Genomic DNA, 72,089 nt, shown 5'->3' with positions numbered 1-72,089 from the left:
CAGAATTAAATCCACATCAAACTATAAAGTCTCCCCTTCTTTTAGTCGGAACAAGGATTTATACGTCCTTGGTCGGAAGAAATGGGTCGACAGTCAAATACCCAAGTACTCAATTCAGCTTGTTTTTATTCTTAATTACCAGTAAACACAATATGTTTATAATCCCAATCATGCAAGTTATCTTGACCGTATACGTATATTGCGTCATGGTCCAATAATATGACTTGTCAAACATATACTTCGAGGGTGACCATCGATAGATGGCCAGAGGGCAGAATCGTTGTCTTCTGTACATGTGTTTGCATTGCTTTATGAGAATGGGGGCAGAATCTTTGTACACGTGATTTTAGAAATTGGTTCAATGGAAATTTGTTAAGACAAACAAATACTTAATCATTTAAAAGTCTTGTTGTATAACTCCACTATTTGTGCGATGAGTATATACATGTATGTATACGAAGCGTAATACATATAAGAGAGACTGCCACAGCATGCTATAAATGGACCCCCTGGGGTTGGGATAAGGTACGTATACAGTTGTTAAGTCTGTGATACACCTGACTGAACATATTGGGGACCATTGAAGGCGCATGCAGGCTGACAAATGTTAGGTAACATTATTAAGTCCAAGTGACCATGGCAATTGCAGTCCAAGGCTTTTTAGTTCCGTCAGATATGGAACAAATTCGCGTGATCATATTGACGGATATGTATAATATATATATAAAGCATTTCGTATTGACGGATAAAGCACAAGTTTATCCGGTTAGTTATCGGTCAGTATGTAGGACAGTTGCAGGATAAAAACATCAATAGATGATCATGACATGCTATTTACAATCTGGGAAATGTTATATACAGTATACAGTGGTGGTGAGGATGGTAGCTGTAATGAGCAACTAAATATTATGTATTTATCAGAAATCTTATCAATCGTGATAATTCTTTGGAATTTAAACCTGTATTGCCTGTTTTGATTGAGAAGTCAATTCGTAATTATGAAACCATTGACCAGTACATATGCTGTTTCTGGAAAAACTATTGTTAATTATTCCAGTAAATGTGTACACACTTTAAAGAGAGTCTGGAAACTGACTATAAAAATCTTATTACATGTACCTGATTCAATAACAATCAAATGAAAAACAACCCGGATAAATCCCAGCCCATATTTATGTTTAAAGTTATATGCGCCGTAAGTTTTTGCTATTTTATTCACTCCGAAAAAATTTTCAACATTTTGAGAACTACATTACAAGTTTAAATAAGACTTAATCAAAGTACTGAAAGTACTTAAATGGCTCGGTCTCGAGGATAGGAGGAATATATTTCTAAGGCCAATACTACTGTAGTTTTGTACAATAAGAAATAAATTTGGCTGGTGTTCCTTCCAGTTTGGACTTTTGAGGATTCCTTGGACACCAAGGTGTAAAATAAGAGACACATACTAAAATCTTGGAAGCCCATTCTAATATTTCCTATGATGTTATATGTCAAATGATTTTATAACACCTTTAGCATTTTCCTTGTTAATTTGATGTTAATGAAAATATCCATTCTTAATGACTATTGTCATCAAGTTCCTGGGACCACAGTATCAGTTAACAAGTCTTGTTTTGCAGCAGAGAAAGACGAGGCAAACTTTTCTATGTCAAAATGTCTTAAATATAGAATATGTCTGTCCTCTTGAAGACTTATCAATATCACCATGTGATTTTTGAATAAATTGGTTTATTGGTCTACTCTTAACAAGTTTTGTAATTATTCTTTTGTAAAACAGCAAGTTGATTGATATACATTGTATCCGAACTTCAATTCAAACCGGATAACTTGTTAGCTCACCATATACCATGACATTGTTTGTACACTTTCTTAACTTCAGGATTGTTTTACAAAATTACAAATGAATTTTTCTACATTTTTTATTTTCAAATCCCCAAACCTCTGATGAGTATAATAAAACTGTCATTACAAGTTAATCAAATATTTTCAGTTTAAAATGAACAGGAAGAGATACATTCCTTTATTTCTTATAAATAGCAAACACCGATTTAATTGTTTGTTCAGCAGGTTTTTTCCCTTTCTTTAAAAACGCTACCATTAACATTATTTTCTGTACCTAGATATGTAAACAATTCTTATAAATCTAATTCTGTATTCCATAACATCAACTGGTGTTTTTGTACCGATTTACATCTTGAGAATATCACAAATTTTTTCTTTCTGATATTAAGTTCTAATTTCCATGTTATGCAATATTGTTAAAATTCATGTAACATTTGTTATAGACCATCAGATATTTCTGATATCATAACAGTGTTATTGGCAAATAATATGATAAAAAGTTTGGGATATATTCCAATATCATATACCGTAAAAACTGGTATAATTTGCGCAGGTACTTTTTAGGGCTGAAAATGCTTAAAAAATCTACTATCAGTATATTTAGCGCATCAAAAATATGTTGTATTTAGAAGAAATAACATATGAAAACCGAATTGTGTTTGTTTTCTTTTATTGGCCACCGTAACCTGAAACTGAAATATCTAGCAGATGTCCAAAACATCGGCTGTCTGGTCCGCCGTACTCCGTGCACATGTCAATGTTTTGAGATATTACACATGAATAGTAATCAGGAATATTTGAAAAGAGTAGAATATATTTACTTAAATTGGCACAATAAGTAATTAGTGTGTTTGAGATCATTAACAATCAACAGCAATCAGCTAGCGGATACGTAGTTTAGCTTGCAACAATCACAGTGTGCATAATTTGTCAAGATTTGTAAGACAAAATATTCTTTTCAACCAGGTAAGATTCTAAGTCATAAAGGTAGATTGAAAATAGGAAGGGAGATAAAATAACCAGATAAATATTTGTAGCGGGATCAGACTGGGTTGATTATCGGTGATCAGGTAGCTCAGTCGGAAGAGCTACATTTTCTTCTCTCCTACCAACGGCTGTGGTGTTTGAAAGGGTCTCGTATGTATTCAAAAAAGGAGGGAGGAGTGTAGCGGGACTGGACTGGGTCGATTATCGATGACCAGGTAGTTCAGTCGGTAGAGCACTCAGCTAGTGTTCGGAGAGCCCCGGGATCGAATCCCGGTCTTGCCGCTACATTTTCTCCTCTCCTGTTACATATTCAAGGTAAATCAACAATGTTCGCTGATCTTGCAGAATTGCCTTACAGTGTTATAATGAATGTAGTAAATGTATGTCTCATTGGTGTGATTGATTTAAAGGCAGTTCATGTGGTGACCGAAAAAAAAGGTAAAATCAATACTTTCAGAGTGATCAGGGAACATTGATAGTCAAGGCGGGGAAAACATAAGACGACCTGTGTTATACAAATTAATGTTTAATTGATTTTCATTAAATTGTCTCGAAGGTGATGATTAGTGTGTTATGAACGATAATTAAGCTTAATATGTTTTTGACAAAAAATATAAACAGCTAATGTCATATTGTGTTTTAAATTTAAATAATCTTTTATTTATTCATTTCATTTCAAGCATGTACATGTCAAAGAATATAAACAAATATCAGGTATATGCTTAAATCATATTACAGTTAAATTCACAATAAGGAATTTGAAGATATGTGATACTGCAGTAACCATCTGACATTTCCTTACGTTATACACAGAAAAATAAAGTTAACAGTGGATGCGCTATTTCTAAAAGAAACAAATTTCGGAAAGTGTCGTGGTATTAACGGAAACAAATGCTTTCTTCAGTTTTAATTTGATACCCTATTAGTTGGCGTTGTGCTGTTGTTCTATTGTGGTCATTTTGATGCCTCATTTGTCTTTTTCAGTTGAAAAATGTCAATGTTATGACTATTTCTCAATCTTTAGTGAAATTCGAGATGGCGGCCATCTGATGACGTCATAACCGGAAGTTCATCCCAGTTTATACAATGTTACCTCTCGATTTCGTTATCAGTGGGTCATAAGGCTTCAGAAAAACATTGGTTCGTTAAGGTGTGGGGGAGGGGTTGCACGTGGACCCCCCCCCCCCCCCCCCTAGATCCCGGGCTACAAGCCGTCGTCTACAATTTCATTTAACATTTTTACAGTGTTATTAGTAATTGTAAAGTGATTTCTGCATCTAACCTGGCCTGTTTAAGAATTTGTATATCTACATATTATATTGTATAACATTGCAACTTTAAATCGAGAATACAACAACCCTTTTAATGTAAATAGAAAAGATGGAGAGAGAGAATAAATGAAATATTTGTGAGTAATGTCTTCTATATAATGAAAGATCTCGGATGTACATGTAAGTGCAATGTTATATTTTTTTCCATGACTGCATGTGACATTAATTCCCCATGTTGATTCTCAACACTGATCCAGTTTATTGCTGTTTTTGTGTAATGAACTCTATTAACTATGAAATAGTATTTGCCTGCAAATCTGGATTAAGTCATTTTATAACTTTGAAGAACCACTAAAAATCTACTGAGATACTGCTTACATTAAGTTACATGTATCTGTACTGAGTACATTTGTATGTCATTGTCTTGGGGAAATGTCAGTGGTCTATTGTTTGATTATCTCATTTTATTTAAGACAAAAGTACATTCATATGGTGTACATGTAGGTTATCTTACAATCTTAGTGATTAATAGACAAAAAAGTAATAATTGACACCAACATATGATATATATCATTACTAGAAATCCGGATCATTAAACCCCAAACGAGCACCTGGCCTGGTAGATCGTTTTAGTCAGCAACGTTGAGGCATGCGCAATGGTAGTAAAAACAAAAATGGCGAAGCGGGATGTTTGAATTGCGGTGTTATACTAAGAAAAGTGGCGTATCTGCGCTAATAAAAGAGGTATCATTATGGAAATGATATCCGAAGAATTTTAGGGATATAGAGATTCATTTAATGCGTTTACTTTTGATGAAAACGGATAACAATGTAGCATAAAATAGCCGTCGAATGGCTCTACGGCACCCACTGCTACCATTTACGGTCCTTTCGCCCATTTCGATGTAGGCGTATACGAATATAATCTAGACAATCGAAGTCAAATTTGAGCTTAAATTGTCATTTTATACTTGTATTCATATCACAATAGTATAAATAACAAAACACAGTAACTAGGATTTTAGAGGGGAAAACCCGAATTTTGTACCAAAAGGGGTCGTGTACCAAATGGGGTATGGTCACGTTATGTATCATCTAAACAAACATAAATCAATAAAAAACGAGAGTTTTGCAGTTTTGATGTAGTTTTCAATCTCAATCGCATTGAGGTTGTTGTAACGTAAATTACAGCTGTGTTAATCTTTTTTTCTGTGTAGGTCAAAAATTATCTATTGAAGTCCGAGGTATGAAAATTGGCAGAGAGGTACCCAAGACCTGTACATATGACATAAACTAATAATTGATCATGACAGCACTCCGAGGCTCGTATTTATTTGACCTAGTATTCAATGTTAAAGGCCCATTACCTTTCCAAAACGGCTTTTAATTTTTAAAATGGGAATGGTAAAACGAGATCGATAATTTTAAGTCGCAAAAGTTATCAACTCATCTTTAATACTACATTCATCATCATCTTTAGAAAATTTTGATTAAAATAAATAAAATGTTAATTTTCATAACGCGGGTCGTCTTATGTTTCCCGCCGTCGTCCTAAAGCGCCAGACGACAAAACAGCGAAATGACTCTCCACAGTTATCATATATTACGGAGAAAATCTTCCATATGTTTGGTGTTGTTACCTCATCTTAGGCCATGGATAGGCATTTTCTTTTGTTATTAATGTTTTGTAAGAAACCTTTAAATTTTGCTTGGGGAAGGTAGTGGGCCTTTATAACGTGTTTAAACCGAAGGATCGATAATAATTTTAAGTTCGAGCAAAAGGATTTTATCAACTCAACTTTAATACAACAGTTCAGTCATTCATCTTTGGTCGAAAAGTTTTGGAATTAAAAAATAAATAAAAAATGTTAATTTTATTCAAAACCTGAGCTGGTTCTGTCTTTTATGGTTTACCCCGCGTTCCAGTCCTAACGCGCCAGTACTGACAAAAACAAGCGAAAATGAACACACACTCTCTCACATTTTATAGCCATTAAATTATACGGAGAGAAATTACTTCAGCATTATGTATTTTTTTATGGAGTTTGATTTTGTTACCGTCATTCGTATAATGCCATGGGTTAAAGCCATTTTTCCTTATTGTTATATTATTGTTTTTGATCAAAGAAACACCTTTAAATTGTTTGCTGTATGTGAAAGGTAATGTAGCCTTTAACGTCGTACGTTGTAACGTACAGCTGTATCCTTGTAACGTTTCTCTCCGTGTGGGTTAAAATTTATCTTATGAAGTCTGAGTCGGGAAAATTGGCAGAAAGGTACCTGAGACCATCACAAATGACGAAAACGAATAATTGACGGCTTTCGAAAATGTTATTTTTTCATATTCCGATTTCATTGTGAGCGATTTACTGGAGAATAGGTGATAGCTTTTAAAAATAGAGAAGATTCTTGGTGACGAGTTTGATCCACTTTTGAATTTCGACCTTCATATTTGGAAATTTTGAAGAAAGGCATGTCGCAAGCGAAGAGCGATACTGTGATAATGCGTCATGCGACAATTCGCCCAGCGACAACGCGTACGCGTCATGTGAAAAACTGTGTGCCAATGCGCCAAGCAAAGAGCGGTGTAATGCCGAAAGAGCGTCAGTGCGACAATGCGAGGGAAGTGTGTTTGTCGCACGGCACATTGTCGCACAGTCGTATGGGACCGCCAATTGATGACAGTGCGACATGGTAAAACCAGCCACCGGACCATTGCAAAAGGACAACGAATTTGAATGAAGTTGCGCGGTTTAATACATGTACCAGGCAAAAGTAATCGATAAAATAATTTGGTACTACCGTGGTGGTTGTTACGATAAACTGTACATTAAGTGTATACAAGTTATAACTTTGGCTGTGTTGCACGTGTGTTCAGTGTCAAACATAATCGTAGCAAACATGGATAATTCAATGGAAGATCAAATGAAAGTGGTGCAGGAAATAGAACAGGAAATGTGGCAAGAACTACATCAAAGGTAACTGCCTATTTGACATTCGACATTGTGTGCCAGTGTTGATGTTACCGTTGCATCATATGATTTGCAAGGGCATCGGCTTTCAGCTGGCCTTACGACGCATACGGTCATGATTAGACCGTGTCGCTTAAATCCAGCATCGTTAATTTTATGGTGGTAATTTTATTTCAAGAATGGTGTAAAATGAGAGTGTATACAATGCACCATGCATTTGTTAACACTCCCTCCCACTGATCATACCCCCTCTCCTACATGTACTGTAAGTCCCCTCTACTGCTGTACTATGTATATACCTAACAGTTACAATGCACAGATGTATATATGATTATCTACTTGTACATTGTATATCACGTAAACAATTAGCCCCTATAGTGTCTTACCTGGTTCACTTAAAAGTAGAACATGACATTATAAATTAATTATTAATTGACGCATTGTACACTGTATATGGATTGTCTCCCCGTGTTGGCTGATTTTAACTCTATTCTATATTTGCATATTACAGAGTTACCTGCCCTTGCTGGTAGGTATTGATTGTGACGTCATGTTTTTGCGAGCGTAATGTCATACGTTTCGGAGAAAACGATCAATCGGGAACCTTCGGCACTTTCCGTATTCTTTATAGAATGCCCGAGGAGTTCCGATTGAGAAAACGATGTGAATTGTGCTCACAAAATAATGACGTAACAATTGATACCTACCCGCAAGGGAGCTAACTTTGTAATATGCAAAGACGGAATACAGTACAGTGGCCTAGTAAAAAAGTGATGGGGGCACAATCAACCCGGCATATGAGTAACAGTAATCCTATATCTGAATAACAGTTACTCATGATATTTGAGTAATCAATAAATCACCCAAATGCATGCAGGATTCTGTGAAATGAAAACACTAAAGTTATTTTAAAAAATTGCTGTCAAAAAGGGTTTAGTAAGATTGCCTGTTTATACAACTGATATAAGACTTATATTTTTGTGCAAGAACTATTAAATTCTATTTTCTTGTTGTAATATGTTACCTCATAGAGAAATAGTGCCATGTAAAAATTACATTGTGTATGATGCCAATTCTTGATAAAAATACAAATCATGCATTTTTCTTTCACAGAACCCTGCATTTTGGGTAACTTATTGATTGAAATGGGTGTAACTGATATTTAAACGCAGGATTGCAACTTGCATGTACACTGTTAATGTCAAAACAAATTCAATTAGTATAAATATACAGCACTTGACTTATGCATTGCTTTATTTTTGCAGACTAACAAAAGTGTGCTTAAAGAAATGTATACCACCCAAGTATAAAGAAACAGAACTAAACAAAGGCGAAGGAGTGTGCATTGATAGATGTGCTGCAAAGTACTTAGAAATGCATGATCTAATTGGAAAAAGATTAAATGCAGTACAAGAGGAAGCATTGAAAAAACACAAAAGTTAGCACTTGTGTGGAACTTTAAATATTAATATGAAATTGATATTGTCCCTGTCTTGGCACAGAATGATTGTGCTAGCAAGGAATCATTTGTGTTGTCGTGTAACGGAATGGGTTTAAAGATGGTACTAGTGGTACAGCCAACAGAAATGGTGAAGGACAAAAAGACAGAAACCCAAATCCCAAAGACAGTACAGTATCACACGGTTTCCTTATCGTGGATTAATTGTTGTCTGTTTCAGCATTGGCGTGGTACCACAGGGAGTTAATAAGGGACTGACATGAATGAAGGGAGATAACTAATATGGACTGTGATCAATACAATTTGAAGACAGTGGAACTCTTTATCAATAAATTATAAGATTTATATAACTTTATCTTCAATATCATCAGATAGGATTTCTGTAATGATTGTAGAAGACCATGAGTGATGCATAGCATACAATGTACTTCACAATATTTGACTATTAGGGAAATTATTTCACTACAAAAAACAAAAACAAACAAAAATGACATTTCTGAAAGTCTTAAGTTCAGTGTGTTGGGTTTGGGAGGGTATGCTATCATGTTACCCTAACTGTAATTATAAGTGGGGTTTACATACCAAAAATTGAGCAAGCTATCATATATAGATGTAATAAATCCATTTTGTTTTCATTTCATTACTGTTGAAGAAATTAATATATGTTTTAGTAGCATTATATACATTGTACATGAAATGTATATAAATTATGTAGATGTATAAAATCAAAACACCATGAACTTTGTTTTGTATTTCATGTTCAATGTTAGATTTTTATGTTGATTGATAAACAGTGTGGAGTATTGTATCATCCTTGTCCCCTGGTTTTCTGTGTAGATTATTATGAAGGGACACTTTACCAGTAACCATACATGCATGTTCATACATGTACCATATAGACAGCATCCTTGTCTTGTCTTTTGTCACTTTGACACCTGGGCCCAATCTCATCAACGTTCCTTACATTAAGGAATTCCACAACTTAATAAACCAAACCAAACCATTATCTAAAGTTCTCCGTAGGGAAGCAGTTCCTTAACTGATGATTTTTTCCTTAACTTCTGTAATGCTTTAATTTCTGTGGGGAACAGATTAAGAAATTGAATTAAAAAAAAATTTCAAGATAAGGAATGTTGGTGGAACTGGGTCATATTCAAAGGATTCTGTACATACATATTGGAAGGGTGGTGGATAAATTATGAGACAACACATATATACTGTCGTTACAGTTCATATTTAGCTGATTTCATAGTCAGTAAGTCAGTAACCTTTGATGTCTAATATGTCGCCAATGTCGCATTTGTTTACAAGATTCCTTAATGTCTCAAAATACCATTTAAGTGTCAAAGACCGGAGGTATACATGTATAAACATTGCATCAAAGAAACAATAAGAATTTATTTGTCCCCGATTTGCAAATACGACATTAGATTGTAATTTTCAATTACATGTCAATAACATGTCCAAAGAGAAGGCTGCACATCAAGAGTGCAACAATGGAAGGGAAGTAACTCTTAAAATTCAAGTGTGCATGATGTGGTACACAGATCAAGATGTGACAACTCTTGTATCCTTGTTACTAAAACACATTTGAACTGAAGATACCTTCACAACATGTTGGTTATGTAGTGATGTCTATAATTATTATATTTAGCTTCTAACTTACATAAAAACAAGCAAACGGCATACATATACAATGTAATGAATGTATTAATTCTAACAGACATACATGTATATGTATACGCCATACAGTTTTATTTCAATCATAAATGCGTATCAAATAACTTTTGTTGATGTCCTGTACTATGTAGCTATATAGTATTCAACGTGACAATGCATACATTGATCAACATATATACAAATGTACCAAAGTCTGTTCTAACTATTGACTATTGAAGTTTCTGGTATGATATTTTGTAATTATACCTGATCATGATATGCACAGTATAGTACATTTTTAGTACATTTTGTACATGAATATGCTGTGAATGTATTCAAAAGGTACATCAGAGATTCCGACACAGCAGATATAATTATAGACACCATACTCTGAACATAATTATACACCAGACATTGATTTTTTTCATCAAAAGAAAGATGCAGGAGACTTAATTATCATACACAGCTATGCCTTTTAAGTATGAAATAATTGATGATCGCAACTGCATGTTCAGGGTCATATGTACATATATAGTTATATGTGACTCGAGCGCGTGATCTTTTAAATTATGTTTACTGCAATACCATATTTTCTAAAGCTATTGATGGAGGTATTTTCTGGTCAATATTCCTGACATGACGCAAAGGCGCCAATTTTGTCCTAAAACTGTGAAAATAATGTGTTGTAATTTATCCGTATTGAACATGATATTGTATCGTGGTGTGGTTGTTCTGCCATACATGATGTATACCAACGTACGTGTACGTAGTTCATTTAGAAAACAACATTGATGTGTTATTACTACATGTACTTACTCGGTTTATGCGCACTGTAATTATAAGATTAGTGTTATAGTATCTGATCTGGTCAAAGGGAAGTTGTTCATATTACATGTATTTCCAGAATAAAAAATAACAATACTGAAATATAAGACTATTATATGTGGATATATATGAAGGATAGGGATGTTCTGCCCGAGAGTCACAAAGTGTTGTAACAACATTTTTGTGATCCCGAGGGTAGAATATCCTTTTCCTTCATATCCATATATATTTACTTTTGTATGAAAGATTATTTTGCTCTCATACCTTACCCATAACGATATACCGCCATTTTGAAATAAGTTCAAAAAAAAAAAAATAAAAAAAAAAAATGCGACCGTAGGTAAATTCTCAACACAAATACCGTTGCAAATTGTTTGCATCATATATAGTAAACCCAGCATAGTTTCTGAAAAAAATGTTAAAATTTTGCCTTGAAAATAGTTATTTTGCTGACACCGTGATGTTACGAGGCTGTGTTGCATAGCTTGAAACATTGAGTAATTATCTATAGGTCTATATGGTATTGTAATGATAGTGTGGTCAACAACATGTGTTAAGTTTCATTGCTCTCATCGGTTTGGCATCAGGTAAACAGTGTCTTGTTCACTACCATGTCAAACAGGATTCTTCTCTACATCATATGTCCACTTCTATAACTAGTAAACTCTATGATATATCTAGAGCGAATAATCATGCCCTGCCTCTACTCCGTTCCCGACGACCATGCATCTGTCAGAAATCATCCGTCCATCGTTCAGAGCTACGTCATCGCAGCTAGCTTATCATATGATATATCGCGATTGTCTGACAACTTCCAAGAAAGCGTTTCGGGTACCAAGCTCTACATTTATCCCAACCATAACAGTATATTATTGGTGATACATGTATCGACACTTTCTATCATGATCAGGTCTAATGAAACTCAACTGAATTTATTCATTTAGTCTAAAACACATATTGATTGTAAAGACTAGCCTCTTCTCAAGCATTTAATGCCAGACATTGTCTAAAACCGTTCTCCTTCCTCTTGCTTTTTATGTTTAACCTATCAACTTTCGATTAAAGGCCCCGTTTATTGAAACAAAAATTGCTGACTTACTCTCATTTAATTAAGTAATTATTATATAAAGTTCGATGTCATTTTGATTTTCCGAAGTTCTATTTTTAACATCGGGAAATGAATTCGAAGGCTGGTGATATCTCCATTGACATCAGCCTAACCGGAATTAGCTTTGCAAACGACATTTTGTTTGAGGTGACGATCCTAGTACTAGTTCTGCTGGTGGATGAGGTTCGACAGTTCCTAAGTATGGTGGGGGTGCATGTACAAGGTATAATCTCCTGTAGCGCTTTAAATATTTCCATTTGTTTGCAGATGTCCATCCTTTTCAATTTCATTTGCTGAAGTCCTAATTATTGCTGGCACATTAAGTTAATTAATATTAATGGGTATCTTATGCAAAATCTATTTTCATATCCTACTTTTGTTTTCCTTATTATCAACAGTTACAAATCTATCATAGAAAAAAAATCAATTGTGTACTATGAGACATAAGTAAGAAACAATTTATTTTCTATTATATCACAAGATATTTAACATCATAACAATAATATTCGCCTGGTATGACCGGATATATTGATGTTCCCTGATAGGACATTATCGGGACACATTCTATTCCAAGTCACACACGAGTTATGCATAATAGATAGATACCCATACCCATATATCATAAGTACATTGTATGCAGCACGCGGGGTTAATAAGCGACCATCTTCTATAGTACTCGATATCAGACTCCGTATTTGTACATGTAGCTGCTGCTCCAAGTTGGTGCTGATGATAATTACATTAACAAGTGACTGACAATCATCGTTCGTCAATACATACTGCTACATTGACGTAGAACCCAAATACGTCCGTGGTATTGCCGTTGTCGGCCTACTTTCCTTTTATATAACCACTAACATCATTTTGGCGTGAACCAAGATAACTTGGACGTGTTGACTATTTGATCAGGTGTAAAAATCACCGCAAAGTGTACCGTATATTGTGTCATATATGATACGATCTGGGACCCTTTAGATAACAACGAGTGCAAAACGATTCTAAAACGATACACACGGACCAAAACACTTGTTTACATCGTGTCATCTGATACAGGAAATTGGATGTAAGGAAACACAGCTTAAATCTGTTTTTGAAATATTGTGTTTGAATGTTACATCAAAGATTTATTATTAATCGACATACAGAGTTTGAAGTCAATGTAGACGTTAAACAACAGATCCAGAAGAGTACCCGGTAGACAACAGGAGTACTTTTGTGTGAAGGAATTTCGTTCGAGGTAAGTCTGACAAAATCTATTTACAATGAAACTTTATAATGGCGAGCAACAGTGGCCCAGAGGGATGTTTCGGCTTCAGCCTCTTCAACTCAACCTCCATTATAAGAATCTTATTTACAAATTATGTATTTTCACCATTTTTATCATTGTTTTCACTCGTGGAGATCTCCTTAGAAAATTTGGTAATCCCCTAAATAATTCTTTAGATCCGCACTTGTCGACATAACCAAGTATTCTAGTTGTCTTGTACTTGAATACAAAATAAAAAGGTTGACCTACAAAGTACTTTGAATGAAATAATGTCTTCGTGTTGCATGGAATTGAGTTAACGCGATTTAATTGTAATTTAATAGCATCTAATTACAATGATCTGTATTCCACCGATCCCAGTCTCTCTAAAACATTATCAGTTGCTATAGAAACCAGACTGAAATTAGCTTAGATATTAATAAAAGCCTTGGGTTTTACAACATTTTGTGACCTCGGGTAGAATATCCATATCCTTCATATCCATATTTCTCTCGTATTTGTTATCCGGACATTTTGAAGTACAATTTAAGTTCGAAGAAACCGCGACTGCAAGTCAGTTCTCCATCCATAAAAAATTGCGTGAAATTTTTAACGTAAGTACCATTGATTGCATTCTATTATAGTGAACCCAGCCTAGTTTCGGCGGGAAAATGCTAAAATCATACCGAGAAAATAGTTAATTTTGTTGATGCTGTGATGCGTCAAGAGTTTTTATTGTTTTATTCCAAATCTATTTTCATAATGCCAAACTCCCAAAAGAAACTGATAATATGTAAAACTTTAGTGGACTAGTATATGCATAGCCTCCTATCAAAATCCTTATTGCTAGTTACTCTTTTTATTATTTAATATTTCAAAAGATGTTCTTATTCGCATTGGACGTCAAAGTTATCACATTCGTTGTGTGTTTATTGGATGCTGTTTTGAAATTTCACAAACAACTAGAAATCTATATGCTTTATACAGATAAACAAAAAGCTGATGGACTATAGCTAGTGTACTTGTATCATATTAAATCAGACCTATATATTACATATTATTTGTATTGCTGTACATGCCTGACATAATTTCACCTTCGAAATCGATAGCCAACGTGAAAATGGATTTAAATACACCAAACATTAAATCTAGACGTCTGTATGTAGATTGAGTTACAGCTCGGGTGTTTCATCACAGTGTTTGTTAAATAATTGGCGTTTCGCTAAACAACATCAAAGTTTTTATCGACTATTTGTCCCTGTTTTTGATCCCAATCAATACACACACATATATATAGTTATTGATATACAAAATACACAAGTCTGAAGGACTTGTTAAATAGAACTTTACAACCATGTAAAGGAAACCGTGATTCGAAATTAGAAATAGATCATTCAAGGTTACAACTTCAATTTAATGATAATTTACAAAAATGTACATAGGGATGATTGACTTGATGCATAGTAACTTACTTGCGCAGCAAGAGTTGACATGGATACGGTTCTGCGTATACTCTGCTATTGTGATTGTGATTGCAGGGAGAAATGTATTGCTATGAAATATATTACACGCAATAAAATTATTGACAAGAGATTTTTCGACCGAATTTAATGGAGTAAACTTTTATTGAAATGACAACGTTGCGAATAGAAAGATCAAACGGGCAAGAATTCCACTACTACAAGAGCACACAACACAAACATACTGCAGCCTGTCATAGGAATTCGGGGAGAAACTGCAAAATTATCCAATATACTTTAGTAGGGAAGATGTGCTTAACAACTCTATGTAGCAAACATAGGTCCAATATCAAAGAGAATGATGTATTCATTTACAATAAATTATAGTGTATAGAAGTTGTTTATTATAATGTTTGTAATTATATAATATCCATTAACGATATATAAATATCAACTTCGCATTGTGAAAAACATAACTTGAAACAGGCAAACGGGAGACAGGTACAATGTGTAAAACTTATCAGCTCCATATTCCTTTAACAAATGTCTTTCACATGGACTATAGCGTAGAAAGGAAAATCGTTCGTAAAGCAGAAAAAAAGGATAATTGATTTAACGCATTCGATACTGACGTCTTATAATCAGGACAGCAGTTGAGTTAACAAAACATATAAATTAAAACTATTGTGGATTTTGCAAATCTCTGATGACAACCTTGAGTTCCCTATACCACGGTATACCAACAGAGGAGACAGTGAATACCTCGTCTTAAATTTTGCTCTGATAATCAGATACAATCTTAATCGGCCTTGTATTAACCGAATACGAAACTATTCCAATAACCACTGACACGTTAATCTAACAAATCGATTCTGATTTACTCCGGTAAATGACTGTTATTAGTATGATGTTGGCGACAACGTCTGACTCTTAGTCCTAAACTTGAGGGCCTATCGTTCCTTAATGACTATTTATCGTTAATTAGTGTCAACATGGCCATATTTCTTTCTTTATTAACGCGTACATGTGACGTTTTGTGTCGCATTAGATGATAAGTGATATAAATGTTATCTGACGTTGAGCGTGACGGTTCGATCAATAAATATTGTATTCGACATTTAACATTTGTTACTATGGAAAAAAGGTTACATGAAGGTACCTTTGGGAACCTTACAGGTTGCCGTTTACTTATAGTAATGTAATAAACATTAGTTTGTTCTCTATATATACGAATATACAGTAGTTAATATACAAATGTAGTATTATAAAGATACAAAATTCGCCAGAATATCACTTAACGTTTATTTAGTCTTGCTAAAGTGGCCATAGACACGAATTCAAACGTAATCATTAGTAGCGTTTACACCGACATGACTTTCTGAAATCGAGAAATGAAAATGTCAAAACATATTAGTGAAGTTCAGTTTGCATAACACATTGATGGAATTTCCTATTGATGAATTCAACTGTATTACAAATCCTATTTAAAATATTTAATTCGAGGAGTGAAGTGAATAAATATCTTTTGAGACCAATGTCATTGACGAGATAGACTGTAATATGACGAGAGATTTGACGGTTGATTGACTTGGTTTACCAGAGCCTCACCTCTTCATGCCCATCTTTTTTGTGTGGACCGATGCAACGTGATTACGTGTTAAGACGTCTATTCGCACGTAATTCAGTAGAAATAAACACTTTATGACAGTATTATAGTGAACGTAGGCTTCAGTAATAGTCTTTGGAGTGTGACAACCCACACGTATGACCGTGAAATGAATATTTATCAGTTTGTATAGACGACGATGGCATATTTCACCAAGTGGACAACTCCGTAATAATGATAGAGTCAAAACAACATGCTGTTTACAGAATGAATACACGGGAAAAATATCTTGCCACTCAAACCAATCTCATAGCTGTTGTTATAATAATTTAAAATTAGTAAAACCTTGTTGTCATAAATATATAGTATGGAGCTAAGTCGTTTGATCTTGCAATGTAATTTGATCTTATTTTCCTCATTTTGAATCTTAATCAGTTATTTATTTTTTAGTTTGACATTGTTGTATGGTCTGTATGCTTTTGATAAACATTTTGTTCATTTGTTGATTTTCGTTTGTTTAGCCGTTCCGTTAAAATCACCTCTCAAACGCTTTTCATTATTGATAAGTTTCTAACATTAAAGTGCTGTTATCTCCAACCCCGTCCTTATCCTAATGCATGTTATCATCACAAGCGTGTTTATATTATTTTGTCAGTCTTATTTTAATATACTCTAAATGCATGTTATTGTGGTCAGTGATCTCCGATAAAGTATTAAACTAAAACCGACACATATACATGTAGATATCTATTTATATGATAGAACAAATGAGTACTCACAAATAAAGTAGAAAATGTAATATGTCAATTGCTTACGGGACCAAGAAGGGTAAAATTCGATTCAGATAAATTGATTTAAATCAAAGTTTACGACACTGTTTGCTGTATATTGTGACATCACACTATTGTGAAGCTAATCAATAGCACATTATGACGTCATAGGGTCTTGTTAAATTGCAGTATAAATTATCTCTATCTTTGAGGAAGATCACAAACGACAATAGGGATTACGGCCACTCTATACTGGACGCTAAACAATGTCCGAACAATGACAAGTGACCAATTAAATGACCACCCTGAAATAAAACAGTTATTGACGCCCGTAACAAAACACCTGTATATATAACTTTAATTTAGCTGATATAATACATAAATAATTCTATGTTAAATCTGGTGGTGGACAGTCAAACTGAAGGTGGATATAACGTTTGAAGTCAATAGGTTTGAGTCGTTAAGTAGCCTGATACACTTGTGTTTGTTTGGTAAGAAGATCATAGACTCTCTCGGGCTAGAGGGATTTAAACCAATTGGATTTTTCTGTGTATGGTCACGGATCTACGTACATATATCACCATTGGTAGTTGTGTTGATTACTCTTAATTTTCTGTAAGTCAAGCACTCTGCAGTCAGGATTCTTCCTACGTGTGGAATATCTACCATTTTAAGGATTACAGCGGAAGCATATTTTTGCTGAACAAACCGCACGTCATTTCACCGGTGTTCGGACGTTTTAGATATAGTTTATGCACTATAGGTAACTTATAACCGTCAGACCTGTGTTTCTGGACAGTTTCAAAAGGACTTTTCGATTGTTTCCGATAAAGGTAAGCTTTTTATAATTGGTAAACTTAAGTAATAACTATTTTTGCTATGCTGGTTTTGGATTGAAGAAAGATTTAATCGAAAACGTTTTTGGGTTTAATGCACTGCAATTAATATTTTCAAATAAGAAGCATTCGATTTAAGATGAATAATAGTTAAAGAAATATTTCATATAAATACCACAAACCCGTATTTGAAACAGCTAAAAACCAAACCATGTGTATTGTAACCCTAGATCGAGACATTATGGAACATTTTATCACTTTGAAAACACGGTAAAAATATTTTTCCCCCTTTTTAAACTGTGTCTAGAACATAGCTCACAGTTAATTTCTCGTCATTCACATTAAGCGAAAACCAAACGTTGTCAAAAGCTGACATTTACTTTCAAACAATAACTCTACACGTTTTCATTTTTGTCAGGAAATGTTAACGGTCGATACGTATTTTTTATATCTCTCATTAAGGTGTGTTTGAACACCCTCATTAAAAGCCGTTCGATAACTGTATTGGACACCTATATATAATGCATAGGTCGATGGGCTCCGGTAACAGCAGGTAAACGGTGATTTATGACATTCCCCTACTAATTACCATACTTTACATACACGTAGATATACAAATTACCTATTTACACGATCAGAAAATGCTTCGATGTTTTGTCAGCAATTACAGTGCTTTAAATCAAACACCCTGTGTGAAATGTATTTTAATGTACGCCTCCCGCGAATTGTCCAATGCCATTAGCATAAACATATATCTTTTCTCGTGAGGCTGTTAATGCCTTTAAATGTACGACTGATGACAAAATATAAAAAGAGTAATATACATAATTTGACAAAGAATCACCAATGTTGTATATATATACATTTACATGTTATCTTGTTACAAACAGGTATCGCTAAGGAATTACAGACAACTAACTTGAAATGAATAGATATTCTATTAGATATGATGTAATAGATGAAACAGACATCTGTATCGGAATACCAGAGACGAGTTTTAATTGATGAATAATTTATCTTAATTTGAGCTTGTGCGTTAGAACACAACTAATTCTAGACTGACTGACAGGCCAATGGATATGATGGAACGAAATATATGTTATATTGTTATATGTTAAAGAGAGATGAGTTCTTGTACCTTTGATACACATAATTTAGTCTTTAGTGTTTTATATAATATAAATGAAATTTGGGTCTCTCTATTTTCACGTATCGCACCATACGGTTTTCCCGTCATCTCTTGTGGACATTTTTAAACATATATCCTTACTGATTGTAATAGTAGCAGTGTATTGGAAAACCAAATCATGTGATTCGCGTCCTCCAAGAATACGTCAGGTATTTTTCCCCAAAAATTATTTTATACATACGAATATGTAACATACATTTAAAACATTCAAAACGATACACACACATATTGCATGTAAATTCAGGTAGCTTTTGACAATTTTTGTCAAACATACACCAAACGCAGTGCATATGATAACGCTAAATAATAAAACTTATATGTGTAATGATATTTTTGTGACGTTTGACATTATATATCCTACAATACTCTCTTTGCTAATTTTGCAGCATATACTAGTAACCTTTTAAATATATTTTCCGTCCTCTGTTAATAGAGATATAGGTATCAATGCTTTGTTGGCTGGCACCATCTTATCAAGGCAAAGAGGAAATGGTGACGGCATCAGATGTTGTTTATAAACAATTAATCGTATCTCGAACATTTTGTATCCAAAATACATCTTTGTCTTTTTTTTCAAATGTACTTTAGACTTAGATAACCGTCTTCTATTTTTCCAATGTATTGATTTCAGGAGACTTTAAAATTTGTACAAGTATAGCAACAACAACAAAACACAAATCATCAATAATTCCACTCTTACTGTATTAATTAAGATTAGTTACGGTATACGACCATGTTTGTTTTGCGATTGGTTCATAAAATTTGAATTTGAATTTTGATTTGATGGTTCTGTCAGTACATGTATTCGTTAGTTTGAATGAAATATACATCATATTATGATGTGTTTTGACAACAATGACTGTTCATCACCTGCCTACTGCGGTAGTAAAATACTGTTACGGAGACGCGTCCGTCCAACACGAATACACACTTAACATTTCAAAATGACCCTAAAGAGATTTACATTGTTCTCTTGTTTTCTCTACTAAGAGTTAATCTAAATACATCTTTTTAAAACGTTTTTGTTCTTAAATGAACCATGCGTTAAAATAATTTTACCTCAGGCCCTATATTTGGTAATCCAATGTTCAGTGGGAAATGATATGCCTTCTATCGTACTGTATCATGCTTACACCATTTAAATACCATAATATAGATTATATCTTTCTCATTCAGTCACAAATATATGTGAAACAACGTCAGGAAGTACTTTGTATATTTCAACACGATTCATTTCGATTCTATTGTATAAATTATCCAATAAGTTAGGGAGTACTTATATACTTCAACAGGATTAATTTCGATTTTATCTTACTAATTATCCAACAAGTTGAAAAAAGGCACAGAATAAATATTGAATGGAATTAAATTAGTTTGTAAGGGCAATTGTACATCACATGTTATGATTTTAGATTCTGAACAATATAAAGGCAAATTTAAACTATTTACAAGCATTTATCAGAGAGAGTTAAAGATGCTCCACCGCTGACAGAGCATAAATGATATTCATCATTTGAACAATAATTGCTGTTTAATTATGTATATATATATGTCTAATTAACACAAAAATAATATAAAATAAAATTATTTTTGCCTTTGGTGCATGTGCAATCAGTACTTCATTCCATATAGGATATAGTACCACGGATTTTTTTCGGGATGCAATTAATTATTTTTCATACTTTTAATTTGAATTAAAATTAGAAGCTCAAACTTTTCAATTGTGGTAATGGTGTAGAGTAAGTAACTTTTGTAACTGAAGAAAAATACTAAATTATCTGCTCCTGTTTTAGATAGTGGAAAAAAACCATTTGTCAGCGGTGGAGCATCTTTAACATTATCGATAATGATGAGACAAAAATCACAATATTGCTTTGTAGTTTAGAACAATAAAAGTTTCACTTTTTGAGAAAAAAATAATGAACATAGATGGACGTGCAGACCGTCCTAGTGAGGTTTGGTGCTGCTGTGCGTTTTAATATGAGATTATACAAAGAATTCATACAAGGTTAAGTGTTTATATGCTCTTCAGTATGACCTTCCCAGTGAAATGTCATTAATAACGACGTTATAGACGACGATCGACATTTAAATGAGCGCTTAATATTGTTTGTTTGCCATAAGTGGCTATTGATAAGCTGTATAATGAACCGATGTCCGTCCGTGTCAACAAACAGAGTGCTGTCTAATGGTGTCTATATCACTCCACGTACCTAGTTACAAAATTGATCACGGCACACTTCCTTATCTCCACATGGGTCGTGAGAGGGATATACTAGTGCCCAACACCCGTATATAAAGGCTCCGCACGTTACATATTGTGGCTGTGGTAGCCCGACGGCGAAAATTTCGAAATTCTGCTTTCACACATCCAATCCTCGGACGCAAGCAAGTTACCAAGAACTCCGAACTCGGCGATGCTTTGATGATTAACACCTCTCGCCTAATATTTTTGCTTTATTTAATGTTCATGGTAGTGAATAAAAATGGCAATCATGAAATATGTCTGACTCTTTTTCCCCCAAATATTTTGTAACAGTTGTATATGAATGCAAACCGATGCGTTTTCTAGGTCGTTTTCATAAACATTGAATTTGGTTTCGATTCAATCATTTAAATGTTCAATACTTTTTGGTTCATTTTGTGGTTATATATCTGTTCTATCTAAGCCTTTCGGCCGGGTACGAAATGACGACACCATTTTTTGTCATTTAAAAGTCTTTTGAGCCACAATGTGCAGCTAATATCGGTGTAATCTAAGAGTATTATATCAAACGTGTTGAATCGAGGAATACGTGCAGTTGATATTGGTGTCCATTTTGATGCGCTTAAGTACCGTCAAACCTGACCGGAAGTAACCATTAAGCATGACAGGATGTTGACCATTAGTAGACAATAAAATGACTGAACGGTCTTAAATAAGTGCTGATAAATTATCACTGTATATATACACACATGGCCAACCATGGTATTTGTTTTCAGACAATAAAAGAATACCTTCTTTTTCTTTTTCATTTCATGTGCGTGTGGAATCGATTAAAAGCCATTTCCGTAAATGGTCCTTGTTTTGAAGTTTACTATTTGCTGAAAGGGGTAAAGGTTTAATGACCTATTTCAAATCAAATGCCGTCAAAACCGAAACATCTTTCTCTTTCGGCTGTTTATTTTGTTTCAGTCAAGCAAAACGATTTATATAAAATTGGATGTGTGGCATGGATTGTTTTCACTCTTCAGTTATTTTGTCGTTTATTTTTCATGGTATGATCAGTTTTGTCTTCAGTTATTTTGTCGTTTATTTTTCATGGTATGATCAGTTGATAAATGTCTCGATCCTTCCTTTTTTATTGATTCAAAGCAGAAAGTACTGGGTATAACAAAACAACACTGGGTATATGTATACGGCACATCCTCTCAACAGCCTACTCCAACAAAGTTGCATCTGGGACGCAAAAGAAAAAAACAAATAACAGATTCCGGAAACAAGTAAATAGATATATGTAATGGGTAGCATTGGTGAGCATCCTCAAGTGTAGAATTACAGATGATATATATAGGGGAAGCAATCTAACTGATGAAAACCAGAAATCATAATGACAAATAACATCTCTTGAACAAAAAACAAAAACAAAACTGCATCATCCGCACAACTTTAACTTGAGATATTTGTTTTGTTATATTTGGGATTACTAAGTACTCATGAGTTTCCGTCAAAACACGTTAGGCGTTTCAGTCATCGCTGACATTGATTCGTTAAAGGAAGCGCAAATAACGATCTGTTGTTTTGACTTGTACATAGACAATTTCATATTTGTGTTGTACTATCTGTAAAATCGATAAACTGATCAGGTCCATTTAAACTTGTTCATATGATGCCTCTAGTTATTTAACATCACATGAAAACATATCGATACATCGACCGAGTGAGATAATTAGACAGAAGTCAGGTACAAAAGGAGCATTGAGGGGAAGGACAATTGATGGCTAACGGCCAGTTATACCGCCGACCAGGAGCGGCTTAACAGCAAAAAGTAGAAACAGGTATCCTAATTGATGTGTCACACCGACAAAGCGACGGATTAGGCATTTATTGAAACTAGCAAAGAGGAACGGATGTTCTACACCTCGGCACTATTATGTATCTACTGGCAAACAGCATGGACGCTGACAATTTTAATAACATGTCATATACAATGTAGTTGTCATACAATACGTATCTTTAATGCGATGACAACATTTATAATACACGTACATGTACTACCTAGTTTATATTAACAGCTCATTAAAATAATACACGTTAAATTAGACTGTACAATAAAACACGTTTATAAAGAACATACTTTCAACGAATTAGTGATTTCCATTCCTCAACAAGAATCCTATAAGATAAATAACTGTAACATAGGTATAACGCACTGCACTTATAACAAAATGATTTACAATGTAGTTGGTCCCCAACGATTCGTTGTGACCGTATTTGCAGTATTATTGTTGCAACCATAGCGAAGGACGTTATCTTATATTAATATACACTGATGAATTGTCTACTGGATAACGTGTGTGCGCGTTGACGACAGGAACAGGAATGTACGTATACGTTATCGCATTACAGACAAACAATGTCTTCGTTCGAGAAAATAAACCGTCGCGAAAACGTTTAACTGCAGGTCAAATAAAGCTTTTACAGTGTAATTTAAGTTTAAAATCTAATCGGCATGAAAAACACGTTAAGCATATCCAAACGCGAAATTAAAAGTCACTGCGAAATTTAGTTGGTTTACATTAAATGTGTTACAAATACAAATCGATTAAACAATGTTTGAAAACACATATAGTTGTACTGAGACTGTTAAAGGATAATAGAAACAGGAACTGCAAACGAGAATACGGCCTGTGCTTCATCATTGGCACAAAACACCAAACAAATAAAGATCTAATCTAGGCATGTTTTAATATCAAAACCAAAAATTATTTCAACAATGTATGTCTAGCATAGGGACATGTTATCCTTTATCTATTGATTTTATAACGTCCAGAAGGGAGTATAATTACTTTTATGCCGACGCGAAATGCACAAAATGATGGTAAAATAGACATACTGTTTCTAAGATTTTGATATTCAGAATTGGTTTTTAATATAACTTCCTTGAACGTGAACATTAATATTTCCATTGCAGATATACCCCAAATCACCACAGAGGCGTCCCAGTGATAACTCCACACATTTTAAATTACCACCAGAGAGTCGGGTACGTTAACTTCTTGTTTTTACATACTGTAAACCAACTTCCTTTCGCGGACGATTTATTTTCGCGAATATCACAATCAAGATAAATTCGCGAAAGTGTATCTCCTTGAATTAATCTTTTAGATAATTCTTGTATCATTGCATTTAAAGATATCGCTTTTCAATTTTATATCTGCGAAATCTTATCTCCGCGAAAATGATTCGAAATGAAAATTGCAAAATTTGGAAACCGCGAAAAGATTTTTTTTTACAGTAAATCATAATCTTATAATACACTTATTAGTCAAATACCATCGGTATGAGCCGATCAACACCATTAATCAACTATTAGGAAAAAACCTTGCATCAACTATTAGGTAACTAAGATGCTATATGACTATTAGGTAACTAAGATGCTATATGTAATACACGAACAGAATAAGGCACGATCAGCTAGATCTGACCCGACAAAAGGGGCATGTTCGATAGTTTATTGCGAAATTAAAACAAAAAATAAAGAAGAAATATCACACAGTCTGAAGTTTTGTCGAGGAATAGATATGTTGTGTTATGTATGTGGTAGATAAGATTTATGGTGATATACATGTACTGAAAGCTAACGTTATACAGTTACCTTACTAAAACGTGCGGTCAGGTTACTTTACAATGTGTACGTATGGGCTCAAATGACAAACAAACAGGGGTGTGAATGGAATATCAACAACGTTTTCTTAAAGACTTTGTGTACAAGATGGTATTATATCCTACTTTATATATGGTAATCGTCTTCAGTGTTAACACTGTTCGAGGAGTCATTCTCAAGTTTGACTTGACGCAATTATTCCATGACAACTGCAAATAATACACAGTCAAGTAAGACCACTTAAACTTAGGGACCGGCAGCTGAAGTTGTTCTAAAGCTGAAAGTAAAGAAAAAACTCGCTCTAAAGCAAGAACAGTTGCGGCATACCAAAAACTATGATTGATTTTATTTGTTTTGCGCACATACATTTTAGTAGAAGATATCAACTTATAGGATATATGATTTTTATATCGTTATATTCATTAAGTGTTTTTCCAATATTAAAAGAGCTTCGTAATATAAAGAAGATATCGCAACCCTCAGGATATGAAACACTTGGTATTTTAAAACAAAAATCCTGAACTCGATTTTTGTGTTTAGTTCTCTTGTGTAACTCCCCGAAACCATTCTTAAGAACTTTACAAAGGATAATGTATCAATTATATTAACAATAAGAAATATGTAATGTTCTTGTGTTAGTCCTATACGGATGACACTATTGACGTTTAAGAAGATAACTACTTGTATGTTATATTAAAAGTAGATAAAATGATTTAACTTGTCACAACAGAGACGTCTGTGACACCAACATAAAACTTTGTAAACATAACTTAATCAATAATGTCAAATTTATCATTTTAATAATGAATTTTCTACTGAGTTGATGTTATGAATCATATTCGTGTTATCTGTTGACATGTAGGTATAATGTTACAAACGGACACGTGTGGTATAAAAACAACTCTGAAATCTTATACAAAACACAGAACATGTTTAGTCAATTGTTCGCTTTATTCGTTTGCGAATATATCGCGTGCACGTGGTCACAAAGAAGACACACCGATACACATCACTGATTTTACATTGTTAAATATGTTGTTCCTTATATAGTTTTAATTAAAACCCAAATTTAATTGTTCTTGTGCCAATGTATATGTAGACATTTACCCTCTACGTACCAACACCCCAGAGGTCTCACACAGTGGATATATATATATCCTAACCGGTATCTATTGTTCTAGTGATGGTATTGTTTCATCGAGATATGTATCGTTCATGGGAATATACAGACAAATCTGTGTATTCAAATACGTACTTCTAAGTACATGGTAAATATTGGATTAATTATTTACATGTGTTTATAGCTACATTTATATGTACTTACAGGGAATAATATAACGTATTGGCATTATGAAATAATAGGCTTAATTTAGTTATCTGTATTGTAATTGTATCGCTATTACTTACTGAAATAACTAACCACCTGCATGGTACAGATATATCTTCATTATTACGTCACAGATTGACAGATACAGAAATTTAATAAGTTATCGGTGTTCATGTTGTATTCGACAGTGCGTATTAATAAAAACATTAATTTGATTTAGTATTTGTAGTAAATATTACTATTGTCTAAGAAATAGTCAAATTATTTGATTGAATATATATTTAATATCAAGCCCATTATCATATATCATTTAATGAACAGCAATACATGTAATAATTTAGATATACAAATGTACATAAAACATGTATCAATAAAAATAGAAGGTTTCATTATAGTTATAGATGATATAACTAACTTCATAGTTATACTGTAGTTTTTTATATCGATTCTAAGAGTTCTCATTAAATCAGGATTAAAGATTATAACTACAATGATACTATTTTAGTGAAACGGAATTGTTCGACTACAATGTCGGAAGGACTATATACTTAAACTTCTAAGTCTCGGAAACAACAAAGAATGTGTTGTCATGTTCCTTCCCACAGGGATTACTCCCATTTAGATGTATTTTATTGTCGAGGACATCTCATATCGTCTGTGTACCCGTAGGACAAAAGTAATGAAAACGCTGAGGTGGCGCACTTTGAGATATGAAGTTATCAGTAATACGGATTCTATTCAATCGAAACACTCGTGAAAATCATATTAACATTTAGAAATATGCACGAACAGGGCTATTAAATTGTTCTTTTTAATAAAAGTTCAAAATATCACACAAAGATAATCCTTAGTTATATCAATGGTGGTTTTTTATTTTCAAATTTGTTTTTATTGTTTACTAGTCTGAAATACAAAATAAGTAATGGATTGTTTGTCACTCCATATCTCATTGAACGACAATGCATCGCGGAACACGACAGGTGATTGGACAAAGTTTCGGCAATTAGTCTACCAAAGTCTATAGCCTCAATGACCCTTGAAATAGTTTAATACAGTATATAAATACAAAGCTCCCCTGGCACAATGCACAGCCGCGAACTGGCCTATTGTTTCACGGGGCTGGTAATTGATATCGGAGCGAAGAGCCTATTAATGCGACAAGCCTAGCAACAAACATTAGATTGCCGTTGACCGTGTAGGGTCTACTACTACCATTCTTCCTATCCAACTTTAGGATAATCACTAGAGGCGTTATGAAGTAGGAACTTATTCAAAATGTGAACTTTCCATGGACCAGCATTTACCACTTTATTTAGGAGAATGACGTTGTTACATTGTACCAGATATGGCTGTGTTTATGTATAGACTATAAGACCTGGAGGTCAGGACCGGACCCTGGGCCGAGAAGGCCATGGGGAGGGTTTAGTGGTGTATCCCACTGACAAGGTAGGATATCATGCCGTAAAACTAAACCTGTCTATAAAGATTACAAAAAGGGTACCAGAATAATGGTCTTTATTGTCAGGTGGTCATTATACACAAGACAAATTGTGTTGAAATCGGCCATATTAGACCTTAAGAACGTGGTCCTATCAAGCAGGTGGTCTTTATATAGAGGTGGTATAGGGTAGCTAAAGCAGATGTGACCATGCTTGGGAACTGGGAGTCTAAAACCGGTCGTTTTATAAGGCGGTCGTTAGAGCAGGGTTAACTGTATATATTTTATTAAGAACATCCTAAAGGTATGTAACAAATTAGGATGGGCATTTCATTTATTGTGTAAAATGAAATTAGGTTAAACTAACAAGACATTTTGAAAAAAAATCAAATGTTTTAGACTTTTTGACATGCAGCTATCTTGATTTGTTGACAAATCTTTTCGTCGTTCGAGGCATAAACATTGTAAGAACAGGACGTTATTATCAGAATGTGTTGTAAAAGATTCTTTTGATAGGTTAACGAACAAAACAACCGACCGTTATCTATATGTTCGTGGGCATTCACAGTATGTACTCAAGGATGTTTCGGTAGTTTATAAACAAATGTTGTACAATTCTATAGGCATACGACATATAAAGTCGTGATTTCTAATGTACGAAAGTTCGCCTCCAAATACTGGCATAGTACATATATCTATCACTGTCCATTTGGCTGCAAGACACAGGGTAGTTCTTAACCATCTGACGTATATCCACAACTAAAATATTCTAATAATCATGACCGTAACATTTTCTTTAAAACAACGGTTGCGTTATTCTCTGAAACCAGTTCAAGATAACAATTCTTGTTAACTTTTGCAAGGTACAATGTTAGTGTCTTATCTGAATGTATACAGAAAAGTGCACTTGTGATAAAAGAAGGTATACAAGATGTAAACATCATTAATTTCCTCGCATAAATTATTATAGGAATAAAAGTTATCAAGCCATTTGCAAAACTATCTACTACTTACATTCACTTTACGAACCAACGACAGAATGATTATATATAGGAAAATACATAAGTGATCATTTCTTACGAGATTTTATAAACGAGCCTTATTGAGTAAAATTAAAATTTCGAGACGAGTTTCATAAAATATCATATAAAATGATCACAAACTGATCTATGAAGCTTCTTTTTATCACATAATTACAAAAACTGCATTAGAAAAAAAATCATATCAAAATGTATTCCGAAAGAAGCCGCCATTTTATCACGTCGTTCTCGTAATCCTGAAGTCACGTCATTTTTTCTGGGGTCATTTTTATGTTTCTGTCTGACGTCATAATGAATTTCCATCCAATGCTCCAGTGTATATTACTCTAGCGACATATGCCAAAATATATTAATAGGGCAAAATCACTGGATATCAGGCGGCTTATGTGATCAAACGGTTTTTCTTGTTTTATTATTTATGCATTAACAGTACTCTGATTGAAAGAAAGGCCTAAGTATTATCGCTTATAAACCAAGGAGTATACTATGTCAACAACGAAATAGGATCCGAAACTGATTTCCCCGTCACGTATATATCTTGTATCTGATGATGTTCTATATTGACACGTCCCAAATATTCAATACTCTGTATAGTGGTTAGAAAACATAGAAACCCATTTTGTATATACATATCACGGATATAAGTCTGGAATACAAGTCTAATAATAATATTTTAAGCAGAGTGTCTAGTTTATTAGTTTGTTTGATTTGTTATTGTTTGTACCAATGTAAGAACAAAATATGGTCTAATGGCTAGCTTCGCAGCAGAACTCCAACAACCTGTGGTTAATACGTGTAAACTCTCCAAATAGGGATTAACACTCTTAACCTAGAGGTTATCTGACGAAACATCAAATTGTCAAACAGTTAAAGATGTTCAATGGAATGTCTCAAAACCGAATCGTATAAAATACGAACCTTATCAAAATCGAACTCTTCTTCAAATAAAACGATCTCTATATTTTCTAACCACTTCTCACTTCTTGCTTTATGTAACGGAGAACTTCTGAAATCTAAGTCATTCCCGACATTGAACCCTCTTTGACCCCCCACCTCCAAAAAGTACAGCCATTATATAATGAAGCTGTTCGGTTTTTTTTGTTCTTCAATTGTATTTTGAAAAAACAAAGTGCAACAAGTAGTAGGTGGGTAATGGTTCGAATGTTTTGTATTCCATTGTTTGGTAGTGTGGTAAAACGTCGTAATAACGACTAGAATCATCTAAGGACAGTCTACCCGTACATGCAATGTGTTACGTTTGTAATTGTTAGTAGGTTGTGGTATACTCCAGTAGCACTCCTTGTAAAAGTTGTCCTTTTATTATGGTATCTCACTGAGGCATATCGCTAATGGCATCAAACAGTACATCCCAAGCGGCAGCATTACCTGTTTTGATTGTATAAGTTGTATCTCGAGAGTATCGGATATATTAAAACGAGTCAGATATTTATACAAAATGTACATATCTGATATCACCATTGTTGGTGACTGTCAATAATGTATCACAACATTAGCAGAAAACAATGATGACACTTTCCAATATAACGGATCCCTACTTTGACAATATGATCGATTATAATGACTTCAAAAGGCTATAATTTTAGCGCTACAATGATTATGAATGTCTTTCAAAAGGACGATTGACGTTGGCAATTTATATTTACCCAAACAATTACCAGGTGGTATTCCCTGCCAGAGTGTCGACGATACCGATATGGAATTGCCATTATAAAATAAATATTATGTTATTAGGATGCAGTAATATTTTAATGTGTGTAGTCATAGAGAAAAATGAAAACATTTGAATATAATGCCATGTCATCATATAAATTATTTATAAGTTTATTCGTATTTATATATAATGATTTATGTACATTGTATCTAGTATACAGTATATGTTTTTACTATAAATATTTAATACTTCTATTATATACAATACAAATTAATATACCTGGTATATTGAACAAAATGCGTAAATTATCCAATACTTCTATGAAAAAATGTCATACTATTATTGAGCATGCTACTTGATTGATTGACATCTGTATAGTAGATCGTTGAAATCATTGACCTTGAGACCTGATCGGTAAGGTAGGTAGATGTTAGCGTAGGGCGTATATATTGCGCCATAAGTCATTGGTTCTTTTATCTGTGTCATGTCCGTCCTGTTACACGTACGTGTAATGTTTGAGAGTCTATACAGAACACTTGACCTGACAATAATATTGTAAAATACCTATGTCGGTAGCTAGCTTCTCAAGTGGGTAGCGTCTGTGAGCAACTTTATATGTAATTGATATTGAAGTAGAACGGTAAAGGAGGGAGGTTATATAGGTTATGTTTTGATTATTTTTCCAAAATAAGAATTGTCGAATGGTGATTTTTTTGTGTGTGTTGTTTTTTCCTATAATATTGGGATCACAGTATGATCATCAATAATTTAGGGTGATTTACTGATGAACATATAGATAGAGGATGTCAACTGTCACCAAGAAAAGCCTGCGAAATGGCATAAGCTACCAGACGTGGACGATGGGTAATGGGACTGTAAAAGATGCTTGTCTTGGTCGGATGATCCCTAAAGGTCCTTGATCCATATACAAGAACAATATCTAGGGCTCGATTACAACTACACAATTTACGAAGATAACCGTTTATAAAACATGGGTAATTTATGTAGTAGACAGTTAACGTACAGATAAACAACTCACATTGATAACCCGTTTTAATATTGGCCTTTTGAATGTCCAAGCGAAACTCTTTCAGAAATGCATTTTGAAGGTGAAATGTCATGCACATTGTGGTGAATTCTAACAACTAAAGTTAATTGAACCATTTGATTAAAAACTAATGTACCGATAAATTTGTTCAGTAGATCCTTTTACGTTACCAGATTGCTATCGCCAATGTAGGTCGATATTAAATTTTGCTCTGCATATTAGCATTTAAAGCCTACTTCCATCAGATTAGTCGCCGCCTCAGGTAGGCTCGTGTATAATACCGAGCTAATCTACGTAATAATATGATTAATATAATGTGATCTCAGGTCTAGATTATGAACGTAGTTACGTAAAACATGTAGGACCTGTCGGTTTATATCCATTACGAGATTTAACGACTAGATATATTCATAAAGCTTTGGACATACTGTATTAATATGTAGTGAGGGTAAGGTCAACTCCATTTGTCGTTCATCAATATGTGGCATCATACAGTATGATTGGACATTATCAATATCGGAAATAGCTGCATAAGTTACAAATTACCACCTATGATTTATGTTCTCATATCGTATAGGTTTTAATGAGCCAAAATATTCGCGATTTCCACCTGAACGATACAATAAAATTTTAACAAAGTAATATTTAGCGAATTGGCTCCAAGAATTATATAATTTACACGTCAGTTAATATTTCACGAATCATATTTCAAAGTTTCACGGGAATGTCTGCGCGGAATCTATTGTCAAATATCAGGCTAAACACTGTGTATTACGTAGTATCCGCACTTACATTTTGCATATGTTAAATCTTTCAAATCTTTCATGAATGCATCATTACAGTATCTCAATGTGATCAGAACATTCATCTCCAAACCGTACTGGTAAACTTACTCTAACCCTGTTGTGTTTTCAGAGAGGAGAGTAGGTCTACCGGAGCAGCGTGGAAATCATCAAGATATGGTTTTAATCATATTATAAAATATCTAATACTGATACAAGTAAAAGTTTAAACCCCCACTTCCATTTTTAAAGGAACTAGATTTTCATTTAGAATTCAAAGGTAGCAAGCAGGTGAATTTAAATGCTGCATCATTCAAAATTTGTTCGAGTACGAAAAAATGTTTTATAAATAGTAACATATGTTATTCTCGATCCTCAAAGCCATACATTAATTGAAAGGGATATTTACCATTAGTTCAAAGGATTGACTAAACTAACTCAAAACAATGTTTTTATTTATCAAACAATATTTTCTTATCTACAGTCAATATCTATACCTATAAACTATTAGTTCTCACATATATTAATCAAGTGTTTGTATGAAACCTGTTTCTAAGTATAGTAAACGTTGTTTTGTAAATATCATGAGCTTTAAATCATGAGATATAAAGACATATATCTTCAATGCAGATTTATTCAGAGAAGTAAAAATCTATTTTCAGGCTATGTACAATAAACCGGATATTTGATTGCTTTGTAAGTATTATATAGTCTTCAAACCAAAGCAAGAACTAAAGTCCGTACAAATTTCCGGGGGTCGGGAAACCCAACATGACTCAGTGGTACAGTATATTGTTCTGTATTATACGTGAAGTACCATTGTATGTTTATTAGGGTAGTTCATCTGGATATGGAGATCTATTACAACATGAATATCTGCAGTAGATTTATTAAATCGATGTTTTTTGTCGGAATAATATATTACATCATCTGGCATGTTTGTTTTCTACATTATTTACATTTTTTTTTCTATTACTGGAGATATATTAATGATAATTACACTAGTATTTCCAGGTATTGTAATTGGTACATCATATGATAAAGAAGAAAAAAAAATGTTCACTGAATAACATTGTAATGTTTTAAATTGCATCAGAATTTCAACAAACTGCAAAAGTAATTAGCCAATTATATCATGTGGCAGTTTTGTAGCTTTGTCAGTAGATGTTGTTGTTATGGCGATTACGTGATATTTACGTAACAAAACTTCCATTAAAGATGCTCCACCGCCGACATAGAATAAATGATATTCATTATTTGAACAATAATTGGTGTATTATCGTGTATATATATGTCTAATTAACACAAAAAAAAATAATATAAATTAATTCATTTCGCCTTTGGTGCATGCGCTATCAGTACTTCACTCCATATAGGATATAGTGCAACGGATTTTTTTCGGGATGCAATTAATTATTTTTCATATTTTTAACTTGGAGTGAAAATTAGAAGCTCATACTTTTCAATGTTGGTAATGGTGTAAAGTAAGTAACTTTTGTAACTGAAGAAAAATAATAAACCGTCTTCTCCTGTTTTTGATAGTGAAAAATATCATTTGTCGGCGGTGGAGCATCTTTAATAAATCATAAACATGGTTAAACTTTAATAAAATTATACATTCAAGGAATTCGAAGCCATTTTAGTAACCTTCCTAGGGTCCTATGATCCCATTATAGATTAAATGATTGAAGCTAATACCTATGTATATCCGGTATTATGACCTGTTTAACATCATAAAGATACGGATATATGTCTTTACACTTAAACTGAAATAATTGTTTTTAACGTGTCGGAAATATGATTACTATTCAGTCGTTTCGCTTTGATTAACGTCAGCATGACCCCGCGGTCAATGGAATACCAAATTAATAAGATAAATTATGATACGTTTTCCCATTGATCTACAAAGTCGAACATATTTCGTTTAACTCACACAATGACAGGTAATGACGTGGTGTTGAATGAGAAAGAGACTAAATTATTTATAAGCAATTTGTAACAAAGTATTTTTCACAACCCACAATTTATTTTAGCTTGGTTTATATAATTGGTTCTTAATTTATATCGGTTATTTTCTAACTGAAGGCCTCTAATACACATCAAATCATGGAATTATGGTCGACAAGTTCACAAATAGCTTTACCTGGGGTGGCGACACGATTACATTTTAAAATATTTGTTTAATAACCAAATCTGATATTATAATTCCCTCTGACGCGAATGATATTTAATTATAGCTTTTTATTTGGCTTAAGCCTTTGAGAAATCTTTAAAACCTAATACATACTGAATAGCAGCTGTATGCTAAGGCACATGCCGGTCGAAGTCAATACTTTTTGGCTCAGTCAAATAACGTTTATCCAACACCCCTGTCCTCACTGGTATTATACTAGAGTACATGTCAAATAATCCACAGGAATGAAATTGGCAACATTTATTAACTCCAGGAGCGGTTTATATATTATATTTCTCAGCGATTTGTCAATATTTGTACATCGTCCTTTTACGAATACAAATAAACCAAACCGCAGTGGTGGAGTGAAGCAACTTTAAATACCGTATCGAGTATAGGGACACACGATTTGACCCTAAGGAACCCGAGCAAGAATTTTTACGATAACATTACGATACAGTAATACAAAATATGCCATCAAAAGAGTAGCAAAGAAATCTATATAGAATCAACTACTTATTCGAAGTACCTCGATTTTGTAACTTTATTCCTCCAGAGAAAACTAAGAAATAATTTTGGTACCCGGCCATTTTTGTAAAAATTAACTTTCTATAATACCAAAGAAACGGAGTTCTTTTATTTTGCTTTTCGTTATTTTAATACTTCTTTGATAAGTGATAATAATGGGTTATATAAAACTGTGATACGATATAATTAACGTGTGTGTCGTCTAGAATATTATCACATTAGTTCAAGAATGGAAATATTTTCCTAAATAATCTGTAGTTTGCAATATCTTGCAAAGGGAAATCCGAAGCAAATTTGATTAGGGTTTCACTATATGTTTTTGTGATTTTTAACTGTAATCTTCTCAAGTCTATGTATTTGAATAATTCAGCTATTTGATAGTGCATAGTAATCAACCAGGCCTTATTAATACATGTTTATGTATATTTTAATTAGTATGTAGTTGTAGTTATTTTCGGAGAGTAGATGATTCAAATGAATCCCATACATATTACACTTCAATTGTACAACAGTGTAAGTGTTGATACCGCCCTCCTCAATTATAAGCTTTTTCTTATTGCTTATATAAGATTCTGTAATAAAAAGCACCTTTTAATGAACACCTAAGCGATGAATTAAAATAATGAAAAAAAAAACACTATTCAGTCCAATAAGAATTATCGATTATGATAATGATTATTATATATGCTTTATTTATTTTTGTTTAATTATAGTGTACGTTCATTTACATGAAAGAAATCAATTATTTTGAAAAACATTTATCGTAATACGATGCACATTACATGAATGTATTATATACTGCTCAATACCCACTAAAACGAAGCTTGACATACACAAATCTAAGAAGTCAAGTAGGTTTTATTGGACTCGGAATAGTTTAAAAGCCTTGAAACATCTCGTTAAAGTTGTTCAAATAAATCGTTCGGGTTGTATTGTGTAAATGCACAGGGGGCGAGACAGGGGGTTGAGTTTCTAAGTTTGTGTTTACAATAGTATACCAGTGTTAATTAAATGTCTCCACTTCGTTTTCTCGTCGTGTCTCACTGTTTGTATAAACACGTCTTTATTAAGCCTTCGTCTTTCGCGTATAAAATATCTATATGTAACACTGTGTATTTGCGTCAATGTTTCATTTTAAGAGTAGAAATAAACTTCAGATGATATTTGTGATTATGAACTCATCAGATCCCGCGTTGATGTATCAAATTGAATCCATATTTGAAGTGTATAAGCTTTTTATATTAAATCTATTTATTATTGAATAGTGACTTATTTTTCTCAGTAGGGCGAAAGACCTGTAAACATATAGAGGAGTGTTTGAACATTTCGAGTAAATATAAATCGGTTGAGATTTGAAATAAATCAACAGAAAATGCGCCAGGTCATATTGAGCTGGCTAAAACCTAGAAAATTTATATATGAATGTAATTAGGAACAATCGCTGTTTTATGTATTTTTCAAACGCTTGAACGATAAAGTTTAGCTTATGATGGACATTGTTACATTGTGAGTGTCTCACCCAAATAAGTCGAGGCTGATTTACATGGACAGTAATAGTCATACTGTACAGTCATACGGAAAGTTAAATTGTCTGTGTCCTTTGTAATCTTCATTTACCAATCTTCAGTGTAGCGGTCGCCCAAATAAATGAGCGATGTCTTATATATTACGGCGATGGTATGTTATTATAGCATAGAAAGCAAGTAAGCTTGAAAAATAATATAATATATAATATAATATTGGATGTAGTTGGTTATAATTCTGCATTTAATGGTATCTATCAATTATTTCTGTTACACAAAGAAACAAAGTTTTTTCTTTGAAGCGGATACAAATATAGTTTGTCTGCAGTCTAATTGACAGAATTGACAGGAATACACATACACAGTTGTAAAACTGTTTTGTTTATATTTTGTCCAGAAATTGTAGAACTGTCTCCCTAACTAAGAATGTAAACCAAAGGAAGTATAACACAAGGCTTTCAATATTTGTTTACTCATCCTTGGTATCATAGATGTTACTATCACTCGTAATTTCCATTCCTGGAACTGGCATGCGCAATAATGGTATTAACTTCTGAATCAGCATATAGTTTCATGATTATGGTAATGCATTTTATATAAGTGTTACTTTTTTATCGAGATTGCTCATTCGTGAATAAACAATGAATGGGCCTTGAGAGCATCGGCAATAAATTGGCCACGATCATCAGTTTCCCGTACACCTGGGGGACTACCTAATAACTCTATCAAAAAACAATGAGATAAATTTCAAGGAGGCTTATTCCACAATAGTGTAAATAATGCAATTTAGTTTCATAATAGCTATTTCCTTTCTACTAGAGCTCACTTACGTTTGATTACTAGCCATTATTATATCTCGGTGTTGAAATCTAATTATACTGCCATTTTATCGACCGTAGATGTATTATATATTTGATTTGATGATTGCTTTCGAAATCTCGGTCACCTTATAATTTGATCATGCGTGTGTCCGGAAAACTCTTGAGATTTCATCAATAAAATCAGATTTCTTTCATCTGACTGAAAATTTAAAACTGTTCATATACGAATGTGCAAACAGTTTACACCCTTTTATCAAGTGGCATACCAACTAGTAGTTCTAAATTGATCCATCTGTCTGCACATAAAACAGTATCGATTCTTTATTGATGCCCATATATAGTATCTCAATATATATATGTACCTAGCTATATAGGCTTATGCCGTACTAATATAATATGTTAATCGATCCGAGTTATGAATGGTTTTATGCTTTAAACTTGCATTCATTGTTTCCCGTGCACAAGAAAATAACACTTCGACAAAGCGATGATTTTATTATAAGGTAGATTGAATTCAGTAATGCAGTTGTTACAGTAAAATGAACGCGAATTATACGCGAGTATCATAATACAAAATGTATGTGAATACTAAGGCCTATTGGTTTATTTAAATTTCCGGTGTTAATCGTCTTTATGTACCCGAAGCATCCGAGAATCTATAACAAAATAAAGAATGCCCAGGATACATAATGTACTTCAATTGGCCTTGCAGGTAGGGCATTAGAATCGTAAAAGGCGACTTAATTTAGGATATTATCTTTTCTCTTCTTCCTAACTAACTGTCTTCTTCTTAGTTTGCTTAGGGCTCAGCATACAGGGGGTAGGACGACTAGTTAGCCGGTTGTCAGTATAATGTGACTAGGTGGGGTGTGTTGCTTGGTGTCTTGGGGTGTGTTGCAGCATGCTTCAGTGATATAGCACTATAAAAAGAGCAATAATTCTACTATTCAAGAAGACCCAACAAAAACACACCGCAGTCTCCCAAAACACGCACAGTTCACTATATACACGCTACACACCGCATACTAGTGCATCGGAGGCTGTCCTAACATAACCTTGGCTGTTAGTAGGACGCTAATTAATCAATCAAACAAACAAACAAACAAACAAGCGTAAAAGAAATATTCCATGAGTTGTGTGGTGATTTTATACTACATGTATTTATTTACTACTAAAACCGAGAAAGCAGTAGCATCATAAACTTGTGTAAAAATATAAAAAAAATTGAACTTCAATCGCTTATTTGGTAAAATGACACACTACATGTACTAGGTTACTGCGAATTAGAGTTATTGTTGCTTTTTAGTTCATAACTAATCTTTAATAAGGTTCCATCCACTTCAGTATATCGTGACTGTTGCCTACACCAGCTACTTACAGGTCTTATAAACCCAATAACTGGCAGAATCACAATTCAGACCAGTAAAACTGCAGTGCTTACTAAACTCAGGTCAGTCATTATAAGTATAATTCGCACCTGCCAGCAGCGAAATAAATGAATGGAGCACCATGATCACTTCACGCCTTTGGGAGATACATAATGTGTGGGTGTGTGAAATATACCTGTTTATCGTTGAATGTTATTTGTCGACGTGGAAAATATCGTTATGATCGAATGACTGACTCGAAGGATAAATTGTGACTCCTCTTATATTTGGTGCTTTCTGAAACACTTACGTACAGAAACAACTCGAGGTATTCGGTATGAACGACCCTATTTCAGATGGTTCTAATAGTATACTGCGTTCTTACAATTCTTTCTGTCTGTCTTATTTATGAAATGTTTATGGGTCTTGGAGGTATTAAGATTGATGGGTTTTCTTGATACATGTAGGTGCTTGCATATGATGTTATCTAAGACCTGCAATAGATGAATGTGAATCATGTAAGGGCCTACGACTGTGCAATATTTTATATGCGTTTTACATGCGGAAACATATGTCTGAGTCTATTTATGTGTTCACTGCAAATTATTATTATACTTTAGTAACCATTTTGATATGTATATAATTTTATAGCATAGCTGAGTTCAACCACTGCTTTATAGCATTACAAAATACTTCAATCAATTAACATGACGGGTAAAACACAGTTCAGAATGTTCCATAATAATTAAATGCCTAGAATGTCATTCCAGTCCAAATTGTCGACCCCAAGGTATTTTATGTGTTAAAGTTATTAACTTGATTCACCACTGACTTTTTGATAAGTAATTAGTTTTGTATTTGCCAAATACCCCGGGTGTTGAATGTTTGAACCCCAAAGAGATACATAGTACTTTAGAGCATTCATTTATTTCAAAAGAAATTAATGAGTTTTGATTTTCCATTCGGTAACTTCATATTTTAGTTGATACGAAATATTCCCTTTTTGCTTATACCTATGTACACAGTTGATATGATTGATTTAATTTTGTTTCCTATTTATATATTTCAGGATCCAAGAGGAGACCGGCACTGATTACGTCACAGGCCTAATCACCAAGGAAACCAGTGATATCGTCATCGTCTCGCGAGACACCGTGCTATCAGACTAACACGTGATCCGAAGTGTTATGCTGATACATCAACCCAGAGTTCCCTATCCAGATTATTATGCCAGATCCGGAAGCCTTAACCATGTTAGTTTTTGGGGTTTACGAAGGCGAACGGATGTCTATAGACGTCCCAATAGGGGCGAGCGTTGGAGAAGCAAAGAAGATGTTCCAAAACATATTTGGTATATATGTCGACGAATTCAGTAAAAAAGACCGAAAGATCGTGGTTTTACACTACAGTGGCAGCGACTTAGAAGAAAGTTGGTGTTTTACGGACCTCGGAATATCACCGGGGTCAACCATTAAAATTCACATGAAAGAAGAGATCAAACCAGTTTTGTTTGTACATTGTACCTACAATGACGAGGTTATCGATATCGTGGACAAAACAATCGTCGTCCATACGATGAAGGTAGAGGATCTTCGAACAATCGTTGGGAAACGCACTGGTATCCCAGTCTCCATTTTCCGATTAGTGAATAACGAAGGACAGGAAATGTACGACGGTCATGAACTGTATAATTATAACATCGAGGCGGGTATGACATTGAGGATGGAAAACTGGGATGGCTGGAATGAGTTCATCAACCTATGTATCATGGGATTCACACCGCAAGTTCTCGCTCAGATACCAACAGATGAAGTGATCTCACGCTTTCAGATGAAGGTTGCGCTGTTTATCGCTGCTCATTATGGATGTGTTGACCTGGCGCGAAGTCTTATTCGACAGGGTGTGCGTGCAGATGAACATATCGGAGAGCATCCGAATAGGCAGTGGTGCAATGATAAATCTCACATAGAAACCAAAAAGGCGCCTATTCACGAGGCGACTGAAAACGGCCAGCTCGGCGTGGTACGGCTTTTCGTTAACCACGATATCACCGTAGTCATGGCTAAAGACGGAAATGACTTGAACGCTTTAAACATCGCCCTTCGTAAGAAACAGAAACCGTGCGCTTCGTTCTTGCTAACTAGACAGTGGACTAAGGTCCCAGTTGGAAAATTCGGCTCAATTACCGTTCAGAGTCTACGGAAGATCAAGTCGTGGTCTATCCGTGCTAAAGAGAGGGCATTTGCTAAATATGGACAGACACGGTCAACGTTAAAGAAAAGATCCTACACGTGCGGGGCACTGGTCAGTTATGGACAGCCAGTGGTGAATGGATTCACACCCAGTCCAATGACCGGACGGCCTAAAAATGAAATGAAGGAGAGGGATAAACAAAAGTCTATAGATATGTTCCACGAGGTCTATGGCACCACGGGAGATCCAGAGAACTACTTCCGACAAATGGGATCACTTACAGGATTACGAAACCTGAATCGAAGGCGCAACACAAAGTGGGGTGCCATGATAGACCGGTCGGACGTTGCCGTGCAGCTTGCAGGCGGATTAGGCAATGCAATGGAAACCGACCTGGAAGCGGAAACAGCTTATTCAGTTAAAGGAGCTAAAACAATAGCAGAGTCCGTAATTTCTGATGCGGACAGTCGACCCTATAAAGGCAAGCGTAACCAGGGTTTCGGACATTCTATTGACCAGGTCGCCGAGTATAACGCCAAAACAACTTTCGCTAATAAGAATGTCCGCGGTGGTGGAAAGCAAGATCATCTTGATGACGACATTGGTGATCCAAATACTAAGTTGCCTCCGTTGTCACACAGAGGCAAAATTCCTGGAAACACAATCAAAGAAGAAGACGAAGGAGAGTTATCTGACACTAGTGTTGATAAAAAGTACAAAGCGAAGTATATCCAAACACCACTCAACAAAATTCCTGAAAAGTCCGCCAAATCTGTACCAAGTCTACGGGGAGGTGGCGGAGAGAAATCGAAAATGGCTCAAAATGCTGAAACGCCAGGATCCCCGAGAAGCATCGCTGATAAATCTGAAAAGTCAGACAAGAAATCAAAGAAGAAAAATCGTATCACATCTTCCGTGTTGTTATCGAAGGCGAAGGCGGCGTCTGAAGGCGCGGTTCCTCTTCCTCTGATAAGTACGGAAAACATTAGCAGACCTTTCTTTTATCACCGAGGATTGCGGGAGGACGATGTCGTTCAGCCAATCCTAGACCTTGTATCAAAATACCAAGGGTCTACATCACGTGACCGTGCGATTAAATCAATGACAATCGCTAATACATTCAAGGAAAAAGCATGGCTTAGTCAAATTCGAATGGCAATGGCGCTGACCACGCATACCATTCGGCGGTCGGTCACTAATTAATTTACTATTACCGTAGTATTGTGACATTTGCATAATCAACATGAAAGTTAACAAACAAAACTTTGAAACGTGTGCATATTTATAGGCATTTCAGTGAATATCTCGGCTACTGTAAGAGTGCTATTTCCATGACAACGTGCTAGAGATACCGCTGTGAAACATTGCGTTAGGCCTAGTCACCACAGGGATTTGACCTGAATTCCTACCCACAGTATTTAGACTCCAGGTAAAGCTGTGAGTTTTGAAAAGAAACGTTAATGCTCAAGCATAATGTATCAAACAGTGCTGTGTTTTATATGTGACATGTGCATGTAATATTCAAGAATCGACACAACCTTGTGTGTATATATTGAAATCTTTCTGAAGTGCTCATTTTGTCGTCCTTGGATACACATGAATTAACATTTCTAGCAATCTGTGATATCAATAACCATTCCGTCCGAACGACTGTTTGTCAACAGTAACATTTTTCTTCATTTTTGGATAATGATTGACGTATGGATTGAACTGAATTTATGATATTCATCTATTGCTAATTAATTTTAATGCTTGAAAATATCATATCCCTATCGTCTCTAAATCCAACGTTGTTTAGATATTCTACATGTGACATTTATAGTATAGACAATCGCATCAAGTTGGTTTAATATAGTACATACATGTGTATATACACAAACGATTTTTGTTCCACGAGTGGTCATCATCAAAGGACAACTTTGCGATCTGTTAACAATATGAATGACATTGAAATAAAATAAGTCGTATCGATGGCGATATTGTACTTTTTAACTGTAGTTTATCAGTATGCAGGTTCGATTTGGTTCCCATAATGGCCCACTACCTTTCCGAAAAAAATACTAGTTTCTTAAAAAAACACCATAAGACTAAATATATCAATGGCCTTAGATGATCATCATGAAGTTACAACACCAAACAAATGCATGCTTCCCTGAGTAATTAAAGTTCACTAAAGATTCATTTCGTTGTTTGAAGACTAGTGCAGTGATAGTCATGAATATAATATGTGGTAATTATACATGTTGCTAAAGGATGACGGTGGGAAACATAACACGACACGCGTTATGAAAATTAACATTTAATATATTTAATTAAAGATGCTCCACCGCCGACAGAGCATAAATGATATTCATCATTTGAACAATAATAGGTGTTTAATCGTGTGTATATATATATATATATATATATATGTCTAATTAACACAAAAATAATATAAAATAATCAATCTCGCCTTTGGTGCACGCGCAATCAGTACTTCATTCCATATAGGATATAGTGTTATGGAATTTTTTCGGGATGCGATTAATTATTTTTCATATTTTTATCTTGAAGTAAAATTAGAAGCTCAAACTTTACAATGGTGGTAATGGTGTAAAGTAAGTAACTTTTATAACTGCAGAAAAATACTAAATCGTCTACTCCTGTTTTTGATAGTGAAAAAATACCAGTTGTCGCGTAATACCAGTTTCATGTCAAATGACATTGATTTTGAGTCACATGTCTACTGTGTCCGTTATGAAACAAATGTATATAAGAACAAATCGACATGTCACTATATATAACTCAAACGAAACATGATGATTTATGATTTATTTATAATGAAACTAGTATCCCTATTCATAGAGATAATGACATTGCATTTTGTTTGTTTACTGTTTTTACAGACCCAGGAGAACCAGGGTAATTTTTAAACAAGACTTCTCATAAACCACGATCAAAACATCACTAAATGACCTTCAAGCGTTCTAATAATGCCATCCAGAACAACAATGGTAAAATGTCTTGGACAAAGGCACAAACCACATAACAAAGACTGGTTCCTTTCTTATCCATCCAAAACAAACAAGAATGTATTATTGCAGGAAGGAAGTCAACATTTTGAAATTGTATAATACTTTACTATATATTTATGAATTATTGACCTTTTTAGAGGTTAATACGATGTTTTATTAAACTGGTAGATTCAATATCTAAGAGAATGATTTTACCAGGTTGTTACAACACCATATTGACCAAACCAATGGTATGCAAGAGATATATGGTCTGACAACACCATCAAAAACTCAACATTTGGATATATTGTGAAGTCAAGATAGCACTAAACATTTGATGTTTCTTAAATAGAAACACCAGGACGATGTTCAAAATATTGAGCTATGCATGACCTTAGAGTAGCCAATGAGAACATGACTTTTTTAATAGAGGAAAAGCAGAACATACCTGATATCATGGCTGCTAAAATATCTGTACCTGACCTTTTCTTTATATTTTTGGCACATATATATACTGGGTATATGCTGCCTACCATACCTGTGTTAGTGCCCATGGAAACAAGAACAGAAATGGTAATTAATAAGAAGATTCGATGAAGACATCACAAAATTATTCACTGTCAAGATCATCAGTCACAAATATTTGTCAGCTCATAAAATATATCACTTTTACATGTACACACATACATGTATATGAACAGCAAAACAACATTATGGTATTATCTAACAAATTCTCCCAAAATATGTACTCTCTCAGTCAGACATTAAATACCTCTCTCACCTGTACTTTATCTATACACACATCCATAACAACAACAAGGAAAATATTTCAGAATATTATACGCACACAATACATCATAAGTGAATAAGGTCCGTCTAAATGAAAATACATTATTATCAAAATTTTGTATCTCAAACCTTTTCATTGGAAATATATTTCTAGTGAATGTCAATGTTAAACTGTCAAACAGTAACAACTGATCACTAGGATCAAAGAAGCACTGAATAATCTGGCTATACCAAGTAAACTTGAATATATAAAATTATTTATAATAGTAGTGAAAAAAATAAAATTTGCTATAGACAAACCAACACTTCAAATAGGGTTATTGATGAAAATACATGTTCAACTTAACAAGGTTCAACTTAACATATTTTTTGAATCAATGGAATAAAAACAACTTTAATTTCAGTTTTCTAAAGACTGGCACTTTCCCCTGTATATGACAAACAAAATCATAACAATAAAGAGGAAAGCTTTACTGATCAACTCTGTCCTTGCTTGTCATTACATAAATGTATGACCTATCAACTCAGACAGAAAGCTACCACTAACGGTACCTATACAAATGTAATTGATAGAAAACTGTGCATAAAGGTACAAGCCAGGAAAAGTGCTAAAATAAGGAAAAGGACTCAATAAATAACAAAATAGCAAAACTAAAATAATGTGGAATTGCCTCTGTTTTGTATCAATTAGTGTAACTAATTCTCTGGTGACGACATGACAGTCTTTGATAATGTCTGTAGTCACTTTCGTCATGATGTTCAAACTATAAATATACCATTTTTTTATAGTCACATGCATACTCTCACAATACACGTCAACAGATATATACTTATTGTAAACCTTCTTTTTGTTGAAGGCAAATTTCACAGAGTAACTTTGCGACCCTTTATCTCTGTGAATTAATATCTACACTATCACTGAAAGGAATTTCCATTCAATTTTCTAAATCTGTGAAAGTTCATTTTTGCAAAGTTGTTATTATGAATGTGGAGCCAGGAAAAAAAGTTTGTTTACAGTAAATAGAAACTTAAACAGTCAACTTGACACAGCCAACAATTACTGTCAAAGATTAAATATTGACATTTTGAGGTTTGACTCGCAATGTTGACCTTTATCCCCTTAGATGCCATTTAGCTAGTTTGATATTTACAATTTATTTTCTTTTGAGGCTCATCTTATTTTAATCATTGTATTGATAAGTGGATGGACGTTTTTCTCAAACGGAATTCATATTGACCTCTGGATCATGAATTACATTGGCACTCCATGCACCAATGAATAGTTGAACCTCGTTCAGAATTCTAGATTACCACTACCACAATTACAATCTGTCCCCAACAACGGTAATTCTAGTTTGGTGATCAGTCACTTTCTGCAATGTTTATCACAGTGTAATGTCTCTGCCTGGACCAGTCATCATAATACTTTTTCTGCGTCATCACACTTGAGTTCCATCCGAGGTATTCTGATCATTACTTCTGTACCGTCGGGCCTCGTCATAGTGTAGCATCCCCTGTAAGCATAGAAACATTCACACATAACACAAACATCCCCTGTAATTATAGAAATGTTCAATTATACCATATTCATCCCCTGTAACCATAGAAATGTTCAATTATACCACATACATCCCCTGTAACCTTAGAAATGTAAAATTATAACACTAACATCCCCTGTAACCATAGAAACGTTCACATAACACAAACATCCCCTGTAACCATAGAAACATTCAATTATAACAAACATCCCCTGTAACCATAGAAACGTTCACACATAACACAAACATTCCCTGTAACCATAGAAACGTTCACACATAACACAAACATTCCATGTAATTATAGAAATGTTAAATTATACCACAAATATCCCCTGTAACCATAGAAACGTTCACATAACACAAACATCCCCTGTAACCATAGAAACATTCAATTATAACAAACATCCCCTGTAACCATAGAAACGTTCACACATAACACAAACATTCCCTGTAACCATAGAAACGTTCACACATAACACAAACATTCCATGTAATTATAGAAACGTTCAATTTTAACACAAACATTCCCTGTAACCAAAGAAACGTTCACACATAACACAAACATCCCCTGTAACCATAGAAACATTCAATTATAACAAACATCCCCTGTAAACCATAGAAACCGTTCACACATAACACAAACATTCCCTGTAACCATAGAAACGTTCACACATAACACAAACATTCCCTGTAATTATAGAAACGTTCAATTTTAACACAAACATCCCCTGTAACCATAGAAACGTTCACACATAACACAAACATTCCCTGTAACCATAGAAACGTTCACACATAACACAAACATTCCCTATAACCATAGAAACGTTCAATATAACAAAAATCCCCTGTAACCATAGAAACGTTCACACATAACACAAACATCCCCTGTAACCATAGAACAGTTCACACATAACACAAACATTCCCTGTATCCATAGAAATTTTCACACATAACACAAACATTCCCTGTAATTATAGAAAGTCAATTTAACACAAACATCCCCTGTAACCATAGAAACGTTCACACACAAACATTCCCGTAAGAAACGTTCACACATAACACAAACATCCCCTGTAACATAGAAACTTCAATTATAACAAACTTCCCCTGTAACCATAGAAACGTTCACACATAACACAAACATTCCCTGTAACCATAGAAACGTTCACACATAACACAAACATTCCTTGTAATTATAGAAACGTTCAATTTTAACACAAACATTCCCTGTAACCAACGTTCAACATACACAACTTCCGAACAGACGTTCACACATAACACAAACAATTCCCTGTAACCAAAGAAACGTTCACACATAACACAAACATTCCCTATAACCATAGAAACGTTCAATTATAACACAAACATCCCCTGTAACCATAGAAACGTTCACACATAACACAAACATTCCCTGTAACCATAGAAATGTTCACACATAACACAAACATTCCCTGTATCCATAGAAATTTTCACAAATAATACAAAAATTCCCTGTAACCATAGAAACGTTCACACATAACACAAACATTCCCTGTAACCATAGAACAGTTCACACATAAGACAAACATCCCCTGTAACCATAGAAACTTTCACACATAACACAAACATTCCCTGTAACCATAGAAACGTTCACACATAACACAAACATTCCCTGTAACCATAGAAACTTTCACACATAACACAAACATTCCCTGTAACCATAGAAACGTTCACACATAACACAAACATCCCCTGTAACCATAGAAACGTTCAAATATAACAAACATCCCCTGTAACCATAGAAACTTTCACACATAACACAAACATCCCCTGTAATTATAGAAACGTTCACATAACACAAACATCCCCTGTAACCATAGAAACGTTCACATAACACAAACATTCCCTATAACCATAGAACACGGGGATTTCCATCCCGTTTTGGTTTTGGAGGACTCTTAGCTTTTAAGTTTACGAGTCCCTTATAAAAATATTGGATTCTTTTTGCTAAAGTTTATTGCAAAATCATATAAAACATTCTATGTTGTACCAGTAATAACTGTACATGTATATGCTTTTGAAAAAATAGACAATTATTGCTTCTAATTCATGAAATTGACCTGTAATTTTCATTTTAAATTTGTTCTATAATGAGTTCCCAGGACTCCAATCATTTGATTTTAGGAGTCCCTAGGTATTTTTGTGCGTCAGAGATGCAGAAACCTGCGTCTGGGAAATCCTTCTGATCTCTGAAAAAGTATACATTTAGTAATAAATTTATACAATGGCTATTAAAGTGTACTCAAATTCCTTACCACATGCTTCCCCGAGGTGAGTTGAGACTAACAAGAGACACATACTGGTAAAACCTCATATCAGGAGAGAAGATTGGCTCCTAAAACATACAACAACAGTTCAATAATTTAAATGTCATCATGTTATTACAGTTATCATAATTATAAGATCCTATTAATTTGAAGTATTTTGTAGGTCCACCAATTTTACACCGTACATGTATTGCTATTAATTTCAAATCATGGCAAGTACATTTTACTTGATTACTCTCATAACTTACATTCATCCCATTATCCCTGGCAATTACTTTTAGTGAAGTTAGCTTTATTCTGTATATTTATCAAATAAATAATTTTTTTGAATAAAAAAAATCCCATTGTTACTGTGTTTTCGATCAAAATGATTACATTTCTAAGATGAATGATTTATCAGAAGTTAAGTCAGGACAGGAAGTGATCATTATGGTGAGAGTTACACCCAGTGCTATATATATGTATATATACCTACATTCAAGGGGAGATAATACAATCTAAAGTTATTATTGAAAACTACATTTAACTAACACTCTGACTTGTACTCCTCCTCCGAGTCTCATTGGTCGAGTGTTAATAAGGTGGTTTGCCATTAGTCAACCTCTTGTCAACTGCTGGCTGACTGATTCATCATTTAATGTTTTACTACAAGTATTCCACTTCTCTTGCAATAAGTGTTAAAACCTTGACAATGTGTGCAATTAACTGGCAACAATTCAAATGCTGATTGTCAGGGTAGGATTTGGTTATTGTATACCTTGGTAAATAAACATGTTGTCAAGACAAATATTGCATTAATGTGTACTTTTAAGCAGTAAACTATCTTTTTTTGACTCTATGGTCTATATAGATGTCAGAGGAATGCAGACAATCTTCATAATGTGCACTAACCCATATATAGACCATAGATTCCATCAAAAGATAGCTGAATGCTTATATTTACATTATTAACTGTTGCTCATTTTGGGTGTCTCTATATATTAAAATTCATAAGAATAAACAGAGAAACCATCCATTAATGACAATATACTCCACAAGATGGATCAGCCATTTTGACAGTGATCAGTAGACGTTGCTATGTCAACATTAGTGACGTCATAATGATCATGTTTTGGTTGTCAGTGTTGCCCACATAGACTTCACTTTGGCTTGTATAGTTTATATCTGTGTAATAAATGACCAGTGAATGTAAATATTACTTACCTCTCCTGTGACTAGAGGTCCATGTTCACTGTCGATTTGTGATGTGATTTTACAATATAACAACCATTCTCTTTTCCTCAGTTGAAGTATGTCCATGCCTAGGTTTTCTATCCGGATACAGTACATCCACTGTAAAAGCCACCAGTGAACTTTCAAAACTTTGAACATAAATCATTATCTGAAAGTCCTCAACTGTCATAATAATTCTTACCCTTTACACAACAATTATATATAGCAGTGTAACAGTTGATTAACATTATAAAATAGCAAATTGTACTTACTGTATATGTTTTTGATGTTTTCTGCAAAGAAAGAAAAACAAATATTCAATATCATATTGACAGATTTGTACTATGTAGTAAAGGTGGAATGCATTGTTTACAGAAACCACATCTATAAACAGATGTGTAATACAACACGTGGACGGTTGTTTTTGTGGGTCAAATTGTTTTGCAATATAGACTGAAAATGATAAGGCCAAAAAACAAATATGTCCGTTAAGGATTACATTGGCAAAAAAAATAGGATCGGTAAGTCAGGATTTTTTTTTAAGTATCTTTCAATTTAAATTAATGACCAGAACAATAGTCTGAGATCGAAATCCCGACTTAAAATTTTTTTTCGTAGAAAAGTGGGGAAAAAAAGTAGGGTTGGGGGTAAAAAATTAGGGTCAATCAAGTAACCCTAAACAAACATTTTATTTTTGGGCCTAAGATTAAATTTTTTAGCTGTTTCATAGTTTTGTGATTTGGCTATAAGAGAATCTTTATTTCATTAAATTACCGAACTTCTGTTGAAAAAAAATCTGTGACCATATCAACATCCTATAAAAACAGCAAAATATCAACCAGCAAAAATAACAGATACACACTATTAACTAATACAAGTAATTCCAATCTTATCTTTAAGGTCACGAAAGGTTTTATGTTAAGGCAGGTGTGAATGGAGTCTGCACTTAATTCTGTCAAAATTAATGATTTCTATAGGCTTAGCCTGTAATCTAATCCGGGATCCATTTATATGTATTTTCATGTTGTAAAATTTGTTGAAATGAAAAAAAGTGAATTGTCTATAAAAAAGGGGAATGCTGATTTTAGTATTACTGTGATCTTGTCCTATGGAACCAAAACATGATCACAAGTACTTTTTGTAACTGGAAGATGTGAGTGAAGTTGGAGTTTGATTGTTACTGAAGGAAAACCTCAGGACCAATGTCATTACCAACAACTTTGATAACAACATGGCACCCCAGTACATACCTCTGTTTGGTGTGATCCTAGGTAGAACGGTATACCAGTCACCTGGATGTTTTTGGTTGTTTCCCTGTACACAACATTATCCATATCGGACCAGGGGAACTGTGTCTGTATTGTCATATTCAGCTCTGGTTTCACTCGACAAGCTGGTACTACGGTAACAGATAAAACGAAACAAAGTCAAAGTCTACTGTGACTCCAAACATGTATTATATATGTCTAGTTTTCTCACTTTCCTTAATTGTAACAGTCAAAAATTCCTATATACATTTTATTAAACCTCCCTTAAATATACACATGTGGCTAGTTCCTTATGAGTTTACATACATGTATTCTATCACACAAACCCTACACCCCTGAGTGGAAAGTGTGAAATCCATCAGTCACAGCTACTGATTGTAGGTTGTTGGCTAGTTTTGTCCGAGTACTCCCACTTTCTTTCATTTTTAAAAAACATAATTCCAAACCTAAAAACATAATTCCAAACCTAGAATGGTAACGTTTAGTACAAAGGGAGGTAACTGCAACACAAACATTAAACAATTATGCAGTTTCATAGTGATTCAACCGAAAATCACTGTATTGGTCACATTATCATTACCAAATTAATAAGATTAAAGCAGCTTATAGGTGCAGCAAATAAGTTTTGCATGAATGAAAATAAAAGGGGATAGAAATAGGTGTAACTTTTAATTTAGGCTGTAGATCACTGTTTACCTTTGTCTTTGTTGTAATCAAAGTATGATCTGAAGGCCTCATTGGCTATAGGGAGTTCTTCTGTACTGGAATACGGTATGATGTCATCATGATTGATTATATCTGTGTTACTTGAAGCACAAATAACAGCTGCTGCATCTGAAGAAAAATTAAAGAAAAGACAACTTCTTAATATTGGTCCAATATGTTAATATCTGGTGTGCTTGTGGTGTATTCCTTACATGTATAGCATTACATATTCATTTTACTCATGGCTTGATCAAAATTCAAATGTATGTGTGTATGACTCAACATTTTAGCAAACAGCATTCTGGAACCCAACATTCTTCCACAGTTGCTAAAATTCACTACTAAAAATTTGGTTTCAAAATAAGTGTGAAAAGATGAATATTTCCAACATGAACATTTTAAGAACTATCCCTAAAACCTAAAAAAAGGTACAGTATTTTTGAAATATCAAAAACTTTTTTGAAAAATTGCAAATTTTCCTTTGTTTTCAAGAATATAAATCACAGTCACACAAAAGACAGTTGGTCTACAGTTATAAACTCTTCAGCCACTTCTAATTCTATAGCTGGCAATGGTCATTATAAAACATAGGGGCGTAATGAGTGAAATGTTACTTTCTCTACACCATAATTTCTCCAAGACATAACCTTATACTCACTGTCCCTGTTTGGGAATCGGTAAAACTGCATGGCCTCCATCTTATTCCTCTGAAAATAGAAGAAGTTATATAGATCATTTCTAATTCTGTCAGTAGATCACTTATACAATGTACATATAAGGATTCCCTAAATTAAAAAAAAAGTTTTCCTCAACATCTAACAAATTTAATAAATATATTTTGACAAATCACAACCCTATATTTTAGAAAAATTTACATTTTAGAAATAATTATAATAAATTTTCTTAAAAGTTTAATTTTCATTTGAACAGACATTTTAGTCTGTACAACATATCTAGATATTAGGGTCCAATTAAGGCAGCAATGCTGTGTTTCTAATCTAGGAATAAATAAAATTTCCAATTGAAAAGGCCCCAGACCCCAGTTTTTATCTCTGTAGATGAGGCTGTCACTGACCTTATATGGAGAATCTCGTTGATCACTCAGCACCATGTAATACTGTTGGTAGACTCTCTTCACTTCTTTACTGTCGGTGATGTGTGATTTGATATTCCTGTATTTCCTAGAAAGTTAAGTCAGCACTTAGAGACATTTATATTTGATTAGCTTAAACAGATACATACTCTGGGAGAGAACCTGTATAGGCGTAGCCTGTTGTTTGATTCCTTTCATTTTTTATGAAATAAAGTTTGTTGAAATTAAAATTGGCAACTCCACCATTCGTACGATTGGTAGATGTACCTCTGCATGTGCTTAGGAGTTTTTAGATATACTCTAAAATAGTTAAATACATGTACAGGAGAATAACTTTGATATGATACAAAAGTTCAGTAATTTTCAGATGGTTTAAGTATGACTTTGGAAAGAAAAACTTATATACTAATGAAATAAAATTCAATTCCGGTTTTGAATGTCTGATATTCGAAAAACCAGGTAAAATTGGTCATTTTCATACTTTCAAATATCATATTAAGGTAAAAACATATGTCCGTGTGCTCGTTTTTGAGCTATTGTCACTCAAAGATACCTAGTTGACAAAACATTGGATTTTATGGGAATTTTGCCATTTTGACCATATACACAAGAGATTAAAGCCATAATGTTTGATGCATATGGATGTTTGCAGAATTTATTTTCCTGTAGTCTTCTTTAAAAATATACCAGTTTTGATTAATAAGACCAATATTTTTTTCTCAGAATAACACAAAAAATGCCTATAAACCAGATGTATTGTTGACAGTCAACAAAGACAAAGAAGGAGTTTCCAGTCTCTATCTACATTTATGTTTCTGGCTTAAAATTTTAAAATGGATGAGATTAAACCCATGTACAGTCAAACCTATCCATAAAGAACACCAAAGAGACATACCTGTTAATTTATTGGTGTACGTAGCTTTATAGAAATCTTCAGACCTTTCAGTAACAGTTGACCAAATGCAGTCTAACTGTACAGTGTCTGTTTATTATTTCAAAGATGCAAGAAAAACCATATGGTGAAAAATCTTTTGTTGAACGTACCTGAACCTGACATTGTCTTGTTTCTTATCTGCAGATATACCAGTGTGTTCGATGACTTGACTGTTCCAGGAAAACAGAATGATACCCCGATAGAAAAAGGACTTGTGAAGAAATAGCTGTAAGAGAAAAGAAATTGATATCATTTACCTGTTCAAAGCTATGGAATTTCACAGAAATATAATGGTGGAATGGTAATGTAATCAAAATGAGTTTCCAAATTAATTTATTTTATGAGTACAGTAGCAAATGAAATGTATTACAGCTGTATATTCTTCCTCGTGAATTTGGATGTAGGACCCATACTAAGGCCTATTTTCACTTTTGTAAAACAAGTTTGAGGATTTAGCAGAACATCCATTTTACATGTAATATATCATGTACATGGGGTTAATTTGTATGCACTGTACCTGTCCAGGATCATATGGAATGTCGGGGCTTCTTGTTTCCTCACATTTTCCAAATTCCTGAAGCCTAGACCTGTAAAAATACAAAAGATAAGTAAATATACATATATAATGTACATGTATTGTCATTCAAACTTTTATTATATATTTAACAATCATGGAACTTGATTGATCGGGATCTAACAATTGTATTACAAGCAAGACTTAAAATATGCAATCATTTAAAGCGAATAGTCGGGCAAGTGACTGTTAAATCGGTTAAAATGGGATTATTATTATCCGTATAATTTCTTTATCGAATGAAAATAATGTAAGCTTTCCGCGTATCAAAATCGACTGTACTTGCGAAGATATTAAAGAATTATCTATGGGAATTCCTGTAAAAGTACCTCCCGGAGGGGACTAAGAGTTGCTGTTCAATCTTAACGGCAGATGCCGCAAAAACGCATCCACTCTCCGTAGTAAATGCAAAATCATGGCATACCTATAGTTTTGAAACCAAAATGTTTTCCGCTCAAAACAACCAAAGTGACTCACCACGTAAAATGCGAAAGGAAAGGCAATGGGAGTCAGCAGCGACAATTCCCAACAACGTGACTCGGTTACACATTACGACCGCAATCACACTTGTTATAGTGAAGAGAACTGTGTTCAAACGAGCAACGCGGCTCCGGGACCGCTACTGTACGTACCTAGGCCTACTACGTACCCGGTACTCCCTGCTCAGCTGATTGTGAGTGAGTCTTCGTATTTTGATCATTATGTAAATAGTCCCTAGCAGTATTTTTTCATAAATGAGTGGTACATATGGTCAACATGTTTCATACCTGTTCCCCAATCGCGTAAAAACGTAACCATGGGGTAAATAGCGGTTCTTTAGTGGGGGCCTCTTTAGGGGTAATGAATGCCCTGTATGCTACCGGTCAATTCATTACAGTTCTGATGTATATATTTTATGAGATTTTTTAATTTGTAAGTTTTTGTTCTGTACATGTTCTGGTAGTGTTATACACATACATTGTATACTATAGGATTAACATTGTAGGTTAATTGGCGCAAAATTGTAGTGTATATGTTCTGATATTACACATATACATATGTACATGTAGGCTTTTTAGCTTGTTCTTTAGATATATTTGCGAAGGACACATACAATATTATTTCTGGTCATTATATATAATTAGTGTTTGTTATATTTATTACAACTGTACTGGTTCTATGTGTTGTATATGACAAACTTTACAGCTGTTGAAATGTTACTGCAGCCATGTATTCATTTATAAGATTATTCTGAATTTTTGTTGGGAACTATAGTTTATAAATGAATTTTTGTATCTTTTTTGAAAAACAATATTTGATTCTATCAAAAAGCATCAGTGTGGGACACATTCACAACTTATAAAATGTTTTCTCTAAAATGAAAAAAAAAACACCTGTATGAATGAACCTACATTTATTCATTTATATATATTTGAAATTGATCATTTCAATTTTTGTCATATTCAACAGATATAAAAAATTGTGGTTCTTTTTTATCAGGCACCATGCAGTGCATAGTGACTATGAATACAGAAAGTTCATTTCCCTTGGACCTGTATACAAGTGAGTATGTATACATATACATACAATTAGCATTCAACATGAAGACTGAAGATTGTTGATGATGAGTGCTCTTGAAAGTAAACTTTCCAATATGGACCTAGAAGATCATGAACAGAACATTTAAACAGTATTTAATTTATAAAAAGTTCTTTCAACTGTAATCATTAAAATAAAAAAATTATGATGCAATACTTTTGTTCATTGTTTAACTTTGTAGAAATATTTGTTTTATATGAGTCCTTCTAGATCCAAGTGATTATAATTCTTGCATCCATATGCCTGACCCATTTGTTTGTCAGGGCTTGTGAGATAGCTTTTCAATTACTTTTAAAATATAAAGGATTTTTTTTTACATATAGCAATATACATTTGTAGATAACATTGTCTTAGGATTGTCTAAATTCTACTTTAGCAAGAGAGTAGACTCAACATATAAATAAGACATAAAACTAGCAAGTTATCTGAAATGTTAAAAATCTTTTTTGTCTGAACCAAATTTCACATTTATTGTCTATGTGTAACTTGTACATAGACCATTTATGTATTAATACTGTAGTAACAGTGATTACAAACACATAGACTAAAAATGTAGTATGTAGTTACTATGTACATCTGTCTTTGATTTGAGTTCTAAACAAAAAAAGTGTTACTGAGGTAACTATTGGGCAAGTTGTTGTGCTTGGGCGGAGGGTGAAATACAGAAGAAATAGCTACACATGGAAAAAAGAAAGATATACAGTACCATATGGATTCAAAGTTACTCCAAAATCAATGAGACTAAATAACCAAAAAAAAGCCATGTAAACCCCAAATATGCAATGACCAGATCAATGATAAAGCACCCTTCCACTTCCAGTTATCTGTAGCTATTTCTTCTATATTTCAACCCCCCACTCAAGTTACAACTTCCCAACCTCATGATTCTTCTGTCTTTTAGCCCCCCCCACCCCCACCCCCCAACACACACATACCTGATTGATTGTCATGTTATTTCAGGTTCCTATTCAGGTATTATTCCTAAAAAACCAAAAAGGGTATACACACTGTGTACTCTCAAAGGAGGGGAACCACTTCATTCAAAAATGGAATTTACAATTTCATCTTAATTTTGAAATTTTCAATTTAATTATTAATTACTGGACTATTAAAACAGTATAGAACCCCTCGGCTACAGACAAAGTACTGTGGTACACATTTCTCTTAATTAATTACTTTTCTTCAACTCAATCATCTTTTTCTCCAGAGCACAAAAAAGAACAGGAAACAACAGAAAAGGAAAGTAACATACATGTAGGCCTATATGTTTTCTGGAAATATATATGATGTGTTAATTCTCACAGCATAGGCCTACATGAATGTGAAGAATTAAATATTATCAATGTTTGAGAGAATTTCCTAGTTGTAATTCTATAGCAGCTACATGGAATGTACGTTTACATATATACATTGTACGATACATATACATCATAAAAGTTTCTTTCCTTCCAGCTGGACATTCATGTCATCTCTCTCCAGAACTCAAATATTGTTTACAAAAAAAAAACCAACCAGAGACATAGATAATTTAATTAAATCTCTGCAAAAAACTACAGGAATAATTGAACACATATATTGTACTTGTAAAATATCTATGTATGAGCTAATTTATTTTCACATCTTTGACAGCTACATGCACGGACGTTCTATGGAACGTTTTCGTGTGGTTTTTAAATGGGAAATTATGTTACGATTATTTGTATTTAACCTTCATGATTCGGTTGATGTAAAATACGACGAATGCTATGCTGCAATAATTGCCCCTTGCCGGGGCCCCATCTCTGCATCGGCCGAATATTTGTGTCGATTTCCATGTACAAGATGCCTTTATCGAAAAATGATTACAAAGCATTGTCATTAATGTAAGAATACTTCATTTGCATCAAATGTATCATCTCAAAACAACAATTTGCATACCGCATTAGTGGTTTATCACACGAAACGAAACCGAAACCGACACGACTGAGAAACACATGTCCATGTTGACATTTCCACGCAGCCTCGTTTTCAAAGAGTTTGGAGAATTTATATTTAGAACTGTGCTAAATTTACACGGGGCTTCCCCAAAATTTCAATGGTCAAAACTGGACACCGTAAGCAGAACTTGACCATCATTATGGTATACAATGACTTTTGGAAGGCCAAAGAACGCATTTAGACTGGTTTCCTTTGCCCGACTATTCATTCACTTTAAGAAAAAAAAAAAATTTGACCAAGGCAGAATACAGGTTGGGTGCTGCTACACTCCCACATATGGGAAATACATATAGTCCCGCATTTACAGTCCTGCATTTGAGTAATCATTTATTATTAGTTAGTTACCCAAATGCAGGATTCTGTGAAATGAAAGTGAATAGTGTTTTTTTTTTTAAATATTGAAAAAATAAAATAAAAAAAGAGCATCATAATGAAAATGATTCATGTACCACATGATACCTTATAACGTTTGTGTGGGACGTTTGTTTTTATTTGGAGATGGAATGACGACCAAAATTAATATACTGTGCTAACGTCATTTCAGTGGGAAGATATTACAAAGAATAATGTTCCATTACCACTGGATAAACTAATCCCACAATATCATAACTGGGTATCCTGTGGTGCATGAATTAGTCCAATTTTAAGATTGTCATGTAACAGGAGAAGAGAAAATGTAGCAACGAGACTGGCTTTCAAACCCGGGACCTCTGAATGCATATGCTAGCTGAATGCTCTACTGCTCGCTGAGCTACTTGGTCACCAATGATCGAGCCAGTCCAATCCCACTACTCTCCTCCGTCCCTTTTCAAAGATTTTGCCCTCGAAGACAAACAAGACCCTTATACCGTCCACCGGTACCACCACAGGTATTTTAGTTGGGCCTCAATTTTGTAACAGGAGAGCAGAAAATGTAGCAGCAAGCTAGACCGGAATTTGAACCCGGGACCTCGGAACACTAGTTGAATGCTCTATCGCTGAGTTATACCTAGCTAGTCACTAATGATCTACCCAGTCCAATCCCACTACACTCATATAACTGATTTAACACTCAATTGTATGTTTTTTTGTGTATGAACTATTGAATTCAATTGTCTCATTTTGTCATTTAGAATGAAAATTTATGTGTTTCCATCTCCTGTAAAGCCACCAGGGAAATTCAAATAGCAAATGTCAAGGTTGATTGAGTTTTACCAGTGTTCTATTTTTAACCCCGGCCCATAGCAATCGTGATTTTGTTTGTGACTTTTACAAAAAATAATGAAATTTGTCCTCATTTGTAGTTTTTAAGTATGTGTGCATAAATGCATATCATGATAAGATATTCAAAACTGCGCGATCAAATTGTAGGCCTATGTCCTATCCCGTAAGGCACCATTTAACATCATTTAGAGCAGTAACAATTCATGTAACGTTACTGTATTCATGCAGCAGATAATTTTCTTGTCTTGATAATTTACTGTTAAAACTTATTTCTCAATTTGTTGCTCATTACATAGCTTAAATAACGACCTGACAATACATACGCGGCGTAAAAACGTCTTCCACACTGACGTTCAGTGTTAAGATTTGCAGATAAATGCCGACAGATTCTTCCAAATCCACAACGAAAAATGTCCTTCGCCATTATTTTTCCGGATGTCAATATCCGTTTCTAATTTTGGACACGGAATACAAGCAAATATCCGGAAAATGTCGCCCTTTTAAAATTAGCAAACATTTTTAAGAACAAAGAAGAACATAAAGCCATGAATTTGAAGTGATGCACAAAAATAATATTATTCTCTACCGAATCCCCTCCAAAGCACCTTGTCTCGGAACAGTGCAAACAATCCAGGAAACCGGATCAAATTTCTACGACCCAGCTTTTCATATACATGTATTTCACAATGGGGTAGTATATAAAATCCAAATAAATACTGAAAATCAGGATTCTCATACCTACATTTCTGGACACTTTTATTATTGTAGATGCATCAGAATATAATTTAATTCGTGCTTTAACATAACCATTTGCACAAAAATAATATTATTCTCTACCGAATCCCCTCCAAAGCACCTTGTCTCGGAACAGTGCAAACAATCCAGGAAACCGGATCAAATTTCTACGACTCAGCTTTTCATATAGTTCACAATGGGGTAGTATATAAAATCCAAATAAATACTGAAAATCAGGATTCTCATACCTGCATTTCTGGAGACTTTTATTATTGTAGATGTATTCAGAATGTAATTTAATTCGTGCTTTAGCATAACCGTTTGTAAAGAATTTAAATTTTGATAACACAAGCATTCTACAATATTTAACAACAGTGATGATACATGTAAAAACAGTGAAATTTTCAAAATAGTCTATGCACGACTGCCTTTTTTCTACTCATCAGACACCCTCGAGCTCTCTCTGGCTCATTATACACCATAGGCATAGCATTGATTTTATTACTCCCCTCGCTCCAGCTCACTTACTTCAGCATCACCTATCACAGTCGGCTAGTCATTCATGATCATACTACAACAAAAGCGGGACTCCCAAGGAAACAATCGCTGGTATGTCTATATCATATGAGAAGAAATCACCTAATCAGCATATTAGGCACCTCCGATTACACCTTGGTACATTATGCACCTGCGTTTGAAAGAGGAAAGAAACATGCCATCAGCATTGAACTTCATTATATATAGCAAGTAAATCGGTCTTTCTAAATATTAATATTTTAAATACATATATGTTTGCATGTCCGTCCAAAATTAACGTTTAGCTATTTAACCAAACACCTTCAAGTAAGTATATAACATTCATAAACTGCATCACACAGAAGTCTGAATTTATTGAAGTACATGCATAGATCAATTATTTAAGTAAATATATTAAAACAATTGAATATATACAAAAAACTCCTATATCGCCCAAACATCGATCAGGGACGATGAATGTGCAGCATGGTTGGTACATATGTGATGTCTGGAACGGTTTGCAATATCTTCGGTCGTGAATGCAGAAACCACTAAATACTTTGAAATCCTGCTGGAAAACCATCTAAAGGACGCATTGTATAGCAATTACTGATACTTTTTGGACCTCAAATATGAATGTAATTAAAGGCCCACTACCTTTCCGAAACGTCTTTTAATTGTAAAACGAGTTCGATATTTTTTTAGAGTCTCATGGAAGATATTCAATCTAAACTTGACCTTTCTATTTTCAATTTCATTGAAAATTTGGATCATTCCTCCTTCACCCGTAGCCTTTTAGGAGCCAGTACAGGAATCCCCTTCACCAGTGTTGCAGACCAAAGACAATTCTTTATAAAGTCAATTCAATATGTTGTACGCGTTACGCGATGCCTTTTGTGAACCATTGAAGTTAACCAACGTTACTGAACCGCGCGGCTATATAACTTATTCATAAGTTGTATATTCCAGCAGCGAGCTCCGACCTATTTCAGTTTTATTTTTTTCTTTATTATTTTGTGGATTTGATTGTATTCAATATCCTCTAACGAGGGAAATAAAGCTTGATGATGCATATGTTTGGTGTTATTACCTTATCTTAGGCCATCGGTATGTATTTCCTTATGTTATTTAATGTAAGTAACATTTCAATTTTGTTCCGGAAAGGTAGTGGGCTTTTAACCATTCACAACACATAATATGTGCTATATGGCTATGATATGGACAATTGGACATAGAGGTGTTAGACAAGGGCGAATGCGATAGATAACAAGCTGGCCCATAATGGCCTTAATGGATTAATGGCGGCCCTCCCAGGTATGCGGTGTGGGTTGCTGTATCGTGTTGTGTCAGTCCTTGTATAGTGGAACTGTTTTTGCCCTGTTTAATAGTGCAAATCACTGAAGCATGCCGCCGAAGACACCAAGCAACACACCCACCCGGACATTAACAAACTGCGAACGGGCGAACCAGTCGTCCCACTCCCTGTATGCTTAACGCTAAGCATGAGCAAGAAAAACTACCACTATTATAGACTTTGGTTGTCCGGCCAGGGGACAGAACCCAGAGGCCTTCCTCACAGGGTGCGAACGCTCAACTCAAGGCCAAAAGTAGGCGGTGCCAAGGGAGGCATTAAAAATAAAGTCATTTGGAAGAAGAGAAAAGATAAGATCCTAAATTTAGGCGCCTTTTACGATTCATGCAAATAGGTGCAGCAGGTTAGCAATGGTCACATGATTTTCTGAAATAAAAGGAAATAAAGTGACATATAAACACTGTATAAATGCCTCTCAGGCGTTTGAAATCAGTCAATGATTATATCAATTTGACCTTTTAATCTATGAAGATTATTTGATTCCAATACATCCGTTACATTTCCAATAAAAACTGAGCAAATGTGTTTTCCCAATATAAACTCTAGAAAATTTGATCTCCTCCCCAGGGCCACAAATATTGTAGAGGGCCTTGAGACCTTTTAATATATGAAGAGTATTAGGTTCCAAAAGATTTTTTTTTTAAATTGAGCCATTTTGACCCCTTTTGGCCCCGCCCCTCTGGCCCCTGGGAGTCAGCCAGGGACCTAAATGGATGTGATGTTAAAATACTATCCCGGGCTAATAATTCTAACCAAGTTTGACTCATTTCTTATGAAAATTGAGCAAATATTACTCATTAATGTGTTTTCCCTATATAAACTATAGTAAATTTGACCCCCTCTTTAGGGGAAAATCTGAGACCCAAGAGCCTTGAAATCCACATTTTTTTGTAAAGGGCATTGAGACATTCCAATATATGAAGAGTATTTGATTCTACTCCATCTGCAAGAGAAGAAGATTTTTGAAATTTTAGCTATTTTGACTCTTTTTTGGCCCCGCCCCTCTGACCCCTGAGAGTCAGCTAGGACCTTCTATGGATATGATGTTAAATTGCTATCTCAGACCAATAATTCTAACTAAGTTTGACTTATTTGCTATGAAAATTGAGCAAATAATGCTCACAAATTTGTTTTTCCAATATAAACTATAGTAAATTTGACCCCCCTCTCCAGGGGAAAATCTGAGACCTCAGTGCCATGAAATTCATAATTTTTGTAGAGGGCCTAGGGAATATTCAATCTATGAAGAGTCATTGATTCTACCACATCTACGAGTGGAGAATATTTTTGAAATTTTAGTCAATTTTAAACATTTTTGGCCCCTCCCACAGCCCCTTAGGGGGATGGGGCCATATTATGCACAATTTTGATTGGCCTTATTCCTAAGAAGGTTTGTGCAAAATTTCATTGAATTTGCTTCAGCAGTTTTGGAGAAGAAGTCGAAAACCTCAACTGTTTACGAACACACGACACACAAAAGCTTCAGGCGATTATAGAATAGACTTCGCACAGGTGACCTAAGCAGTAGCCAAGGAAATAATACAATGATAATGTATACGTCATATTTACCTTGGCAGTTCTTAATATATAATCAAACGAAGGTTAATTAATTAATAGTATATTTTAAACAAGATTGTCTTGTACAGATAAGAACATCTTAAAAAGGGTTCTTTAACTCATGTCGTAGCCAGAAATTTGGACTTCAGTGTTATTAATTATGTAAAAAACTTTTTTGGTAGTTCGCCCCAAAGAAATTTCGATAATGCTAATCTAAAAGCTACATGTCATAATATCTGAATAAAATACGTACACCCACAACATATAAACGAGGTGGTGCAACATCACAGGTGCCAGGCAATATAAGATTATTATATTTCATTGGAATTAAGCATGTTAGATAAAAAAACAGTAAAAAACCATACAAAATATAAGATAGAGGAGTAAAAACCATACAAAATATAAGATAGAGGAGTAAACTGTAAAGTAATACGTACAAGTAATTTACCTAATTCTCAAGTCACGTCTGAATAAACAACGTTATTTTTTTTAAACACATGTAATACGGATAGATAAATACATGTAACACCTAAAAAATAATAACTCCGTCAAACGGCCAAGATCCGGCAAATAGTTTTTTCTTCCCATTCATTTTTTCAGACCTATTGATTAAAAAAATATTTAGACGTCACATTGCGAGCATATTAGTTTGACCTGTACTGTTTTACTATAAGCAATGGACTGAAATGAGTCATAAAACTAACTGATATTTCCACTTTTACAATTTACAAATTAATTCATTTTATTCACTCCAGACACACGATCCGTGTGTAACAGAGGTCTATCAAACAAATACATTGGGAGTATTTGTTTGTTTGTTTGATTTATTAACGTCCTATTAACAACTATGGTCATGTAAGGACGGCCTCCCATGTATGCGGTGTGTTGCGTGTATGTTGTGCGAGGTAAGTGGACTGGGAGACTGCGGTATGTTCGTGTTGTGTCTTCTTGTATAGTGGAACTGTTGCCCTTTTTATAGTGCTATATCACTGAAGCATGCCGCCGAAGACACCAAGCAACACACCCCACCCGGTCACATTATACTAACAACGGGCGAACCAGTCGTCCCACTCCCTGTATGCTGAACGCTAAGCAGGAGTAGAAACTACCACTATATAGAACAGAGATACATCAACTACAAAATAATGTTCCTAAATCTAAAATTTAGCCGGGAGTAGAGATACATTATGTATCAGATACATCAAATACATAATCTACACAATTACATAGAATACTTTAGTTTGGTCACAACTCAGATTATGGTAACACTACAGTGTATGTATATCCTGTTGCTTAACTACATTCCACTAAATAATTATCCCACATTACAGAATTATTCTGCATTGCTTAAGAAAGCCATTATATTCCACACTCATTTTGTATTATGTGGCTATTGACGTACTTTATCTATATCAATAATATATACATTACATACATGTATTTCAAAGTCAGATATCACATTAAATAGATCCGCTGAAGTACTAAGATAATCAACTACAGTATATTAACTGATTCTAGTACCGGGTACTCTGTACCCTCTATCCCAATGGGTTGCTATTGGGGCCTATCGGCTTGCACATGCTCGGGTTATGACAACTTAGATGTTTGAGTGAATTACAAATTATATGTAGAGTATTTATCTGTACTACAATTAGGCTATCTCAGATGGAATGGTGGGTGGAGCTGAATGAGTGGCGTCAAACAAGAAACCAGTAATCATTCTAATTATCCGGAGGGGACAGAACTTTATTGGAAAAATGAGTTGGGTAATTCTGACTTGAATTCTCCGCCACAGTTGACATTCGGTGCTTCCGTTACAGACAAAGAACCTGAGAATCTCGTGAAAGGACAAGCAAATGTCAATACAAAGAAGAATACACAGTGGAGTGTGAATGTGTTTGAGGAATGGAGAGAGAATAAAGACATTCCTGAGTTACATGCAATAAACGTGGTGACAATGGATTATTGGCTTCAACGATTTATAGTCGAAGCGAGGAGAAAAGACGGACAGGACTATCCACTGGAAAATCATTATTTAATCGCGAGTGTTTTGTTACACAGTCTTAGACTAAGACAAATGAATATATGACAAAAACTTTCTCGATGAAACAAACTACAGCTTCATTCGCTTCAGAAAGGTGATGCATGCCTGGATGAAGTCGGTGATCGAAAAGGGAATTGGATGTAGTGTAAAAGGCCAAAACATAGAAAATGTTGTTCATCTCAGTAATTCTTCGCGACAGCGAACGTCTCCTGTCTTTAAAAGAAGGATACCCAAATTAGACCCGAGGACGTAGAAAGAATCTGTCTTGGACAACAGATGCACATGATGAATATCAGAAACAGACGCCCGACGGGCCAGTGAATGACGAGCAACATTTTAGGCTATGGAAAATACATCTGAAATGGGATGGCTCTATTACCTACAAAGATCGTACAGTAAAGATGGTGAATACATGCACCGTTGATAATTTCTTGAAGATTTTCTATTGCATACTGGCACAGAAGAAAGATGTGCTTTGGATGTCACAAAACAGCAGCAACACAAAAAGTGATGGAAACTTTTTGTTCACCTTTTGTTTCGTTCAGGAAGATAATCTGAAGAAAAGGCACTTTGGTTGCAACCCTGTGGAACGCTTATGTATCAGAATCGGAAATGATTTTTGATCTCTTTGCGGAATTGCAAACTACCTTTTGTTCGGACAAACGTTGTCCAGATCCGAAAAAGTGGTGGGAAGTAAAGACATTTGCTTAATGTAAGTGGTCTGATGTTGGTATAAGTTTTCTAGAAGAATTTTAACATCTGAAAGCAGATGCTACTTTATACAGGTTGTTTCAGAAAACTTCTACCGACTTAAGGACATATGCGCCATAACTGGGCAACCAATCTAAATCGGGACATGTTTTCTTAAACACCCAGTATTAGAGATTTGCTGTTTGTATCCATTCACAATTGTTTTTCATCTGTAAAAACTTCTTCTGTATAGTATAGGTTAACAGTGTAAAAATCGTTTTCAATAGGATATTGTATCTCGATCTGACATGATACCCAGAAAGCGATCTAATTGAAATCAAACTTTTAATTCCTTTCCTCTACGGTACACTATCAGAGTAAAATAATGTATCTTAGAGGATTAAAAGCTTTCTTTGAAATAGACCGAATACAATGTATGATAGCAAATAACGTCTGATGCATTTTACAATCACGTTACATATTTTAATATTTCTTCAATCAAGAATAAGGACTTTCATCTTCTTTAATGCTTCACATCTTTGACATTTACGGTGACATGGAGATCGTACCCAATGCAGATATTTTTGAAAGAAGTTTCAGTTTGTTTGTTTGTTTTTTGCTTAATTAACATCCTATTAACAGCTATGGTAATGTAAGGACGGCTTCCCATGTATACGGTGTGTTGCGTGTATGTTGTGCGAAGTGCGTGTTTTGGGAGACTGCGGTATTTTCATGTTGTGTCTTCTTGTATAGTGGAACTGTTGCCCTTTTTATAGTGCTATATCACTGGATCATGCCGCCGAAGACACCAAGCAACACACCCCGACCGGTCACATTATACTGACAACGGGCGAACCAGTCGTCCCACTCCTTGTATGCTGAGCGCTAAGCAGGAGTAAAAACTACTACTTTTATAGACTTTGGTGTGTCTTGGCCAGGACACAGAACCCAGAGCCTTCCTCACACGGGCGAACGCTCAACTCAAGGCCAAAAGTGAGGCGGTGCCAAGGGAGGCATTAGGAAAGATAAAGTTGTTTAGGAAGAAGAGAAAAGATAAGATCCTAAATTTAGTCGCCTTTTACGATCATGCAATAGGGGCAGCAGGTACGATTCTAACGTCCCACCTGCAGAAGTTTTAGCCAATGAACGGCGGGATACACAAGTGTTTGTTGAAGGCCAAGAAGCTAAGGTTTGCATTTTTCTAAAACTGATATACAATGAACGTATACGCACAAATTATTGATTCAGAGTAATCAAACTACATTTTTATCCAATGCGATAGAGACATTATTTGGCCATAAAATTCTATGAAATACGCTGTAATATAACAATTTATTTAAAATCCTTATTCTGTAGGAATGAATGGTTTTGGTTCTACATTGGTCTGGCGCTTCATTATGTGAAGGAGAACCAATTTGAATAATTTGTTTGTTTGTCTGATTATTTTAACGTCCTATTAACAGCCAGGGTCGTGTAAGGACGGCCTCCCATATCTGCAGTGTGTAGCGTACGTGAGGTGCGTGTTTTTGGAAGACCGGTTTGTTTGTTTGTTGTTGTTTGAATTATTAACGTCCCATTAACAGCTATGGTCATGTAAGGACGGCCCTCCCATGTATGCGGTGTGTTGCGTGTATGTTGTGCGAGGTGAGTGTACCGGGAGACTGCGGTATGTTCGTGTTGTGTCTTCTTGTATAGTGGAACTGTTGCCCTTTTTATACTGCTATATGTATAGGAGAAACACCGAAAACTGTAAATTAGTCAAGATAATGGACAATGCTAGGTACGAAGGGCCGAGCATTGTTCACTATCTTGACTAATCTACAGTTTGAGGTGTTTCTCTTACTTAAAACATGGCACTCTAATGTACAGTGCTAACTATGGCTATTGTGTAACTAATCTACAGCTACAGGTAAGTCCTTCAACCACCTTAGACACTGAACATGTCAGCATAGTAACTGTTGTAATATGTCTACTCTGGTCGTGCATGCATTGCATGAATTCTTCATGAAATTCCATACCAATGTTGTTACCAGAGAATTTTGTGTGTGTTTGAGTTCTCTTCATTCTGAGTGGGGCAGTACAAGATCAGAGGCAACATGGCAGACAGTGCAGTTCAGATCTTTACGAAGTCAAACTATCTAAAATGATTTTCAAATTTCCAATAAGAGAGTTTATTTTGTGATATGTTAATTTAACTACTCTTTATGTCAGAGGCACACCATTCACTTGGATATAACTTGTCAGAAATTCACAAGATATGAAGGATTACCATGAAAACGTATTAATTTTGAATATTTGATATATATATATATCAAATGAAGAATATGATTGGTCCTAAAACATAATATCAAGATTTAGTGGATTCTAAAGGAAACTACATTGAAATTCAGTGAAAACGGCAAAGTGATGAAAAGAAAACTTAAAATTTCAAATTTGTTCATTAGGCTTTGTGTGATTCTTGGATAAGGAATTATAACGAAATTATTCAATTCGAGAAATTACATATATAACAATTCAAACGCCCTACCTACAGGGCATCTATGTTTAAACTATTCGTAGCAGAAACAGAAAGCCATATACTACGGCTTTCATAGAATATGGCGTGACTTAGTGCTCAACCAAGGCTTAAAGTGGGGCTTTCGCAAGATAGAATCGATAGTCGCTTTTTACAAGACAACTACTATTGTATGAATATCTTAATTATATATACAAAATATTGAAATTCTATAAAGATTAGTTGGAACTTATTCATTGGAGAACATCAGTTCTGAATATGTGAATGCATCTGCCTCCGTGCATTATTATCATTATAAAGACACGTTTACTGGACCGTATACGAGATCAAAGTAATATACAAGTGAAATACTTGTTTGTTTGATTTGATGATTATTAACGTCCTATTAACAGCTGATGAGTCATGTCAAGGACGGCCTCCCATGTATGCGGTGTGTTGCGTGTATGTTGTGCGAGGTGAGTGCACTGGGAGACTGCGGTATGTTCGTGTTGTGTCCTTCTTGTATAGTGGAACTGTTGCCCTTTTTATAGTGCTATATCACTGATGAAGCATGCCGCCGAAGACACCAAGCAACACACCCCACCCGGTCACATTATACTGACAACAGGCGAACCAGTCGTCCCACTCCCTGTATGCTGAACGCTAAGCAGGAGCAGAAACTACCACTTTTATAGACTTTGGTGTGTCTCGGCCAGGGAACAGAACCCAGAGCCTTCCTCACAGGGGCGAACACGCTCAACTCAAGGCCAAAAGTGAGGCGGTGCCAAGGGAGGCATTAGGAAAGATAAAGTTGTTTAGGAAGAAGAGAAAAGATAAGATCCTAAATTTAGTCGCCTTTTACGATCATGCAATAGGGGCAGCAGGTACGATTCTAACGTCCCACCTGCAGAAGTTTTAGCCAATGAACGGCGGGATACACAAGTGTTTGTTGAAGGCCAAGAAGCTAAGGTTTGCATTTTTCTAAAACTGATATACAATGAACGTATACGCACAAATTATTGATTCAGAGTAATCAAACTACATTTTTATCCAATGCGATAGAGACATTATTTGGCCATAAAATTCTATGAAATACGCTGTAATATAACAATTTATTTAAAATCCTTATTCTGTAGGAATGAATGGTTTTGGTTCTACATTGGTCTGGCGCTTCATTATGTGAAGGAGAACCAATTTGAATAATTTGTTTGTTTGTCTGATTATTTTAACGTCCTATTAACAGCCAGGGTCGTGTAAGGACGGCCTCCCCATATCTGCAGTGTGTAGCGTGCGTGAGGTGCGTGTGTTTGGGAACAAAAAGACCGGTTTGTTTGTTTTGAATTTATTAACGTCCCATTAACAGCTCATGGTCATGTAAGGACGGCCTCCCATGTATGCGGTGTGTTGGCGTGTATGTTGTGCGAGGGTGAGTGTACCGGAGAGACTGCGGTATTGTTCGTTTTGTGTCTTCTTGTATAGTGGAACTGTTGCCCTTTTTATACTGCTATATGTATAGGAGAAACACCGAAAACTGTAAATTAGTCAAGCAATGCTAGGTACGAAGGGCCGAAAGACATTGTTTCACTATCTTTGACTAATCTACAGTTTTGAGGTGTTTCTCTTACTTAAAACATGGCACTCTAATGTACAGTGCTAACTATGGCTATTGTGTAACATAATCTACAGCTACAGGTAAGTCCTTCAACCACCTTAGACACTGAACATGTCAGCATAGTAACTGTTGTAATATGTCTACTCTGGTCGTGCATGCATTGCATGAATTCTTCATGAAATTCCATACCAATGTTGTTACCAGAGAATTTTGTGTGTGTTTGAGTTCTCTTCATTCTGAGTGGGGCAGTACAAGATCAGAGGCAACATGGCAGACAGTGCAGTTCAGATCTTTACGAAGTCAAACTATCTAAAATGATTTTCAAATTTCCAATAAGAGAGTTTATTTTGTGATATGTTAATTTAACTACTCTTTATGTCAGAGGCACACCATTCACTTGGATATAACTTGTCAGAAATTCACAAGATATGAAGGATTACCATGAAAACGTATTAATTTTGAATATTTGATATATATATATTATCAAATGAAGAATATGATTGGTCCTAAAACATAATATCAAGATTTAGTGGATTCTAAAGGAAACTACATTGAAATTCAGTGAAAACGGCAAAGTGATGAAAAGAAAACTTAAAATTTCAAATTTGTTCATTAGGCTTTGTGTGATTCTTGGATAAGGAATTATAACGAAATTATTCAATTCGAGAAATTACATATATAACAATTCAAACGCCCTACCTACAGGGCATCTATGTTTAAACTATTCGTAGCAGAAACAGAAAGCCATATACTACGGCTTTCATAGAATATGGCGTGACTTAAGTGCTCAACCAAGGCTTAAAGTGGGGCTTTCGCAAGATGGAGTCGATAGTCGCTTTTTACAAGACAACTACTATTGTATGAATATCTTAATTATATATACAAAATATATTGAAATTCTATAAATGGATTAGATTGGATACGTTTTTGCATCATGATGAAACAGTCGAGGTTCCTGAATATTGTGAACCTGCATCTTGCCTCCTGTGCATTATTATCATAGTAAAGACACGATTCGTTTAACCTAGGACTCGTTATTACGAGATCTAAAGTAATACGATCAAGTGAAATAATTGTTTGTTTGATTGATTTATTAACGTCCTTTTAAACAGCTCATGGTCATAGTGAAGCGACGGACCCTGCCCCATGCTATAGCGGTGTGGTTGAGTGATATGTGACGTGTCTTGTGCGAGGGTGGAGTGGCACTGGGAGGACTGCGGTATCATTCATGATGTGTCCCATTCTTTGTATCAGTGGAACACTGTTGCCCGTTTTATAGTGCTTATATCACTGGAGCATGCCGCCTGAAGACACCAAGCAACACGACCCCACCCGTGACAACAGGCGAACAGTCGTCCCAACTACTGTAATACACTGACTTTGGTGTGTCTCGGCCAGGGTACAATTCCTCACAGGGGGCGAACGCTCAACTCAAGGTGATTATAAACATTTTATAGGATATTTTACAATTAAAACATTCAAAGTATTTATAAACATTTTATAGGTATTTTATAAAACATTCAAAGTAGTGTAAGGTTGTAGTGACTAGGTTGTATACTACTTTAAAATAGTGATGACTCTAATTGTCCTCATAATGATTATTTGTAAACATTACACATTTTTATAAACTAGACTTTAATCGTTTTGATACAGTATCGAATGGTTTATTGTCTCCAAACAATCGACGAACCATGCATATTTGCTTACATTGCATGGAAACAATGGCATAATAACAAAGCCTTAGATACCAATTCGCCGGGGCAAAAGCGATCAAGATGATTGTGATAACAATGTCAACAGCCGTCCCTGCTGGTAATACGTATATCCCTGGAGGTATAAGCTTACAATATCCAGCCTCCGGACCTACCTGGTTATCAAGGCATGACC

The 72,089-nt window shown here is 34.6% G+C and overlaps 2 protein-coding genes across 6 annotated transcripts; one reads left to right on the top strand and one right to left on the bottom strand.

Annotated features, from left to right (window-relative positions):
• Nucleotides 1-12,846: 12,846 nt before the first annotated feature.
• LOC138331784 (protein ANKUB1-like) lies at nucleotides 12,847-42,984 on the top strand. Of its 5 annotated transcripts, none has more exons than XM_069279551.1 (3): nucleotides 12,847-13,363; nucleotides 24,408-24,479; nucleotides 39,889-42,984. In XM_069279551.1, the coding sequence occupies exon 3, from the start codon at nucleotides 40,047-40,049 to the stop codon at nucleotides 42,213-42,215; it is 2,169 nt and encodes a 722-aa protein (XP_069135652.1). In that variant the 5' UTR covers nucleotides 12,847-13,363; nucleotides 24,408-24,479; nucleotides 39,889-40,046; the 3' UTR covers nucleotides 42,216-42,984. The 5 variants fall into 5 exon arrangements, with proteins under 5 accessions (XP_069135652.1, XP_069135653.1, XP_069135651.1 ...); XM_069279550.1 differs by lacking the exon at nucleotides 12,847-13,363 and adding an exon at nucleotides 17,746-18,041; XM_069279552.1 differs by lacking the exon at nucleotides 24,408-24,479.
• Nucleotides 42,985-43,808: 824 nt separating this feature from the next.
• LOC138331783 (polymerase delta-interacting protein 2-like) lies at nucleotides 43,809-59,658 on the bottom strand. Its single transcript, XM_069279548.1, has 11 exons — nucleotides 59,506-59,658; nucleotides 54,368-54,437; nucleotides 53,961-54,076; nucleotides 52,899-53,004; nucleotides 52,482-52,530; nucleotides 51,815-51,952; nucleotides 51,101-51,249; nucleotides 50,123-50,143; nucleotides 49,842-49,970; nucleotides 48,627-48,706; nucleotides 43,809-46,308 (listed from the first exon to the last, which is right to left on the bottom strand). Exons 1-11 carry the CDS (start codon nucleotides 59,604-59,606, stop codon nucleotides 46,212-46,214), a joined length of 1,056 nt encoding a protein of 351 aa, XP_069135649.1. The 5' UTR covers nucleotides 59,607-59,658; the 3' UTR covers nucleotides 43,809-46,211.
• Nucleotides 59,659-72,089: the final 12,431 nt, after the last annotated feature.

Source organism: Argopecten irradians, chromosome 9 (genome assembly GCF_041381155.1).
Source record: "Argopecten irradians isolate NY chromosome 9, Ai_NY, whole genome shotgun sequence".
In the NCBI taxonomy this organism is placed as follows: Eukaryota; Metazoa; Mollusca; class Bivalvia; order Pectinida; family Pectinidae; genus Argopecten; species Argopecten irradians.
The sequence above is the reverse complement of the archived record's forward strand: the minus strand, read 5'-3'. Positions and strand labels throughout refer to the sequence as shown.

Coding starts and splice junctions, on each gene's coding strand:
- LOC138331784 (XM_069279552.1), top strand. CDS start 40,047: ATGCCAGATCCGGAAGCCTTAACCATGTTAGTTTTTGGGGTTTACGAA.
- LOC138331783 (XM_069279548.1), bottom strand. CDS start 59,606: ATGGCGAAGGACATTTTTCGTTGTGGATTTGGAAGAATCTGTCGGCAT. Junction 54,077..54,367: donor TTCCATATGATCCTGGACAG/GTACAGTGCATA, acceptor TTTCTCTTACAG/CTATTTCTTCACAAGTCCTT. Junction 48,707..49,841: donor GACCTCTAGTCACAGGAGAG/GTAAGTAATATT, acceptor TGTATGTTTTAG/GAGCCAATCTTCTCTCCTGA.